At 38.8% G+C, this 72,089-nt stretch overlaps 1 protein-coding gene across 1 annotated transcript; it reads right to left on the reverse strand.

Moving 5' to 3' along the window:
• Window positions 1-2,740: 2,740 nt before the first annotated feature.
• On the reverse strand, window positions 2,741-48,436 carry FAM83B (family with sequence similarity 83 member B). Its single transcript, XM_074153891.1, has 4 exons — window positions 47,993-48,436; window positions 16,141-16,305; window positions 7,235-7,359; window positions 2,741-5,099 (listed from the first exon to the last, which is right to left on the reverse strand). Exons 1-4 carry the CDS (start codon window positions 48,434-48,436, stop codon window positions 2,741-2,743), a joined length of 3,093 nt encoding a protein of 1,030 aa, XP_074009992.1.
• Between the last annotated feature and the right edge of the window lie 23,653 nt (window positions 48,437-72,089).

Here is a 72,089-nt window from a genome sequence, read left to right on the forward strand (position 1 = left end):
CAATTAACTTTGGATCAGGCCTTAATGTAGCAACATTCCTATGTGGAATCTCTGAGGAGAGATCTGAAAATGAAAAAAAACCCCGCTAGTTCTACTGTGATTACTTTTTTGGATTATTAAGTCTATGTGCAGGCTCTTCACTGAAGGCTCTTTATCTTCTCTGTAGGTACAAAATACCAGTATATACCTATAAACATAGATGACTTGGTACATTAAAATATCTGCCTTCTCAGGACTCTCTAATTAGCAATCTACTTTGAAAAATACAGTAAAATATTTCCAAACTGTGTCAAAGTAGATTTCCCAAAGTTTACTACAAAATGGAAAAGCACTGTCACTTCAAAACTTGCCCCAAGACCCTTGTTCTCCATCTCTCATTTCTTTCCCAAATATAGTACTGCCCACAAGTGTATGTCAGAGCCCATAAGAGTACAAGCAAAAACTAAAGATCCTCCTAAAAAATACCCACACTGTTTCTAGCACCACCTGCATCTTGATTAAGTTCCTTTGCTGCACTGTTAGTTGAGGCACCATCCTGAATATCTGTCTGCCCTGCTTAGAAGATATTAAGAGTTATAAAAAGTAGAGTATTGCATTGCTGTTTGCCACATAGCTGTGGAAGGACGTTGTGCCTATACTGAAAATATACCTGGAGCGCTGAGAAGACACTCCTTGGGTCTGAAAACGCTACCTTTGTCAGGACAGAATATTTCAGTATAAATGTTCACTTGGGAAAAATACCAACTATGGCATTTCAGCAAGGAGTAAACAAAGTGACCAGTGTTGATCAAGAAATTCGTACAGTCTCTTCCGTGGTCAGAGGTGAAGGGGAGAATGAAACTTTCAGCAGAGGATTGAGATGCAAGACTTTGACACTCTGATGAGCAAATACACAGTGAAAGAGTTACTGCTATGATGCATCCACCTAATAAGGTTGCCTGAGAAACACCTTGAACAAAAAGCTGTCACTGCTTCACTGAAATCACTGACAATAACTATGGTGAGTTCACAGGAGCTAGAGCAGATTCTTGGTGAGAAGTAGATTTCCGTATAAAATCTTTTCCCAGGGCCCCAGGTAGAAGAGATAAATGAACTCAATCTAGCTGGTGCATGAAATGCCTTTTTTTGGTGTTTCTTTCTAAAGAATAAAGCCAAGACCTTCTTAGTGGGACTCCTCCACAGAATGCTGTAGGACCTTTCAGATCTAAGAGTAATCTGCTAAAACGTGCTCCTGAAACATGAAGGCTGCGTGTAAGGATTGTAAGCTTTCAGCAATGAATTTTCCTAAATTTCTGAATTTGGAAGACAACTGTTGCCAGAGCATCTTGCAGCTAAATGGTTATGACATTCTCCTAAAAGCCAAACTCCACATTCAGGAGCGTGTGAGCCAGCTGGATGTCCTGGCTGCACACTGCAGATGAGAAGTGGGTACCATGCCCAAACATCCTGCCTGCAGTTTTTGTAAGCACCAACCTGGCACAGGCACTTAGTATCAGGACATTTTTTATGTCTGAGAGGCTTGGATAAACAAAAATGTGTCCCTTAGACTGCAGTTAGGTGCCCAAATACCTTCATTAAGGTTAAACACTTGCTACTATCACCCTTCACTGATACTTTCTTTGGCTTAGGAGAGGTGCCTTATTGTTTGATACGGTGACTTTAATGAATCTCATTTTCAGATGCCTAATTGCTCCTGGCCTTGTAATACTTATTTGGACATAAGGCACCATTGCAGGGTTGAGCTTGCAATCTTCCTCACACGCCTAGTCTAAATACTTACAACCTTATTTTAAAAACTAGGTTATTAAAGCCAGAGTTGCAACATTTAAAACAGACTGTTGCATGTGAAACTCAAAAACTTACCTGAGAAATGGAAGTCCACGGACAATTTTTTTTTTAAATACCAAATGGAAAAATGTAACAAAAAAGCTATTTTTAGAATACATTACAGAATACTGGCATGTTATACAAATGCAATTAACCCATTGAAATTTAAACTAGTTGTAAGTTATGTTCAAGGCACCTTTTTATAAATAGTTTTTTTAGGGATCATCCTACATTCACACTAGTTTAACCATGTAAACAAGTCTGTGAAAGCTCGGATTAAGGTCACTTTAAGATCTGTGTGCCAAATACTTTAGAAAAATATCAAATTGCATGGAAAATTCAATAAAGCAAGATAGATCCATCTGCTGCCCAAACAGTTCGATAGATGCTATGGGGTAAATTATTAACAAGATGAAGCCTAAAAGAGGTTTTAAAAAATTAAAGATAAGTAACATGCAATGCATTAACATTTGTGTTTATCATTTGAAAATGTACATAAATGCTGAAAAAATGCAAGCCACTATTCCTAGTGCTATCCTATTTTTAAAGGGAAAATCTTTGGAAACAGTATGATTCGAAGTTTAAAAACATCCTCCATCTTTTTTCACCCACATTTAATCTTACAGTATGCTAGTATATACTTTCTTCACAAGGAAAATGTATAAAATTAATCTTACAATATAAACACTATAAACAACTCCCTTGAGACATCTTCTAGACACAGAATCTCTGTAAATACTTCAGTATAACAATTCTAGGATAATTATGTAAAAGTATGTACATTTGTTCCAATGTCCTAGACCCAAGAAGAAACCCAAGTAAGCTCTACAAAAGTTGCCCGTCAGTCTTGTCCAGTTAAGATTATGTCCAGCTTTACTACTCTTGCTGTATTTCAACATAATCAAAAAAAGTTTTACTTGTTTTTGTGTAGGAAGTTTCCAAACTTTTGCATAAAACCTCTCAGCTTATTTTCATTAGGCTGCAATGGATGGTAAGCAGTTGAGTTGTAGCCGACCATGTGATTACTCCTGCCATAATTATTCCCTAAGGTCTTGCTTTTGATATCTGAGAGATGTGAACTGCTGTTGGGTGCGTTTCCTGCAGGTTGGCCAGCATTTTCCATCTTACAGAATGGCTCAAAGCGACTATAAACACGCCTTTCACTCAAACGAGATCTTAGCTCCTCTTGGCGTTTTGAGCTTGCCAACTGTGGTGTCATTGAACTTGCTCTTTGAAGAGCAGAAACAGGGGCACTTTCGGGAGTAGTATTTGTGGTGATTTCCTTCACGTCTTGATACTGAATTTGTTCTGTATTAAATCTTGGGGTAGATGCATCTCCTGCAGTTTCTATGAACTTACTTTCAAGGGGGCACAAAAGAGGACACTTTTTATTGCTTTCATCAGATGGAGGTTTTTGAGGTTTTGGTGACTTTGGAGACTTTGGAGACTTTTTCGGGCTCCCAGTGACATCTTCTTTACTTCTGTTCAAGCTACCTTGAGAATTTGATGATGTGTTTCTCTTTCTCCTTGGGGAAGAATCTGTCTTATTCTCAGAAATCTTTGGCTTTTGATTCTCCTCTTCAGAAACCAATGTATCAGAACTACTACACATTCTGTAAAAGGCAGTACCTTTGTTTTTTGACAAGTTTTCCTTCTTGTCTGGTGTGAGATTAAGAAGTGACCGCAATTTCTGGGATCCTTTCTTTAGAAAACTTGGGGAACTCTTACTTTCTTTCTTTGATGTGCAATCCTTAAAAGACTCCTCTTTGCTAGCTTCAGTGAGAGCAGCCATAGAGATTGCCTTGCTAGCAGTCGGGCTCTTTAGCTCTCCTTTGAGGTTCTTTTCCTCCTGTGGCAAGTGGTTGGTCACACTGTGCAAACTTTTAGAGCTCTTCAGCGTGTCTTCTGGAAGTTTTGGACTAACTGGCTGCTTAAGTCTATGCCTAGTCAATGTGCTGTAAACGTAACTGGATGAATGTTTATTGGCACCAGGGTCTAGAATGGACTTTGAATTAAACATAGGAAAACTTCTCCTTTTTAGTATATTTTCATTTTGAAGGTTCTTCAAATTTTCTGCGTGTTTGTCTGCACACAGTGTTGTGTACAAGTAGAGAGATGAGTCACCTGTTGCATTTGAATTTACACTAGGTTTTGTGTTGTCTGCAATATGAATTCTGTGGTTTTTTGGTGCATCTGATTTAAGTGGGACATTTGTGCTAATCTCTTCTACAGTATTATCTGTTCCGTTTTCCACACTTGGAGCATGATTAGATGTCCCTTTAGGTGTTGCACTTCCCTCCGACCCGATTATAGTTGAATTTGAAGAACTTGCACAGCTGCTTACTTCCTGCTGTTCAGGTAAAGTTGGCTGAAACACCAATGATGATCGTAAGCGAGAATGAGAATACAGCGCATGAGCTTTAATATTTTCAGCTGTGTCATAGCTATCATATCTGTCACCCAAGGCCGACCCATTAGACTCTACTGGATAATCCGATTGATCATTCAAATATGACTTGATTCGCCAGTTACGGAGGAACGATTTCGTTGTGTGTTCGAGGGTTGGCATCCTTTGCTGCAGATGACGGATATGATTATCTGTCCCATTAAAAGACCTCCGTACAATTGAATTTCTTTCTGCAAGATTTACCTTTGGTCGTGAAAACTGATCAGCAAAACTCTGCTGGGGTGTATTGTAGTTATTTGCATATCCTCCTCGTAATGAAGAAACAATACTAAGGCTATCAGATGGCATTTTCCAAGCATTTGATGGATTGTTGGCTCTATTAATAGCTCTGTTGAGCAATAAGTAAGGTGTCCTTTCTGGCTTCTCCCCAGCATAACTATGTCTCTTCCAGTGCTCATTTTTTTCACTAGGTTGATACTGCTGGATGGGATTTTGCATATTAAAACCCGGATGAAATGGTTGTTTATTATAGGCTTGATTTCTCAACGCGTATTTATCTATTTCATTTACTGCATATCTTCCACGAGTTTTCCAACAAATAGGATCTATCTTGTGAACCTTGTCTTGCCTACCAAAAAGGTTTCTTTGGCTAGAAACTGAAGCCAAGGAAGACACCGAGTGTTGGTATGTATCATTATCCCAGAGTGTCCTGCGACTGTTCACCCGCACTAATTCTGGGGCAAATGAACTGGGAACAGAAGAACGGGCATACAGTGTCCTGAATTCTTCATCAAAGGATTCAACCAGCTGTCCCGTGATAACTTGAACCATACTGAGGTTGGTTTTTTCAAATGACCACATAAAGCTGAAAGAGGAACAAATGACCATTAGAAACAGTTTTTTTACACTGCTCCATCCTGATAAGAAAGCTGTCACACAAATCTGGGTTTTGTACAAATACTTTCTAAATAAATAAATAAATTGTAGGCATGATTCATGTAATTTGGACATGGAAGGTCTAATTAATACCAGTTGAACTCAGCTGGAGACTTTCGACTGCTTTCAGTGAGGGCAGGAATTAGTCTGTAACTACTTAATTGCCCTTATAAAAAGTGGATATTGCAAAAAAGTATTCACAAATGTAGAACAGTGGGCTACAAATACCTAACGGTGCAAAATTACCTCTACAAAGACTAAGGCAGCATTGACTAGGCCACTGAGTCAGAGAATGTTAATGTGTGGTTATGTTGTGAAACAAATGCATTTGAAATAATACGCAGAACTGCTTCAACAGTTCTGAATGTACTTCACCCTAAACACATTTTCATAAAGATGCACCTCAGAACTGTTAAAAAGTTTACAATTTCTACTCTGCACACCAAATTGGATATGGACATTGCTTTTAATTGAAACGATGATATTCTGATGAAGGAAATTTTCCTCTTTTCTAGTGCATGTAGAAAGGCTGAACACATGCTCAAAACTAAGTAGCTATAGCTACTTTACATCTACAAAATGGGATAAAATAAATTAACATGTACATTAAGGATGTTTCAACAAGCCTAATAGCATGGTGTCAAAAGCATGCAATTTTTAGGTTACAACAAAGAAAAAAATCTGTTTTGCAATCCTATTTTCATGAAAAAAGGTGAAAAAATTAAATTAAATCACTGAACTTGGTTTATTTGCATTTGTCTTCTGGATGTTAAAAAATATGTTTGTTGTATTCACATAAATAGCTCACTGATTTCATTTTATTTGTTTTGTTAGATTTTTTTATTTGTCAGGAAATAAGTGTGCTGAGATTAAATCAAATCACAATGCATAATTTTATTCTATTTATTTTCACAATTAAGAATAATATATTTTGTTTTGAAAAAAAACCCTAAACTTTAAATTCAGTTCAGAGAGCAAGAACTCAGAAAGACTCATCTTTCCTGTTATAAATCACTGGATTTTTTTTAAGTTTGCTTTTAAAAAGCAAACTTAATTTTTACAGAAATTGATGATTCCAGCCCCTGTGGTGCTAGGTCTTAAAGCAGTGTTATTTTTCAAAATGAAATGAGAAAAACTATCACATTCTCACAGGCTGCAGCACTGTGTGTAGAAGTCAAAGCAGGCAGACTCTCTCTGGACTCTTACACTGATTCATTTATGAACTTCTCACTTACCTCACTACCATTCATATACATCAGTCTGAATTTGGGGCTGCTTGAGACTCAGAGGAAATAAAAAAAGCCCAGATTTTTGAAAGCTTACAGTGGTGGAAATGTATGAAAGTCTGTGGCTGTGGATATGGCACCCAAGCACTATACTGGCAGAAACTAATTCAGTAGGCCAAAGGAGAGATGTGTAGCATGAAAAGAAGGAAAATATTTAATGTGTGAGATAAAACTGTCCCTGCTTTAACTTAGTATTTTCCAGCTCTGCAAGGCTATAGGTTCTTCCAGCCTATGCTTTGTACGCCTACACTGGAAATGAAATGGAAAGTAGAATAAAGAAACTTAGCCAAATATAACGAGAGCCTATGTCAACTTAACTTGAGCAATTTTGAATTTGACCATGATACACTACAGAGTGCCATAGAATAGGTCTACAATGTTCACTTTAGAAGATTATTGTGAGGAGGAACTATATAAGAGAGCTCATGAAATAATTTTGACAGCCTTTTCTTGAGTGTATGTCAAACGAATAATTCAGACAATGTAACACAAATCAGGATTTTTCTCTCTTTTTAGGAAGCCTTCAGCTGTAGCAGAAGTTATATCCTTTATTTCTTATTTGTGAAAAACTAACAGAGTATCTCAAAATTTGGCTCCGTGTTAGGCTAATTAGCAATAAGTATCTATAATAACTTGTTAAATTACAGAAAATATAATAAAATTTGCCCATGGAGTTCCCTGGAAGAATTTTCAGAAATAGAAAAAAAAAACCAAATTAGCAGTAGGAGAGCTACTGAGATGACAGGTTTTCTATGGACACCTCAGTGACTGATCTTACCTGTAAGAACCATATATGACTTTCTTACAGTCAACAAGAATAAATTTTTGTTCCATTTTTCCATGGAATTTTGCTCCTGTTTTAGAATAGTAATCTTGTCCTTTTACTGTCCGCACCCTCATGTTCTGAAAAAGACAATTGAAATACTTTAATTGGTATACTATATTCCATATTTAGCATCCGGGGATTTAAAAGTCAAGAGGTACAGTAGGAGAAGAGTTATATTATTGCATATTAATAAACTCTGCAGGGAAGCAAACTCTGATCAAACTTGTCCCTAGGGACCCAAAATGGCAAGTTATTGCTTTGTCTTAATGACTGATGAGATTCCCTGAGCCATAGAAAATGGAATTCTGCTTTTCCATGGCCACCACTCCCAGAAATGAGGTTCTGGCACAAGAAGTCTTCAACAAAGTCTTTGACAGTTTTTTTTATAAAAAATAATTCTTTTCATCATCTGAGGTACAATATTTAGAAGATTTCCAAGCATCTCAGCTAATCAGAGACAACACCTGAAGATCCAGGCTCACTTTTCTTTCAATTGAATAAGGCTGCTATATCTACAAACACAAGACACCCCACTCTAAGATGATCCACTGAATCCACCTGGCGCCAGAATGCCTTGCAGTTTTACCACCAGCAAGACGTCTCAATCAGCTTTGCACCATGGGATCAACCACATTTCTAAATTCAGAGATGCTATCACAGCACAAACTCTAATCAACAGTTAAGTTTTAATTCTGTTAAGAAGCTTTATGTTTTACTCATGTGAACTCAGTAAACTGCACTTAGGAAATTTTACATGTTGGATGTCAAAAACATGGTCAATTTTTCTCCCAGACTGTGGATGAAATTGATCCAGCTGAGCCAGTGTCTTTTTTTCTCTCTACTTGTTTTTTTAAGCTCATAGAAATAAAAGAATTCAAAAGAAGTGTTACAATACCTCGTGGTCTGTACTAATGTAATAATTTTTAAAAAGTTCTTACATGGATGTAGGGAAAAAGGTCAAAATGCATTTATCAAAAATTGTTACAGAAAGGTGCTTATTTATAGAAAAAATAAAATTTATATTCAACGCAAACCAACCTACAGCATCTACCACATGTGGCTGTGAGATACAAAATGCTTCACAAGACATAAAAATAGCTTGGAATATAGCTGGGAATGATCACAATATTTACTGTAGCTTCTAGCTAGCCTTGCAATATTTGTTCCAGCAATGCTAATTTGTGGTAATTTACAAGTATCCCAGTGGGAGTGAAATCCGTAGTTTAGCACTGGCGGTAAGAAAACAGAATCTATATGATTATTACATAGACTGTATATATGGAAACAGTGGAATATAAGACTGGTTAACACTGAGCAATGTCTTACTTCACAGGACTGCTACGAGCACAGGTTCAAAATCACAGCAGACCTGTTTTTGTAAAGGCCAGATACAGATGGATGAGGGCTGTTCATGAAGCAAAATGAGTAAGACTCTGCATAGGGTAAATTCAGCAGAATTGGGGGGATAAAATAAATAGAATAGGATAGGATAGGATAAATAGACTATTTCAGTTGCAAGGGACTGACAACGCTCATCTAATCCAACTGTCTGACTACTTCATGGTTGACCAAAAGTTAAAGCAGGCTGTTAAGGGCATTGTCCAAACACTTCTTAAACACTGACAGGCTTGGCGCATTGATCACTTTTCTAGGAAACCTGTTCCAGTGTTTGATCACCCTCTGGGTAAAGAAATGCTTCCTAATGTCCAGTCTAAACCTCCCCTGACGCAACTTTGAAAATTCCACTTCCCCTCCTCAGGAAGCTGTAGAGGTATTTAAACTTACAAAAGTATTTAAGACTCCAGTCTATAAAGTATGACTTGAGTTTTCAATACAGTTACATAAACCTTTATTGTCTATGGGAGCACTTACACATTTACCTAAAACATACAAAGTTAAAACAGATAAAGATTGTAGGATTTTTAATAGTACAGTGTCTACTACAATCCAATGAACTTTATCTTTCCAAACAGAAACTTCAAAAAAATAGGAGAAAATCTCCATGAAATGAAAGCACATCTCCAAATAATACATGCTTTCTTAATCACTATATATTTCATTATTGGTTTCTTAAAACTTTTATCAAAAGAAAAAATCAAGTCAAAGAAGCAGGAATAACACTTAAAAGCTGCTGAGCTGGCAAATTATGGTTTGACTCAAGCTATCCAAATTCTTTAATTTTTATTTATTAGGTGAGTTTTTACTTAGCATTTTGGTCAATCTGTGTTTGAACAACAGTGTAGCTCAGTTAAAATGTACAAAGACAGCATTTAAAAATTACTTTTGTTTGTGACCTAAATGTTTTGCAAATGTGCTAGAAACATAAACCTTAAACTTTATCTCTTAATTTGGCATATCAAATTGATCAAATAAAAGAAGTATTATCTAGAAGTGCTGTAAAATTTTAAAAGGTGAAATTTTTAAAACTGAAAATACAGGTGGATGCTGAGGTCTATTTTCAGAAACAGTTAAAAAAAGAATCAATAACAGTAACAAACCAATTTGCATTACTGAATGGGAAGTTAACATAATTTTGCATCTCTACCTGCTAATCATTTTTGACAATCCAGCATGCTGTCTTTCAAGTTCTCTGCACTCCAATTAGAAGCTTTCCTATCAACGAAACTCAATATTCCCGCTTTCTAGTACATTTTTTGTTGAACATTGAACAAGACAATCCTACTGAATAAAATTATTATTTCTCCAGCAGCTAGTCAAGCTTTAAGTAAAAGTAACTTAATAACAAACTTTTATTTGAAAGTTAAATAGTGAGGAAAAAGTAATTCCTGAAAAAAAAGAAAAAACTGGAATTTACCCATTCTAAAGATTATCAGAATAGCAAACACTTATTTACTATAAAAATAAAATTTCATGAATTAGTAATGAAATTTGCATTTACTTCAATGACTATTTTACCCAATTCTGTACACCATGTAATTATATTTGTATGTCGGATTTATATTTAACTATACTTAATTATATTTATGTCACTGCAATTTGAAAAAGGTAACTTGAGAAGCAGCTTATACATTTTCAAATAACCACAGCAAGTAATGCTGGCCTAAAGGCATGCCAGTTGAACACATCAAATCTTACTGAGATAAGGCCTGATCGGTATTGGACAGCCTATCACTTGGGAATCTGAAATGCTGGAGGCACAAGCAAGGCTAATGGCTTCCAAATTAGCATACTATATACAAAAACCCCTTTGCCTTAGGTACTTCTAAGTTGAAATACAACTTCAAGTAGGCATATCTAAAGAAAAGAAATAAAATTTATATTAAATTGCTGGGTTTTTTTTTAAAAAAATTATAGTCACTTCCTCTGTTCTCCTTTTTCTTTTCCTTCTCTGCAGTATTATTCCTCCTGCAGCTTTTCTGTCCTGCTTCCTTAATCCTGCCAACTCTTTTGCTGTCTTGGTTGGTCATCCACTCAAAGACAGAACATGGCAGCATTACAAAGGCATGTGCCAGAGGTCATGCTCACCTTTCTCACATAACACTTCCTTTTCCTCTACAGTTCATCAGGCATTCTTCATCTACTTCAAGACCTCTAATTAGGTGCCAGGGATGCATACTTTGAATAATCGCCCAAAATACAGACAATATTTGAGGATACATAATAATAATGGATTCCACTTAGGATTAGAAGCAGTGAATATATATGTACTGAATTGCAAGCCCCATTTGGTATGAAATGCTGGGCTCTACCTTCCTACTTGGTTTCATCCTCAGGCTACAGGACTCCTCTGCTAACAGTAGCGTGTCACTGATGACTGCAGTGTTATGCATCATTGTGGGTACAGCAATAATTCCTTTATGAATCCTGAGAGGAATGGGCAAACTAAACCACACATCATGAAGGATCTCAGCTAGCCCGAGGGGACACACGAAAGTGTGTAAGTATGTAAGATTGGCCACAGGGAGTCAAACAGAAAGTCTGGACTCGATGATCTTAATGGTCCCTTCCAACCTAGACGATTCTATGATTCTGCCTGGTCCTGTAATCTGTTTTTGTCAGCGACTTCTAGTGAATTTATATGGAAGAATAATTTAACTAAAGACTTGGTGTTTTAGGTTTTTGAAGCCAGACACAGGATCTTCGCCCTCCTCCAAGACCAGGTTGCAGGACACTCAGGGACATTTAAAATATCCAGCGGCTGCAGTTTAAGGATGGCCATCAGGGCTATCCAGTTAAATGACACCCAACTGATGAACAGGAAACAAGCTCTAACTACTCTTTTTATGTATGATTGCACCACTATCTTCCCAGAGAGAGACACATAAGCATGATTTAAATTTCTGAAGTATAATTCAACATTACACATTCATTTTCATCAGTAAAAACCCTCCAACGTGACAGATAAGTACAGTGAATATAATGGTCTCAAACACTTCAGCACTTTTTATTTGTTGAGTCTGGTTTTATCCATGTTCAATTATTGACCCTGTACTTCCTGTCAAGAACATGCACAAAGAAGAAAATGGATGTCTACCTAGTACCCAGCCTAACAGCTTTAAAGGAAAAAAAAGTCACATTTCTCATACTGTTCATCATTACTGATGTTATTTATTATCCTTAGCCTCTCTTCTTACTATGAGATAATAGCTGCTGTACAAATACCACCTAGTTTTCAAGTTTGCTTCTATTCTGACTTTGAATCTGATCCAAGTACCAACCACTGAAGACAAAATCTCACTGACTTCACTGGAGTCAGGGGTCCCTTAGCAAAGAATTTGCCTCACAGGTATGACACCATGCTGTACATGCTTATTTAATAGCCAAATTTGACTTATACTTGGAAGTACTGGAAAACTTTTGGTGATTTTGATAACACTGGTGAGAAACAACAGACTGCAATCAGGTCTCAAGAGCAGCTCCCACTATGCATTTAAGCATGCACATCTGGGAGTAGACTTCACAAAAGGAAAGTAAAATAAATTCATTAGTGGTTCTATTCTCTCAATCCTGCAATTCACTAAAAATACTGAGAGGAGTACCAGGGGAGAAACAGAACCTGCCAAATTGCATTCAATACCCTCCTGTAGCAAGATGATTCTTCATTATTGCCACAGAAGTAAAAATAGGATTCCGAAGAGCATGGAACCTCTGTCATATGCCTCACCTCATATCAAATAAAACATGAAGATCTGCCATCAGCTGAGGAGCTTGGTTGACTTCTTGGGCATTAAACAACATTGACTATATTGGTTCTCTGTCTCTAATCCAAAATTAAGTTACTGCATTGAGCATTCTGGTGGTACTGGGGATTGCTGTCTTGGTGCTGCATTTGGCACTGCAAATCTATTTCACAGTTTGCACAAAAATTTAGCTATTAGTTTTTGAAAAATCACCTGAAAAAAGTCTGAATCTGTAACAACTCTTCATCTTTCTATGCAAAAGAACTGCTGACCAAACAAAAAGTCAGACCAGTGACAAAGTTAATCAAAAGAAGCTTAGGTAGAGAGGATAAAAAAAGAAACACATTATTTACTGAGGAAAAATGTAGAACAGTCAGGAAACAGATGAATGAAATTGGGGAAAAAGAATGGGAAAGTATACAAAAGGAATTGTTTGTTTGAGTTGAGTTCCACTAGTGATGTTAAGGTGGACATTAAATAAAAATCAGCCCACAAGAAGATAACGCTGTAGCAAAGACTAATAAAGCTCCTAGTAAAGCCCTGATTTCATATTCTCCAATAAGGAATTCACATAATCATCACAGATGTCGTGGCTTCGGCTGAATTTACCAAAACCAGACCGACAGATGGCCCTTCCCTCCCCCTCCCCCCCAAAAAAAAAAGGAGAGAGGAAGAGAAAGAGATAGAGATAAGGAGATTTGGAAGTTTAGAATGAACTAAACTACTTTAATGAAGAATTAATATTAAAATAAAAATAAAGAAGGAAATAATGAAATAGATACAATATATACAAAACCGTATCAAGCTCCCAGGATGACAGTCACGTCACCAGCAGGCACTGGGGAAGTCCCAGACTGGACTAAGTGACGGATGGGAACTGGATTCCAGCTCTGGAGTCAGGAACACACGGATCGGGATCAAAGGCAGATGAACAGACAGAGTCCTCTCCGGACGTCAGCCATCGCAGGAAGAAGGCTGACCCTTTGATCCCTCAGCCTTTATACTGAGCATGGGGCAGATGGGATGGAATACCCCAGTTGGTCAGGTTTGGGTCACCTCTCCTGTCCTCTCCTCCCCACCGATGTGACCCCTCTATGTTTTTCCGTTTCCGACCCTCTAAGGGGGCAAATAACAAAATTGGCTGACCTTGGTTGTTACAGCAATAAGTACAAGCAAGGGCCTCCCTGCATACCATTCCTTGGCATGGAGCACAAACATGGGTCTTATCATTCTGAGAACGAGCAGTTTTCTCCACAATATGCCGTTAATTTCAGAGAGTTAGAGGAGGCCTAGCTAGGATGTAAAGTTACAGAACAGAAAATTGGTTCGGTTTTACTTTGAACCGGGACAACAGAATATATAGCCTATCCATTTTTTCAGTTATATCTTTCAATAGAGGGAAATATCCCCTGATATGCAGTCAGACTACAGATGAGGAAAACTGTCTGCACAGACATTTAATCTAGATTTATGAATAAAATCCTCTTTCTTTCCATACAGAGGACTACTGAATTGTAAATCTGAATTAAAAATACAGTTTCACTCATCACTACATCTCATTTTTCACTGATTCAAAGGAAGAGCAAAAGAGCCAGAGAAGGCATTCAGTCAGAAAAGCTTTACAGAAACTCCTCATCCTGAGTGCATGGCATGAGAAGCATCTGCCACACTCCTGCAAGACTGAACCAAATCGTCCCAGAGAATAACAAGACCAGTGCTGCTGGTGCTACATCCTGAGGAAAAGAAACAGATCCACATATCTCTGTCTTCTTCCTGCTTTCACTGAACAGAAGGGGAGGACCAAAAGCCAAGAGCACAGAAAATTAATGACGGTTTGTTTTCTTGTGAACCTTGAGAAATGGGAAAAAGAGAAAGGGAGAAAACTTCTCCAAAGTTCTTTCATAGTCACCAGCAGTTTCTCTTCATCCTCAAGAAAGACACAGGAGAATTACTGTGGGAGTAGTAAGCTATTGTTCCCAGAGCAACAGTCATTGGGAGTAGCACTTGGATGAGAAGAACATTCATTAGAACATCTTTATGACCAGCTAAACTGGAAACCCAGCACACAACTCTCTTTGGCATATATTTTTCATTTTCTGATGAACCTTGAAGCATTCTAAGTAAACCTTGCAGAGTAAATATGTATTTTATTTCTCCCATCATTACGAAACAGAAACTTATAATACGTGACGTCACTGAAGAGGCCAAGTCCAAACCTCTCCAATCCACACTAATCCATACAAAATCCACTCTAATATATGTACATTAATTCTTTCAACCACAGTATAAACGCCTGTAGGTCTATAAAACCATATTAAAAAGACAACCTTGAACCCACCCAAAAGAAGTTAAGCTTTCGAAAAAGATGTAGATACACATTGCACAGAATTAATTTGAAAATGCATACTATGGCATTTTTTGAGATACCACTTGAAATGCATGCTCCTTATTTCTTTCATTTTGGGAGGATAAAACTCATGCCATAAAAAGACACACACCATTTTTGGCAACCTCTATGGCATAGTTAACCCAAGCAATCAGCAATGGTGGTGTCTCAAGTTCCAGAGTATGGAAATATTGCCAAATACTGACTTCACATGACCACTGTTTAGAGACCCACAACATATTTTTAAGGTTTTCTTTCCAAAAGTTCCCATAGCTCTCTGTATTGGGCCACCAGAGGGCAATCCCACACACTCATACACAAGAAACAAGCATGGAAAGTGGTGTGGGGATGGAAACTGGACATAAGTAAAAACTCCAGAAAAAAAAATGGTATAAAATACAAGTTTGCTCCTTGTAAATAATATAAAAAAATAAATTCTTTATCCTCACAAATACACCACACCTCTATCTGATTTTTGGACTGGGTTCTTAAAATGCATGCTGCTAAGAAGAGCTTTCATATTTTTGCCAGGAGCAAACATAGCCTAACTAGTTACAGAATAAAGGAGTTGCAAATGGAACTGTAAGGAAGTTCAGCCAAGGGAGCGCTCAGAGCTTTGCAAAGAAACTCTGGCAACGTCCTTGGAAGTTCTTCAGTGCTATCTACAGTACAGTAAATCTAGAAGTACTTATGATGCATTTACGTCACGTCAATGCAGCTCATGGTTTTTATTCTAATCCCTGTTAAATATCAGGGCGGCATAGGACATCTTGTGAAAAATGTAAATGTTAGTCTTCTTGTTATCTTTCTTAGAGGATAAAATTACATATTTCACGTATAAAAGTAAGTCTCCCTAAGACGTGATGCAGACAGACATGATACTATAGATTTCAGGAAAACAGTAGAATCTTGGGCCTTTTAAAGTATTTCTGTAGATAGTAACTTTAAAGAAAAAGATCATAAAATGAAATATGAAATTTATTAATTCACATAAGCTTTACAGCTCTTTGCAGGTTACTTTAAGAGAAAGTGAAAAGAAGCTAAGTTTTTCAAACGTAGTATTCCTAAATAGGTAATAATGGAAAATTATTTTATAAATAATTGTGTAATTCTATCAAATACTCTTGCTTTGACACATGCAAAAGATAACAAATTTTCTAAAGAGAAAAACATTTGTAGAGAAGGTTCTGCTGAGAGCTTACCTATTTATACCTCTTAGATAATTTGCAAAAGCAGTATTAGATAATCAATTTTTGAATAATAGTCCCTTTCAGCAGATTGTGGAGGAATGAGTAGTGAGTGTTAATGCACAGGAACACAGGAAGCCTTACCCTGAGCCTCTGAACTTGACAGCCTTGTTTCTCTGTCATTTTCAGAAAGTGACTGAAGTTTGACTCATCAAGCAGGAGATACACTGCAATCCCTCTAGCAGATGCCTCCACAATTTCTCTAAAGATATCCACATCTGTAAACATATCCATAACGATGGCAATGACCTGAACAAAACAGAAAAGACACGAATTATTGTATTGTATAAACATATATATATATATATACAAACTCTTCACTGAAGCTTGCACTGGGCAGGTAACACACCAATATTTTTTACACACCAAAAAGTTCTAATATTTTCCACGTGGTACCACTTAACCTGGAAGGCTTTTCAAGAACACTGGAGCTTCTTTTTGAGAAATCAGGTGATTTCTTGTATGACATTTGTCACAAGTACCAAAGTCTGGCAGAAGTTGTGTTGTGGGTATGTGTAGTGATTGGTTATATGAGGAAAAGGAAATCCAGTGGAAGAGAAGGGAAAGGGAAACAGCAATATGAATACAGTGGAAAAAAATTAAACCATCAAAATATAACTGCAGTGTGAATAAAAAAAAAATACAGATAATGTTTTTGTACAAGTCCCTGCTTGTTCATCTTTCATCATCTTCTCTAAAGCATGAAGAGTCATAAGCAAGACACTGAAGATCTGGATGAGTTGAGAACTTCAGGATCCATACTGATTCAGCATTCTTACTGCGACGAAACTTCTTCAGCTGGTGAGAACTTGGTTCAAGAAGATTAAGAGTGCTGAACACCAGCTATTAATGCCCCTCAACCTATGGGGATAAAGTAAGTATTTCTGATTGGGAAAAGCAATGTCCCTCTAATGGTATTTTGGAGATGATTTACTATTGACATATCATTAGCAATTTGGGAAGAAGTAGTTCTAAAGCGTTAGAAGAAATAATAGAGGGAGAACAAGTTAACTGTGTAACTTTTAAAGATAATATTCTTATCCACTAGAGTCTTCATGGAAAGTTCTGATGAGATGTTTCAGGTGAAAACTCACATCAAATAAAGCCTTTCACGGGTATCAGAACAGGCTTGATAGTGAGTATGCTTTACCATTTTCACTAATCTTTCAACTATCTGTACCTCAACTTTAATGGTGGAATTGTTAAGTTACAACTACTCATCTGATTCTGGAATTGAAACACCTCACTCACAAAATTTGGTTAAGTGCTGTTGCACATGCCCAGGTAAAAGTTATGTCTCCAGTCAGGCATCTGAATTTCCTTTTTGAATCTTACCTGCTTAGAACTAAAAGACTCACTTATGCCAAACATGTACCTAAACCACTGGAAATATTAATGAGAGCTGACCTACAAAAAATAAAAGTAAAATAACAATGTCTTTAGGAAAGGTAAAAAGAGAGCTCCTGAAGTAGTAAAAATGAAAGGACTTGGCCTTTCCATAATGTGTCATCTGGCAATAAAGAGACTTTTTACAAATCTACCTGTCAGAGAGGAACTGAACAGCATGAAATAATTCAATTCTTTAAAAAATCTTAGGTAATATGCCCTTGCATTACCTCATTCATTTTATTGGCTTTTTGAAAATAAAACCTAAATGTGTTTTTTAACAGTACAAATTATATTTCTTTATCTAAATTTGAAAGAGACTGAAAACCACAAGAGTTTATCTTGACACTAAGGATCTCATTGCTTTCAGACTGCACCTTTTGCTTGGTCTTGTTTCTGAGATACGCAACATTAACCAAACATGGCAACCCTATTTATTCATCTGTCTTGTTTCACTTATATCTGAGCAAAAACCCGCCAAGAGAGATCAAGCATGTTAGGTAAAAAGACCAAAGAAGAAAGTCTGTTCTCAAATAGTTCTGTTTCATTGCCTGTGTCCCCTTCCCTCTGAACTCCTTAATTTCTTCTTAACCTTTCATTTTCTTCAGATCTTTTAGAAATAGGTGCTCATTACATTCAAGGATCTATTTAAATGCAAGAGAGAAATCCTGAATGGGTTCATTACCATCCACTGACATGAATACATGAAATATTCAAAATCAACAGTACAGCCTTCAAAAATCGTTCTACCATTTTCCTGTGGCAGATATCTAAGATGTTAATTTGTTTGCAGCATTTGTGGTTGCAAAGACAACGATATCCTGGAAATATACAGAAAAGAAAAAACAAGAATGAGTAATAAAAACTAAAACCCAAAACTGACTAGAATGGCCGTATCTATCTTTATGAAGAGGGCAGAAAAGAAATAAATACATAAGCAAGCAGGCCAGTATGTCGGTGGCGTGACAGGGATGCACGTGCACTACTCTGCAGATATTTTGTAATATGGGAACGAACAGGGAAAGCCTCTTCATCTTCACTAGTAGAATTGTTCTTAAACCATTTAGCTAACTAGTTTTGGAGTTAATTCTGCAAAGCAACAAAGTGGTCTTACAAGAAAAAGTAGGTTTCACTTCCAGAGTTGGAACAGGGATTACATTTTGAAACCTGAAGCTTGTGCTAGCTGAAAAAACCTCACCGGATTTACGGACATGTAGGCAAAGCCAAAGTCATGATCTGACAACGAACCGGACATCCATTTTTGCATTCCCTGGAAGCCAAAGATGACTCTTGTTTTATGCCCTCATTAGCCTACCCATTCACTCTTAGTGACACTCAATTAATCTAGTCAACACAAACATAATTAGGCTCAATTGCTGGAGGAAGAAGAGTGCCAAATTTGAACAATGCATATGATATACACCGGTAAGTAAAAAGTGATTTACAGTGAGTGATAAGGTCATTTCTTTAGGGTGATGTGGGTGTCAAGAGGAAGGGGCCGGCCTTTTTTCAGTGGTGCCCAGGGACAGGACAAGAGGAAATGGGCACAAACTTGAATGTAAGAAGTTCCACCTAAAGATGAGGAGGAACTTCTTTCCCTCAAGGGTGGCAGAGCACTGGAACAGGCTGCCCAGGGAGGTGGTGGAGTCTCCTTCTCTGGAGACATTCAAAACCCACCTGGACACGTTCCTGTGCAACCTGCTCTGGGTGGACCTGCTTTGGCAGGGGGGGTTGGACTAGATGATCTCCAGAGGTCCTTTCCAACCCCACGTGATTCTGTCATTCTGTGAAACACAAAATTACTCCTAATAAAGCTGTTTTATCAACTTAAATGAAGGCATCAATGGAACCATATTCTGTTATTCTTACTAGTATCTTGACACCAAGAATACAGCTTGCAATTGTAAAGTGAAGCTTCACACATTATTTTAACACATTAGAAACATTTAAGTATAGGCAGAAAAGTATAATTTTGTTGCATAGCACTATTTTTATGCAAATATTTTAAAACACACTTTTTTCGGTAAGCTGATGTATTTTATTTAATTTGCACAATATCAAGCAAAGTAGCGTTTAAAGACTCATTATCTCTAAAGTAACAGATCATTTTAATACAAAGATCTTTTCATTCTTTAAAAGTTTTTAATAATCTCCAAGTTCAGGATATGACTCACTCCTACTCAAAATACTAGTGACAAGATTAATGAAAGACAGACACACACATTATTTTGAAGGTTAAAATAAACTGCTATAGCTGAAATTTCCTGCAAAACTGTGCAGATTCTTGCAAAGCAGGAGTTTAAGTACAGAGTGGGTGACATGACACCACACTGGATATTATTAGACTGTAAATAGAGGTTGATGCTCAGTTGTGTTGATCTATCATGTTATAGGGCCAGATGTTGCTCCTAGGAGCCGCTAGTTTGGGCCCATTCACATGCATTATATTTGGTCAAATAGTTCTTACCTTCAGAAATTAATTGCATTGAAAGGTTTCTATAGAAAGAAGTTGCACAGACCAATCCCAACAGTGCAAATACATCTATCACTAAACATCTCCGGAGCGTGTCCAGGGGAGGGGCACCAAGATGGTCAGGGCTGACACACTTGCCCTGCAAAGAGTGCGTGAAGGAGCTTGGCTTGTTCAGTCCAGAGCAAAAATAGCTTCAGGGAATCTTAGAGCAGTCCACAGTGCTTTACAGGGAAGGTCTCAAGGAGATAAAACCAGGTTCTTCACAGTGGTGGCAGGACAAGAGACAAGGGTCAAACTGAAACAAGAACAGTTCTGACTGGATATAGGGAAGAGCCCTTATTCCCACAAGGACAGCCCAGCAGTAGAGCAGGCTGCCCAGAGAGGTTGTCCAGTCTCCATCCTTGGAGGTTTTCAAGACCCAATCGGATAAAGCCCTGAGCAACTTGGTCAGATCTTATCACTAGCCCTGTTTTAAGCAAGAAGTTGGACCGGAGACCTCCTGAGGTCCCATCCAACTGACCAAGTCTGCAACTGAATGGTTCGGAGATCTCCATTCCCATCATTGTCAAAACCCAAACAAATTTTGCCATGTTTGGTAGTAATGATAAACTCTGCTGTGAGGCTTAAACATAACAAACAGAGACTATAAATAAAGAATACTGAGAAGTAAAAGAGGTTTTCTGCTTTACTTCTCCCATCTTTGGTAAGAATTTTGGTAAGAAAAAAATCAACGGATTTTAATCTTCATAGCTCAGGTTTAGGACATCAAAATCAACCCTTTTAATGGGTATGTACTGAAATTAAGGCACAGATGTAATGAAAGGCCTTTACACCTGGTGCCTTGTAAGTCTACTTTGTGAACTAGTGACAATTTCATTATCCCTGTATCTCCACTCCTTTCACAAGTGCTAATTATAATTCTTTAAGGGATGTCTTGCAGTGTGTGTCATTTAACATCTCCTTTGCTATAAACAGTAAAAAAGAGGAATCTTCTAACACAACTGCTTCCTTAGGTCAGGCTTCACTAAAGAGACACCTATCATTGTATCAATAACCCAGTAGGGAATAACGCTAAAGATCTACCCTACACTGTAACAGTATTGATTTCTTGTGACCTATATGAGGCTTACTTTGGGCATGCTATGACAGAAATCCATATTGCTGTGCAGTGCTTTTGAACACCACCACCCTTCCTCACCTCAAGACCGAAGAACCACATTTCAGATAGAGGTGTTAACTCTTTTTGTTGACTTTTTCCCCGGTACTCCAGTCAAATTCCTTTTCACAGGTCCCTGTTTTGGAGAGAATCTCCTTGTGACACAGGCTCAGTGCTACCCGAATCTGGCCTTTCTTGGAGAGCAGGTAGGTCCTGCTGCTTGCAACAGTGCAGAAAGAAGACACGGTACTGCATACCTTGCTGTTAGCAATAGGAGACAGGCAGCAAATTGACTGGGTGGGTTTCAGGCACCATAAAAAGAGAGACAAATTTTGTAATCAATGCAGATAGCCTTCCCACTAGTAATCTATATAATGCATTGCAAAAATTAGCATGGGCGTTTTTAATTATGTTATGCTGTTGTTTATGGCTGAGGGTCTAGAGCCAGTTCATGCTTGCTACAATTCATATTAGCAGCATCCTAATAAATCACCTGATATCCATACTTTATGGCACTGTTGCTAACACCACGGTGCTTCTAAGATGATTCTTCATTAATTTTGTATTAATTTTCAAAATTAAACACAGCTTTGCACAACACATCCTTCCATTGCAAAACATACTTTGAAACCACCTAAATATCTCAGGTCACCTTCAGGCTAGGCGAATTGCTGAGTTCATAGCTGCTCATAGCAACATAGTGACTGCTGCACAGGAAAAGTCTTGAGATTAAGTGTCAAAAAGCAGTATAACAGGGGGAGATCTCCTCTATAAATAGTGTCTAGATACAATAACACAAACAGTAATCAAACATCTGAGAAGGATTCATTCTCCTCCAATTACTGTAGCAATGTAATGGAACAAATACTCAGATGATTTACACTTACACAATTTCCATGAAGTTAATGTCACTACTTGTAGTATATTATCAGCAAAATTAGCTCCCTGAGATTGTACTTAATTTATTTAACTTGGCTCTGCATTGAAAGAGCAATAGACCATAACCATACACTGTACTTTGAAATGGTCTTCCATTATTGCATTCTTTAAAAGCAATTTAATTAACTACAGGGTGAAGTCTGGCACTCCAGTAACAGGGAGCTACACTGCCCAAGAGGAAGCTCTCCTAACCCTCACTGTCCTCTTTTTCCTGCTCCAAAACAACATTTGCACCATCAGTTCTGAGGATAGGCAAAGCGTACAGCTCAGAACTGAATACGTCTTATGTTCTGATCACCAAGCCTCAGTTTATCATGTCACATACCACCACCACAACATAAGCATTTTAAGGTGAAAACTAAGTTTAAATGGAATAAAAATTAACTTCAACAAGGATATTAGCAGCCTTCAATAACCTCAACAGCTTCTCTCTGTAACAGGATATTAGATATGCTCAACATCAATGAAAATTTGTAAGAAAAGAGCCACTGTCCAGGAAACAAAATGTAAACTAAAATTCTAGAAATCTCCTGCAAAACAACATGGAAAACCAATGCAAACTATTCTCAGAAAATCATGAATGCAAGCAAGCACAGAAAGCACTATATAAATAGTTCAACTGTGTTTAACTGGGAAACTCACATGGCAAAGCCTCATCTGTTCTGTCCAAAACATGTAAGAAAGATGTGTGGTAGGGGAACTTTCTAGCTACCTGTAATGGGGAAAAATGTTCTGATTCTGGCAGCAAAGAATGATATGGCAGTGAAAACAGCAGCTCTGAAGAAGGAGGTGATTTAACTTTGAAATAGACTGGGGAAATCCATTTTTTACAAGGTACCATCTTCTAATAACTACCTGACAATTCTGCCTTTTGCTCAATTTGGCAACTTTTGTGCAGTTTACCATGTCCCTAAAAAAAGCAGATCAGAAGGATCAGGATTAGCGCTTCTACAAAGGAAACTAAAACCAACACAAAGAAAAAGTTCTCTGAAGTGCAGATAAGATTGTGTTCTCTGAAAAGTGAATGTACAGTAGCCTTCTGCATTACCTTTCAGAAAGCTATTGCAGGCTGAGCTAGCAAGTCACACATTTTATGGTCTTAAAATGGCACCTTCAATGCTACCTCTACAAATTCACGCAACTGGGAATTTTACAGGCGAGTATCTTGCAAGACGTATGGGAGTGAGCTACATTAACTCTATAAATGTGATCCGTATCTATGGGTTTGGTAGTTGTTATTCTGGCTGAAGGATTAGTAAGAACTCAGCTTGAGCTGACCGAATTACAGGAGACACCACCTCGCTGCGGCCGGCAGCAGAGGCGATAATTCCTCTGAAGCTTTACTTCTGCACAGGCAGAATCAAGTTTCAGCAAGTCACAGGGAAGAGAGGAGGGAAATGGATATTCTGGGGATTCTTTGTAGGGACTTTCCAAGAAGCTTTTATAAACCTAGCCCTTGGAGGAAAGGAACTGCAACGAAACAGCTGCTGCCCAGTGACTGGCATACCACAGACAAGAAAAGATTTACCTAAATCTGCAAAGAACCACCATGCATGATCAAAGCAACAAGCATTCACAACGTTCAGTTTTAACACCTTCCTTTCCGTTTGCAGTGCTCCCATCAATAACTCAAACACTTTTGTATTAAACAAGCAAGCTCTGTCTGTTCTGTCTCTGCAACCAGAAGCGGGCGGAGGTCCTACAGAGAAGCACATAAGGCAGCACAGAAAATCCTTGGCAAGATGGAGGGAACGTGTTTGGGAGCTTGCTCTGCTCTTTCTTCTCTTGCCCTTCATGTCGTTGCTCTATTCTCAGTGCCATGTGTGCTGCAGCTGGTTGGGTAGCAGGATTTTAGTGTTTGTATTTAGCTCTTCAGAATGTTCTTATTCAGTCATTATTTTGTTCCCAAAAGCTGCCAAGCTTTTCCTGAGGAAAGCAAACAGAAAGGAAATGCCAGGATCTTCTGACAGCCTACAACTAAGCTATACCAGAATGGAAATCCATGACAAAAATAAAAGGTACTTCTCTAGCCTCCAGCTTTCTCTGTGATGAATTTCAAAGACTGCTGCTTCAGAAACAATTTTTTATTTAAAAGAGTATTAACAGCTTTAATATGTGGGTTCCCACCAGATCCCTTAATATTTAGGGAATGTTCAGGCTACTTGAATTAATATTATAATGTTATACTTTTTATTTTAAATTTGTTTGTAAATAGAAGTACTCATTTATTCATGTGTGCATTACTTAGTGAATGCCCAAAACCAAACAATGCGCAACCATGTGATAAGCCTTAATTATATTCTTTTTAAGTGCCAATATTAATTAGAACTAAACTCCTAATAAATGTTACTTTTTGATCTGCCGTGCAGGATTGAAAACCTCATATGACAGCCTCAGAGACCAGCCCCAGTTTTGAGACTTCTGCCAAATAATTGGAGTACTAGTAAGAGCAGTAGATGCTCCTGACTAGCTTCTACCTGGCCAAGGGAAGTCTGAGTTTACTACCATACGGCTAAGAACTTTTTCAATACTTGAAACTAGGAATGACTGCCATGCCTTGCCATACACAACTAGGAACATGGGAAAAAGCCATCTTAAACTCAGGGGTGCAAAAATGCAAAGGGACCAAAACATTTTAAGAAATGTACTAAAATCGTCCATTCAAATTGTTCCTGCTTACAAATATTCTCCAAGCCAATGTAAACTAGGCTGGATGTCAACACTTAAAATAATTTGCTGCTTATCAAAGGGTCAAAGTAAATGCTTGACATTTCAGCTAATCTGGATAACAATTCTTGAAAAGATTTTGGTTTTTTCCACCTCTAAGAGCACATTTTGGTGGGGTTTCTCAGACCAGGAATGGAATGAAGTTCTGAGTCAGTCTGCCTTTCCACTGCTCCACTCAGTTTCCTCAAGAATCCTGTATGAACACATTGTCAACACTGAACCCCACTTCCTGAGAGTATACATATTTAAAAACATGAGACAATGTATAGAAAACCACAATATTAATGAACACTTAGAGGCTGTAGACTTTAAACTATAAAAACAAGGAACATTTCTTTAAAGTAGACAACTTTGCTGGCATTTGTTAATTAGACACTTGGAAACAATGAAAGATTCTCTTAGTCAAAGGCAGATTTATAGGAAGAAGAGATGATTCAGACCCACTTTTCTAGACTGGGAAGAATAATTTTGCTTTTAAGTTTGCTTATGCAAGAACTGTGCACTGTTTGTCATCTTTGAGACCTTAATAGTAAACATATGTTTCTGAAATTAAATGGGAAGAGCTGAATATCTAATATTCATATTTTATAAAGAAACAACATACTTAAAATATCCTAAACAGGGTTCAATAGTGCTGCTAGTACTTGTGTAATTCAGATTAAAAATTTCCAATAAAATGTAACTATATTTTTCAATTGTATAATACTGTCTGAAATCCCTTGTCGTTACTTATAGGAAAGAATATGTACCTCAGTACATTGAGGTTGTAAGAAAAGAATCAAAAAAGATAGCTAGGGAGTTAATACAGAGGTGGAAACAGTGCTTCCATAGCAGACCCAAGAAAATAATGGAGGTAGGTGAAAATGAATGTTTCAAAAGCAGGAAACACTTATCGTCTAAGTGCAGGGAGATTTTGGTGGATCCAAGTCAGCTCACAAACCTGAGGTATTTCAGAGTTGCTTATAATTCAGAAAGACAGACTTTCAAATGCCTATATGCAGTATGTTAACCACAGTCCACAAAGATGTCCTGGTGATGGCCTATCAAACATCTATAGTATGTGAAAAAATAAAAACACACAGTTGTGGAGGACTTGTAAGCCACATACCAGTAAGTCCATGAGCCTTATACCACGGGGACCTTGCAGCAAGTAACAGAATTTCATTAGAAGATTATTTTCTAACATAAAAGACACTGCATCCAAGAGAAACCAAATCTATTTTGGATGTCAGTGCCCAATTTAGGAAAAAAAAAAAAAAAAGATTTAATTGCTGAATTTCAAATTAGTGGAAGCCTACAGACCAATGAGCATGACCTGATTATACTTAATACTGCAAAACATGCCCTAATTATATCATTAGCTGTTGGAGGTTAGTCCTTTATAGACACTCAAACCTTTTTCTTCCAAAAGGTAAATTTTATAATCCTAAGGAACACTGCTAGTGAAAGTGTCTCAGAAATTGAGAATAAAAAGAGAAATAAAGAATCAGAAGTCCTTGCAGAAGAAACTGTTAGATGTTGTTGTGGTTTAACCCAGCAGGCAGCTAAACACCACACAGCCATTTGCTCACTCCCCCCTTACTGGGATGAGGGAGAAAATTGAAAAAAAGTGGTAAAACTCATGGGTTGAGATAAAAACAGTTTAATATGAGAGAAAAGGAAGGGAAAATAATAATAATGATAAAAGAATATACAAAACAAGTGATGCACAACGCAATTGCTCTGCACCCACTGATCAATACCCAGCCAGTTCTCGAGCAGCAGCCGCCACCCGCCAGCCAACCCCCCCCAGTTTTAGTGGTCAGCATGATGTCATGTGGCATGGAATAGCACTTCGGCCAGTTTGAGTCAGCTGTCCCAGCCGTGTCCCCTCCCACCTTCTTGTGCACCCCCAGCCTCCTTGATGGCAGGGCAGTATGAGAAGCTGAAAAGTCCTCAACTTAGGGCAAGCACTGCTCAGCAACAACTAAAACGTTAGTGTGTTATCATTATTCTCATCGTAAACCCAAAACACAGCACTATACCAGCTACCAGGAAGAAAACCAGAACAGATGTCCACAGAACTCCAACTGAGATTAGAACCAATTCTGGTTAAAAACCTCCCCTAGTTCATAGTGTAGTGACAGTAATGCCGAAGTGGAAAAAGCAATCCTCAATTGAGGCTCTTGTTAGTATTTGTAAAGAAGCAGGATGTTCTCCATGTCTTATAAGGTTAAGAAAGAACATTACAGTCCACTGCAATAGAGTAATATTTTTTACAGTAACTGTCATTAGCGGACCTGGCTAGTTTACACATCAGATAGTGAAAGAATTCCTTTGCTCTGCTGTTGGTCATTTTTAATTACACTTTCAGTATTAGGGGAAAAAGTGCTTACGCTCAATATTCAAAACCATCTTGATGACCAAGTTGGTTGCTCAGCTTGACTTGTGAAAGGAAAACCAACACAAGAGTCAATGAATACAGAAATAAGGGCTAACCATGTATTTAGGGGAAGGGTAAGTGGGAAAAAACATCTTTTCAAATATTGCTTGTTTCATCCTTTTTCAAGATTAGAGCTTTTATATTCAGCTTCATACATGTGATTAGGAGCCAGTAATAGAGACGTGAGGTATACACATTTAAGGACTGGTTAATGGCCAGATGTTTAAAGCAGTTTTCCTGTGAACACATTTGGATTGTGAACATTTCTAGCAGCTTGTAAAACTCAAGGATATTAAAGATTTTCACATTGCTGTCATAAAAGTGCAAGCAAACCCACTATAATTTACAGATTATTATGGCCTGTTACCCTCCTCCCTCCCTTCTCTCTCCTCCCCCCTTCCCTACCTCTTTTTCTTCACTCCCTTAATTCTCTCTTTCTCCCTTCCTGTCGCTCCCTCTCTCGTTCAAGAACTTTAAACTTAGTTAAATTTGGGATTGGAAAAAAATTAGCTGATTTTGGATACTGAATGTGGGCTTAAAATGGGTTCCCACACATTTTATGCAAACTTTAAAATACGTCAGTTTTTATTGCACATTCTATGACCATATCTTTGTGATAGTCACAATAAAGCTTTTGCTTCCTGCTACAGATGCTATTTACTTCACTGCCACTAATTTCAAACCCTATAGATGTACCTAAGTCTGTTTAAGGAGCTCAATTCAAGCAGTAATACGGTTAGGGTAAACCAGAAAAATACAGAATTCAGGCTGTTTAAAATTACTGGTCACAGGTCAGTGTTGGGTCAGTATGCCAACGATCCTCCTGTCTAAATAGAAGAGGGATGAATAACGAGAAGCTTCCTCAGGGACTATATTCGACAAGATTATCTTTAAAATTTTTCCAGTTCAGCTACATGACATAGTAAAATGTGCTTATAAGTAAAAATACTATGCCTGGACAAATACCTGTAGTTACGTCTACGCTGCTAACAGAAGCAACAGCAACGATGTCAGATGACCATTCTGCAATATACGTTACAGACATAATGTACGCCCGTATATGACCATATGGCACATAATCACATCTGAACACCAGGTAAACAACCCAACCAAATGATTTTAACTATTTATCTTTTTAAACATGGTGCCACTTGAGCAAGAACCTTCACTGATACTCAAGAGAAGTGGATTGCACCACCTGCTTATAGAGCAGTTCTAGCTAACGATGCAACATGTTGCTAATGACTGTGTGCTGCCAGGCTGCATTTCAATTTCACCTATTTTAAAGACAGATTGTGAAACTAATTAATTAATTATTTACTGCAAATCACACTGAGATCCTCAGGTGAAATCCATTACCCTGGCACGCTAGATTATTTATTACAGATTAGATGAAAAAGGAAAAAAATAATTGCAGACTAGTCTGAAAGCATCAGCAGAATGTCCTAGAGATAAGAGAAGATTAATCTAGTTAATAAGCAATTATGTCCAGCTTTTCAGGAAGAAAACAGATTCAAATTTTTATGCATATCACCATATAGAGTAAGATGTCTGAAATAGTAGGGAAGCAATTAAAAAAGCCCTGCTCAAACCTCCTGTGAAGCAAACTGAAACGAAGCAGATAAGTAATTCTACAATTCTCGTCAACCCCAGCGGAGTGGATAGTGAACTGGAACTAAACATGGGAGTAAACAAAAATTTAATTCCTGAATCAAGTGCAGCACTTTAAAAAAATAAAAAAAAGAGAGGAATTACAGTTACTACTAGTTGAAAGATTTATAATTTCAGCACCAATATTATACTTTGAAATATTGTATTTTAAAAAAAATTATTTCCATTTTGAAACACTAAAAGCTTTTTAAGAGAAACTGCCAGCTCTTGTTCAAAGGTAAATCTTCCACAGACAGTGTGGCATTTGAGGGAGTAGCAAGTCAATGGATAAGAAAGGAAATTAATAGAAACAAGTTTAAAAAACTAAAAGAAACATTTATTTCTTATTTCTTTCTGCCAGGTTTTTGCTAAACTGTTCTCTTAGTTTCTGGGTGAGCTGAATTTCGAATAACCATCTCTGTCAGACAACAATGAGCCATACAGCTTTAGAATGATCCCGGTGATTATTTTTTTGTAGATGCAGTTAGCATTAGCTTTCACTGATCTCCATACAGCTCCTCAACAAGGCCACAGTGGAAGTATTAATTCAGTATTAATTGCAATTTGATACTGCAATTACGTAAAAACACAGGAAAGATTATTTGGTCTTTGTGATAAAGTCAGATGAGATAATCATAATGTTCCATCTTTGATATCTACTAGTCTTTCCACTTAATTGTAAAACTTTATTTTTAATGTTTAAAAGTTGATTTAGTGTATTCATAGTACCTTAAATCAGAGTCCACTACCAGGATGAGCAGACACACAGCTGGCCTGCATGATGAGAGTTCTGCAATCCAGCCTCCATCGTCTCAGCCAGACAGGCACCATCATCCTACGCTCGTGGTCTGCTCCTTTCATTTTTCTCATCCTCACAAGGATAATGCAAAGCACTCATTCATGAACGAATAAAATCACAGCATCATAGAATGGTTATAGTTGGAAGAGACCTTAAAGATCATCGAGTTCCAACCCCCTGCCATGGGCAGGGACACCTCCCACTAGAGCAGGTTGCTCAAAGCCCCATCCAGCCTGGTCTTGAACCCCTCCAGGGATGGGGCATCCACAACTTCTCTGGGCAACCGTTTCCAGTGTCTCACCACCCTCACAGTAAAAAATTTATTCCTAATATCTAATCTAAATCTACCCTCTTTCAGTTTAAAACCATTACCTCTCATCCTATTGCTACACTCCCTGACATAGAGTCCCTCCCCATCTCTCCTGTAGCCCCCTTTAGGGACTGGAAGGCTGCTGCAACGTCTCCCCGGAGCCAACTCTCTCAGCCTGTCTTCACAGGAGTGGTGCTCCATCCCTCTGATCATCTTTGTGGCCCTCCACTGGACCCTTTCCAACAGGTCCACATCCTTCTTGTGCTGAGGAATCCAAAGCTGGACACAGTCTGAACAGTTAGTCAAAGAAATGAGTTATCAGTGTGTGAGTAACTGAACACTTTATACTCAATTAAGCTAGTGACCAACATGGCAAGTTAATAGGGTTTTATTAATGGGTAGAAGAGAAACATGTTATCACAAGTCTTCCATTGTACAACTTCACATATGTGAGATCATTCCCCTTCGTACAAAATATTCCTTCTGATGTGCATTGCATGCCAGTTCACACACACTCCACACCCCCCTCATTTGGGTAATGATAATCAGAGATCTAATCATGAAGCATGCTGAACACCTGCAAGAAATGCAAAGCTCCAGCTAGGGCAAGAGGGTCTCTTCCAAAACATCACAGCAGACACCTGGATTTAAGAATGGAGGAAGAAGAAAATCAGTCTCCATGGCACCTACTGTAGGTCTTCAGTAGCTTGCTTTGAGAGATTCATTACATATTTGTGCCAATAAGGCCCTTGCAGCCACAAAACATTCCTGTGCTGAATAGATGTATGCCTCAAAGGTAGATTTCCTAGGAAACATGAGTGGTAGAGGAAAACTCACTTGTTTTGCAATCGAAAGCAGGACCTGTCTAATCGTTAAGGAACAAAGGCAGAAACACCACTGATTAAACCACCCATGGACTTACATTAAGCCATATTCTGTTGGAAAACTTGCTCTTGAAAAATGTGCCAAGCATGCTAATAGCTTAATATACTAGATGACTTGAGTTGCTTGAAATAAGGATGGAGATGAGAACCTGCCATACCTCTGTGGTGGAGAGGTGAACATTTTATTGCAGGAACACTTTGGAAAATAACTGCTTCTTGATGCAAACTAGTGCCTTTCAAATAAACAATTGTTCTGTGAAGTCCCTCTCTGATCTCAGGAAAGATCTTCCCTTGAGTAATCTGCCCACCCCAAATTCATGCCAATAAGGCTCTCCATACCAGACTGCCCTGCATCCTATGAGCATACCTAGACTCCATGCTTTCTGTAAGACAGTGTCTACGCATGCAGGTAGAGGACTGCATGCACATGCATGTACATTTACTGAAAAAGAAATATTCTAATATATGCCTCTTTTCTTTAGATAAAAAAATTTCAAACCAGCATTGTATTGACCAGTGTGGAAAAAACAGCACTTGTTTCAGATGTGGGATGGCTTTTATCTTTTTTTTTTCTTGCTCACTTAACAATGTGCATATCTTTTGCTGTTTTTCAGAGTCTTTCCTCGCAATTCTGAACCTGCTTTCAGATGACAGTGCAGTCTGCGCTCATGAGAGAGATGAGGTGCAGCTGTCAGGAAGGAATTTTTCAGGGAGTTTATAATTTTTGGTCAATTCTGAGCTGTAGCTGGTAATTAAAATATACTCCAGTCTCTCATCAATCATAAAAATTACAACATACATCATCTTAATTGACAGGGGAACAATTTTTGTAAAGAAACAAGAGTCAGGTATGCAACAGGTAAGACTCTCATGACATTCACATGGGTAACTGAGCATTCACTGAAATGCCACCTAAATCAGAAACACTACTTACAAGCGATCAACAAAAAAGATATTTTCCTGTTTCTCACAGCTGCATAGAGGAATACTGTGAGAAAAACTAACAGCACAACACAGGCAGATAATGGGGAAGCAAACAACTCTCTGCTTCATATTTGGATACGACCAAAATATTTCTGCTTTAACCCTCTAAAGCAAACAAACAATCTCATGGACATGAACAAATACACAAAAGGTTAATGCAAAATATAAAGTTTTAAGACATTAGAAGCACCTGAGAAGGTTGATTCCAGCTTAAGCTCTTTAAACTGTGTTCACTACCCCTAGTATTTGAGTACCCCAAACTACGTATATGTTTTCACAAATAACTCTTGAGCTAATATTCACATTTATGGATGAGGAGTCTGTGTTTTACAAGGCATCTGTATACAAGTCTTCCAAGTTGCAGACCAATGCTTTGCATCACAAGACTTTTATATTCAGCAAAAATAAAAGGATACAAAGATTAACATCTTTTTTTTTAAAGGATGCAAAAGGTCTTGGAATCATGGATCACCATACATACAAATGCATGGAACTAGAAAAGCATGTGAATCACTCCAAAAGAGCATTTTAGCTAGTTCTAGGAGATATTAGCATAAAAATATATTTTTAATAGATTAATGTTATTTATGGCCTTCCAAATCATCTATGGCATAACTAAAAAAATTAAAACTTACTGAAGTCTGCTACTTCTCCATCATGAAAGACTCAGAAAAATAACCAAAAAAAAGAGCAGCTTTTTGAATTCCTATTAAATTACTTACAATAACACTTAATTACATATGCAAAGCTTTTCATATGTAAAGCACAAACCATTTCATAAATGTGGGAATAACATTATTACATCTATTTTTACCTGGGAAACTGAAAATACACAGGGTGTGTGCATGTGCGTGTCACACCGCTGTCCTGTGCAGGGACATCTGAGTCAGCCCATGGCTAATTAGTTTTGTGACTGGAAACAGTCTAGTCACGCTAACGTGGCGCTCTGGGAAGGTGAAAACGCCCTGCTCCTTGCAAATCTCCTCGCTGCACTTTACCATGCCATGCGAACAAATCCTCAGAGGCTAATGGGCTGTATTTACAGAGAGGCTGAGCATCCCAAAGTCCCTCTGAAAGCAATCCCTGCAGCCACGCAGCAGCCTGAGCCTCACCTCGCCCTCCAGTCCTGCATTTAAAATTCTCTTTTGGCTGACTGTCATGTTGAGTGATGAGATACACAAGGAGAAAGCTCAGGCAGGCTTGGTCTGGGCTTGCAAAATGGTTTTCTTCAAGCAAATTCCATTATTTAGAGAAAAGCCATTGTACAAAAAAAATATCTGATGTCCTGAGCGATTATGAATTAGTTACCCAGAAGTGCTGACTGTAAGGCTAGCACCCAAGTGTTTTAAGGACAGATTTATTCTTAGTATCAGGTCTTTGAAGATGCAACAGTGTCAGGCTTGTGTTGTGCAGGGAGTCAGATTTCATTATCATAATGGTCCCTTCTGGCACCAAAATCTGTGAACCTCTTAGTTTTATCAACCTCAGCTGATTTTGCAGTCTGGAAATAGCTGCAATGATGAATAGGGAGGGTCCCCAGAGCTGATAACAAACTATGAGTTTTCAAAGGATACAAATATTGATTATTGTTTACCCAGCTAGTTTCCAAATAAATTAGAAAACTATTATCTCGAAAGGAAAACAATGACAGGGCTCCTGGAGAGGACACGTGGATACAGCACAAGCAGCAGCATACACTCATGAAGTAAAGACTGATTTATACAAAAAATCATATTCATTAAGATATCAGAATCACAGCTAGTCTTGGTGGGGAGAGATCGTGGCTACATGAACGAGCTCAAAACTGAAGCCTTGCTGCTGGGATTTTGAGGGGGATGAACCTGCAGCCCAGCGAGTCTCACTGGATGCGGTGCTGAAGTCTCCTTCCCTTCAAAATCTGAGGCGCAAAGCACCCAAAAGCACGCCTGAAAACAACCAAGCAAGCGAAAACTGCAAATGAAAGACTGAGGAACATTTGGCAACTTGAAAACAAACAAGATTTTCTTGGTTTTGTGGTTTTGGGCAAATTTGAGAAAGGAAGAAAAAAGAGGGTATAGCTTATTAACATTAAAATCCTTTCCGGAAAACTTACTGACTTTCAAGAGCCAACTATGACTTTGAAATCAATTAAAAATGTCCTAAGTGAAATGCCATTCTCAATTTTCATAATGTGTTAATTTAAAGACGTTAATAATTACCATGAGATAATTTTTGCATGCATCATATTCATCATAGGTGTTCTGCCTTTCAGCCTGTGTGGTGCAATAATTACTGTGGCAGCTGCTGACAGCAACCTTTTCAATGAAATTCCAAAGTATATGTGCATGCACGTGTGTACTTATTTATATAAATATTATGTAACCTCTTTACATAGATAACTTGAAAATAATTTGATGTCACATTTTTCCTTTTTTTTAGGTAAAGAGATTTCCCCCATTGGGTTTATATAGTCATAAGATTGACCAAGGAAGATATTATACATTTTACTGTCTCAGACTAAAATCCCATCCAGAGCTACAGAGGAGCAATTTAAAAACAAAACCAGAAAGATCACTGCTTGTTACTTACATTGAAATTGCTATGAACTTTATTCACAGCTGTTGAAAAATAGGTATGCTATGATGCCAAAATATAAGTCAGTGTATTTTTACTGTAACTCAGCGCTATAGGATTTTGAGTTATTGGAAGATACTACTTCAGGAAAAAAAAAAAAGTACTGGATTATTTTTAATTTGTATGTTACAGTGCTTCCCATATTGCTGAAATTTTCCTCACTAGAGAAATCTCTTAAAGCCCGGTCAAAGCAATTTCTTGCACAATTTCCAAATTTTCAAACAGGAGAATATTTAGCGTAATTATCAGTTACATCATCACTGTTAGGACAGCAGTGCCTCCAATAGGCATTGACAATAAGTTCTTTGTACTTCTGTGCCATACCAGGCATTTTTTTCCTAAATTTTGTGACACACATTCAGCCAAAACTGAACAAAAAGTTTGCCCCAATTTGAATCTACTGAGCAAGGAAAAACTATGCTCAAACCTATGTCCATTTCTTTTTGCATGCATTATAGCATGGATCCCCATACAAACTGTATGAAAACAAGCAGCTTTGAGTAAGTTCCATTTGGGTTTTTAAAACTAGAAACTCCACGTGAACATCAGGGTGAACTGAAACGCAGCCAACAATGTTATCGTTAATTCTTTAAAACAATCCAAGGAGATTTCTGTATTTGAAATTGCCACAACTTTTTGTTTCCCATTCAGTATAGTATTTCTGCAACAGATACTGCTATACAACTGTGCTGCTAGAATGTTTCAGACAATTTACTTTCATGGAAGTACCCCAAAATCTTTAAATATCTAGCTTTTTGTGTTCTTTCAAAACTTAATTACTTTCCATGGAAAAAGTCTGTCAAAGATCATCTTCTAATGCTGATTTCAGATACAGTACTCAGCTTGGTAACTTCCTATGCTTGCATTTAAATATTAGCATTACATATTTCAGAAATTAGATCTTTTCCCTTCTCTAAATACCTGTATTTTTGTTACGTGTAGTCTATCACCTTAAAAATAGACAGCTGGGTTATAAACTAGAGAGCAACATATTAAACTGAAATGCTTTCTTCTTTTACTTTATATCTCAAGAGGGACTACTTTGTATATTTAACTGTAGCGAGTCACCTCCTCAGATAGGTTAAGCAATATCTGTCCACAGAATTTAGCAGATTATGAAATTCTGATCCCTAGGATTTTTTGAAACGCCACAAACAAAATTCAAAATAAGTATGTCTATCTGTGCACACACACAATTTTGTATCAGCTATGACACTGTATAGTGTCATAATTGTAAATGAAACTATTTTTCAAGGTGGTTTTCGTTTTCATTTAATTTATGCAACATTTCAAAACCAAAATCCACAAACTATCTTGGACAGTTCTACCATAACAACTAAATCCCAGATGTTCACTTATTACTGTTTTTTTCTTTTATTTTGCTTGCTTGCATGCCAGCATGCATGAAAAAGTGCATGCGTGCTCTTAATAGATATTTTGCAATCATTTCAAAAGCCTTAAGAGTACAAATTGAGAAACTTCTCCACGGAATTTTCCTTGCCCTGTGTATGAGCTCAGTAAGCATGTGCAATGTGGCAGAAGATAATGAAGCCTCTATCCCCAGTACAAACTCTTAAGGTTTGCTAGCAGAGGACTACATCATTTTGGTTGAGGCCATTTATACAAAGTTAGAGAAAAAAAAATATGTTGTTTTGATAGACATTCTATACCGGCAAAACCTACTCTTGATCTTTATTCATCAATATGATAAATCAGTCTCGCTCTTGAATTTCTTTTTAAGGGACCAGCCTATCCTCTACAACATTGGTGTGTGCGTTCATTCCTTTGGGTTAGACCTCTGTGGGACCTGGGCCTGCACGTGCACGCTGGGATCATTACAGGAGAACTGAGTGGTGCAATAGCATCTGGGGAAGGAAAAACCTTCCACCTGTTTCAATGCCTCGCTTGGTTTCAGATACTCAGTTATTCAACACAGTTTTAATTCAGAATAAAAAAAAATTACAGCTGTCCGCTGGGACACACGTGATTCTTTTTTAGTTGCTCACAGTAAATGCAATCAACAAGTGTACTGTGGCACAATTTAAGAGAAAGATATTATTTAAATATTTAAAATCAGATTCTTAATGATACATGGTCAGATCCCTAGGCATCAATCTTGCAAACACATATGCATGTTAAGTTAATGGAACCTCTCGTGTACATATATTAAAGTATTTTGATCCTCTCAGGATTAGGGATCTAATTTTGTTTCAAGAAGAAAAAAAAGTATCTTCTTTGAACAATTCTTTTTTCCTCCCTCTGCGCTTTACTAAATACCAATAAAATTTCTTTTAAAGTTTTATTAGACATATTGTTTGACAAAAGGAGATGAAAATCTATTGTGTATGCAAGTAATTTTTGTAATTAAATAGGCTATTGTAATTTCTGATACACAAATGCTCTATCTCTAAATTTCATCCTTGTTGCCAAAAAATTCAATTTATTGCAAAATAAAACAGAGACAGTCCTAGACAGTCCTAATCAGAAAATGTATCTCCTCTAATATTTGATCTATTAGATCTACAACTGATAATAAACATCAGAAATCTGCCAATAAAATAGAATGATTTCACTAGCAATTTGAAAGCACTGCTGTATTTCTAACATCATGACTGTTTTATCACCTCTTACTGGTAGAGACAGAGGATGGGGAAAAGACTCAAAGTCCCCGCTGCAAGCTCTTGCTCCAGGCGTGCTGACTGGCATCCTCCAAGGCACCCATGCTTCTTTATTGACCTAAGAGGGAGCTCACATACTCATGTCACACCAGGAACTGCATTCAAGAAAGATGCTGGAAGTACCCAGAGCAGGCAGTAAACACTCACCTCTGGCTGGGGTGCACGATGAAAGGAGAAAAGGCAGAGGAGAGAGGAGAGAAGAGGAAGACCTAAAGTGGCGGGGTGAAGAGGGAGGAGAAGGGAAGAGGAAAAACAACCGAAATGTATACGTTTCCTGTAAGTACAGTCACTTCAGGGGTGATAGCAGAAATGCCTGCATACTACAGACACTATGCACAATTTTTCTGCCTTACTCCCATCCACTTGATGCCAATGGAGGTACTTTTGCTCTACACGTGACAGCACGGAGCAGAGCCCAGTTGAATCGAACACTGGCCCATCTGCAGTTCTCTTAAGCTGTCCCCTTCCACATGACAGGGACATGTGAACACATTGGAACAGGTTGCCCAGAGAAGCTGTGGATGCCACATCCCTGGAGGTGTTCAAGGCCAGGCAGGATGGGGCTTTGAGCAACCTGCTCTGGTGGAGGTGTCGTTGCCCATGGCGGAGGGGTTGGAACTCTATGATCTTTAAGGTCCCTTCCAACTCTAACCATTCTATGATTCTATGACACTGTAAGATTTAAGTAATCCAAAGCTGCCAGACTTTTCACTCTGGGTGCTGGCTCCAGAGTGTTACGGTTCCTCAGAAGGAGCTAACAGTGTTTAGTTGCTGCAGTGGTTTCTTATTAGAAACCTTATTGTTTCCTACTGGAAGCCTTCCAGCAACCAAAAGGACTAGCAGAGATCCCTGCTCCTCTGACATACCTCTTTCCCAAGCCCCAAGAACAGCATGTCTTTTCCTTCCTTTTTTTTTTCCTCCTAAAAGCACATGGAGCCCTGGCTTTGCCAGGCTCTCACGTTTACACACAAGAGTTTCCTGGGCTCTCAAGAACTCATTGAAAAAACACTATTTAACTCCTCTGAACTTCAAGTCAAAGTACCAAGCCCTTCCTCAGGACAGAAATCCTGTAACAGGAGATTGCAATCCTGTATCACAGTGCTTCAGATCTGGACTGTGCTTCCATCATTAAATTTGACTTATGCATAAGAAATTGAATCATCTGACTAATTAGATTTCTGGCACAAGTGGCTTACTGTCATTCAATAAGCCATTCAATAAATTAATGAACAAAATAGATGATGATATTACTGCAATCATACAGTGCATCATAAAATCTATTATAAAATATAATATTACTGGTGATCATATAGTGCTAAGACATGAAATAAAGTGATAGCAAATAAATTAAAAAATAGAAGAATCAGTCACAATTCCCAGTTTCATCTCTATGCTTAGTTTTCTCATTTCAAAAACATTTCCTTTGAGCAAAACAATACAGTTTTTATTACATTGTAAAGCAGCTTTCTATAGACTCGCAACAGTACCTACTAGTGTAAGAGTTGGATCTGTTGACGGTTGATATTTTTAGGCCCATCCTCAGCAAAGACAGGTTACAGATCTCTATCAAACAGACACTACGCAGCCACATACACCTGCCTATTATTCAAAAGAAACCCACATCCCTGACAGTGACTTCTCAGGCAATTATTGCGTGCCTGAGCTAATCCACCATTAGGTAGTGCCAAGACATTATGAGAACAGCAGACAGCTTCAGATCTTACTGTGCTCTGTCACGCTGGATAGAGACCTGGTTGCTTTGACAGGCAGCATCCCCCCGGCATTCGAGGGCAGTCAGATTTGCTGGCTGACACTGTCACTTCTGTTCACTGCCTCTGATGTCTCTGATCAGGAGGTACAGCTCACTAGCAGTGAATTCCGCACAGCTTAAAAAGGGCTGTCCCTTGGTGGGCATTTCTTGAGAAAGGTCCCACAGAGAATTAGTGGGCACTTGCTCTTCTTGGGCTCATTTTTATTTCTTCCTTGTCGAGCATCAAAAGCCTAGCAGGAAAACACTAACTACAGTACCTTCTGTGGGCCGATGCCACTCAGATTCACCTGAATTAGAAGGTGATGTCTAGTGCTTTACCTAGTGCTTAAGCCATAAAGGGATTTTATTGAGCTGAAGTGCAGCCTGCTCGGCAAAGAGCGCCTGCAGCTCCAGGAAACAGCATGAAAATAAGGCTGAGAGGTTATATCTGCCGTTTGAACTGAAGGCACACCCACCTGGCTACCTGAACGCACAATCTTGTGCTACTGTTCAAGCCCGATTGCTAGTGGATGAAGCAGATATCAAAGTTTTCTTTTCATCTCTAAGAGATATGGTGCATAAGTTCTCATATTATCCTATCGCCCAGCTTCATCTCTTGCTGTAGGATTGCTGGCAGAAGTGAAAAGGCCTGAGGAGATCTGGTGCTACAGCCAGCAAAAAAACCTGGATAAAAGATGCACCACAGAAGTTTTCTGAAGGCAGATTCGTGCCCACACGCCTTGCTGGGGAGAGCAGGGGTCACCATAGTTCCTGTTCTTGAGGAATGTGTTCTGGTTCTCTCACGTCTTACATTTTCTGGGCAGTCAGTGCAATCACGCCACACGAAGAGACAGAGCTGGCTAAGATAACCCGCTCTTAGCTAAGGTATGAGAACACCCTGTGTGTGTCTTGAAGATACACCCTCTTTATCTGAAGATAAGAAAGGACTTTTACAAGTATTTTTGAAAAGTAAGCACTACAAAGCTACAGTTATATACTAATGCAAACTTTTTTTGAGAAGTACTGATGTTCCTCAGAAATTAGTTTTCATAACTATAACACTAAATGCACAACTATGATTTTTTTATCAGTTAAAACCACAGAGACAAGAAAGTAAAAACTTGTTAGCTGGCCACTCTCAGGCTTTTGGTTTATAATTGTATGTCTTTTTGAATGGTGATATATATTAATTTGAGGTTTTTCTGGCTCAGTATTCTCATGTATAAAACTGCACACACTTTGGTCATGTTCTTTGATGGCTAAGGGTAAAGGAGAGCATATACATTCTGAATCTACTGTGTGTACTTCTGTAGTGGTATATCTGTACCGGCTGGCACCAATCAGGAAGACTAAGACGCCAGTAAAATGTACAATACACAGACATGCAGCAAAACATAATGATGTTTACAGCTTCAGCAAACAAACACACAGGATATGGGAGAAGGTGTCGAAGAAAGTCAAGGAAAGGAGAGATGACTAGTTTGGTTGCTTCCACTTCTATATTTATAATGCAAATAACTACTGTAAATTCAACTGGCTGACTGATCAGTGGACTGTACGCTGAAAAATTAACTCTGTTGATCAAGGAAGTCATAGCCAGATCATGCAGTTATTTATTTTGAACAGGTCTATTAAGGTGAGTCATTTTATGGATGTCTGCAGCTCCTACTATAAAGTAGCAAGCTCAGCACCAGGTACACCCCATTACTGTTGTGATGGCCATTGCTTCTTTCCCCCTGGAGGTAAATTACAGTAGGATTTTAAAAGCCCTCTGAGGTCTCAGCCATGCTGATAGCAATTTTTAAAATGTGGCCTTTAAATTTTATTGTACAGAGTAGCACCTCTTTATTAGAAAATAGTTATACTTTATCAACAAGCTAGAAGGAAAAGCGTAATCGCGCCGGTATCAATGGCAAGGTCTGCGCTTCTTTTAGAGGGGTAAATACTAAAGTGTACTTTGACTCCTCTATCACCTGCGCTGCAATACTTGCAGTACTCCTCAGGGAAAATAACCCAGTGCTAAGCAAATTGTTCTGTCATAAGGACAAGTGAAGTAGATACTTGTACTCAGATCCGATATACGAGGAAACTTAACCCATGTAACTGGGTGACATTCAATCCTGCTCATTCCAAACAGGACAATGGGAAATTCTGAACTGGCAGCAGTCCTTTGATTTTTGTCCTTTTTGTTTTGTTCCATGTCAGCAGTTCTCCACTTTCTAACATACCATATTACACAAATACTGCTGCAGTACTGTAGGTATCTGTATACCAAGCTACGCTCATTTAAAATTCTATCACAGATAGTATAACATTTTAGTTTCCATATTCTGATACATAACAAATTTAAAATTTAAAATCACCCAAAAATGTGTCCCCCATCCCTCAGAGCATCACTGGATATGCTGGAACTGTGCTAACACTGCAAGGGATCAAAACTGGCCTACGGCAATATGAATGTGAAGTGATTAAGCCGATAGTTTTTCAGGCCAGACTGTTCCCTGGCTGAAAAAAATTATAAAAACTCAGATCTCTTGAAGACAGGAATTCAGAAGAACAAAAATAGCACTTCAACATTGTCAGGTATTTTTAAAAAACAGGAAAAGGAGAGGTACAAACCCCAAATACACTGGACTGGGCCCTGAAAGAAGCATTCTGCCTGGGCAAAATTATTTTAAATCAATGGTTTGGTATTTACAGCATATTTTGACCTATAATTGCTTCAGCATATTGTAGTAAACAGTTATTGTTTGATATGACAAAGAACATTTTAATCCACTGAATGTGCAAAAAGCATAAATGACTTTTTAATAGCACTTTTCTTTTGACTGGCAAAGATTCATTTCAATGAGAGAAAAGGTTTTAATGAAAAAATATTGCTACAAAGCATATGTGTATGCTTGCTTCTTATATATAAGTGAATGAGACAGACATTAACAAAGAAATACAGCTGCCTGTAAGATCTGGCCTTTAATTTTCCCTATTCCATTTTTAAATGCAGCAGGGAGGTGCGGTATTTTGATAACACATTAGCACAGCTGTGACAAAAATGGCAATACCTATAAATTAGTTAATTACATCTTTTAATATAAAATACGAGTATCAAAGATGTTGAAATAGTCTTGTAAACCTTTGACCTGATAGAAACCCGTGAGTAAAAAAACACTGCAACTGATTAAAAATTTTTTTACCAGATTCCCACCCCCCAGGCTAGCACCAGCCTCTCCTCGCTTTTCAGTTTGGGATCCTTCCCACCTAATGGGACGGCTACCAGGAAAAATTGTGGGTTTCATGTTTAGGGCAACTGGATATAAGAAAGGCATTTCATAGAAGTCCCAGGCTTTCCTGACTATAAAAGTGCTTGCAGACGTGTCCCACCAACGGCACCCCCCTCTGCACTATAAATTCACTGCTGTGACTGCTCTGGGACTAGCCTTACACGGAGGGAGCGGGAGGGCAGGGGGGAGAAGGGGGACAGGAAAATAAAATAGTGTGAAGACTCCAAAGGCAAATCCAAGCACATAAAATACCTGAAATAATTACTTGTTGTGAGCAGATGACACAAAATTGGTATCGGGTCACACAATAACAGCACCAAGAGCAAAGTCCATGTCCTCTTCCAACACATGGCATGTGCCCCCATGTGAGTAGAAAAGCTGGGACGTGACCTCACTCTCTCTAATAAATCTACGGAAAGCTAAAAGTGGTGTTTCACCTGGAAGCCATACGCATGACTGCCATGCTGGTTTTCAACTAACAGGGGAGTCATTTAACAGAAGGTGAGTAGAAGTGAATGATGGATGCACCCTTCAGCGTAGCAGCTGAACCAAAAGCACCTGCTGAAATCTTTGTGAGGTAGAATATTTTGGCAGGGAAAATGCTGCCTATACATCTTCAGCTAGGAATTGAGTATTTCTACATGTTACTCTCAGCTTAAAAAAGATATTAACTGTTTATCAGACGCTCTATAGATAATATAGAAAACTTTTGAGTGGGATGACTACTGCATTGATCTATTCTGTCTCCCTGAATTTAGCAGTTTGCTGTAGCTTTTATGAACAAAAAAATGCAGTCCTTCTCTCTCATCTGCTTGGACTGCTGCAATTAATGAGCTAAGTAGTTAAAGGAGGCCTACAAAAAAGATGGGGAGAGACTCTTTATCCAGGAGTCCAGTGATAAAGGCGAGTGATGAAGATGAGGGGTAATGGTTTTAAACTGAAAAAGGGTGGATTTAGATTAGATACTAGGAAGACATTCTTTCCTGTGAGGGTGGTGAGACACTGGAACAGGTTGCCCAGAGAAGCTGTGGATGCCTCATCCCTGGAAGTGTTTAAGGCCAGGCTGGATGGGGCTTTGAGCAACCTGGTCTGGTGGGAGGTGTCCCTGCCCATGGCAGGGAGGTTGGAACTCGATGATCTTTGAGGTCCTTTCCAACCCAAAACATTCTGTGATTCTATGAAGACAAGCATTGCCACAAGCATTATCGTTGTTCCAGTCTGTGTTCAAATTATATTCAAAATAGTTGGCAAAGAGTATTGTTGAGAGAATAAAAAAAAGATTGCTCAACACACCCAAGTTTCTTTCTGTATAGAAACATCACTCTTCATCTAGGCATGTAAAGAATTTCATTTTCTTTCATATTAGAATGCAGCCAGTACTAGATCATTATTACTGTATTATACACACAGTCAAATGAGATCCATAGTGAATAATCATTTTTTCTACAATACCAAACCTCTCACTCTTGCCTGAAACAAACCAAAACAAGCAGCAAACAAACAAACAAAAAGCAAATCAGGAGAAAATATTTCTTTTTTATATGATTGCAAAATGAGTCAACTGTTTTTGTTTATTTAACTAGGTCCACTACTCTAGAAGACAACACAGGCATCAGATTTTGTATATAACTCTCTCACGAGAATTCAAAGAAAATCCTTTCTGACTTACTAAAGGTCTACCTACAGTGGGTCTAGCAAGACTTAATAACATGTTACACTCACATTACAGCTTAATTCTGTCCCAAGGGGCCAAGTTTCACAACCCTTTCTCACATTAAAAAGTCCAATCATGAGTAATTCATCAAAAACAACTGCCCTTTTTGAGTTTCCAAAATGATAAAACACTAACCACCTAAATTTCTACTTAAGCTTCTAAAACCAAATAAGATTTTTAAAAGTCTCACAACTGTCACTGATTTTATGAACCCAGGTTTAAGACTGATAGTCTATCTGAATAAAATAAAAATCAGTGAAAAGTACTGCATATTTATCAAATAGCATGCAACTTCTTACATTCCATCAGAAATTCCCTAAAGTATGTCAGGAAATCTTTCAGTGTTTTCTGGTTTGTGCTGCAAACCAGGAACCCTTGGGTTGTCTAAACAACATGGTTCTTTAAAAAACAGGTTTGAATTCTCTCCAGGAAGAGCTGATCCTTATTTGGATATCAATCTAAAAGACTCAGAGCTATGCATTCTCTCTAAAACTATGTAGGAATGTCTGGGTGGTGGAGAGAGGAATTCAGTTAATGAAGTAACAGAAAAACACACTGCCAGAAGGACCCTTTGGTGCTCTGTCCTGTCCTTTCCCTGTTGCCTCAGTCTGTCAATCATGCCTGTGAAGATAGTACAAGCTGCTTCTTGCACACACATACAAGCCTCATAACTGATGGTTTTGAGACAACCCTTACGAAAAGTCATATAGCGAGAGGACGCTTCATTATTGAAGTCTCTGTGTTACTTTACAGTAAGAGAAGGAAATTTCACATTAACCTGACACAGATGAGTAAACATCTTGATACCATTTCCCAGGTGAATAATCATCTCAGGAAAAACTGCTAATCATTATCAGTTGCGGTTCAGACAGCCCAGTCGAGCTGAGTCAGGCTGTAGGAGCACCTCAAGCTTCAGAGAAGCCAGAAACCTGCCAACGATTAAAGGTAGAAGCCTCCAAAACACACAAGAAATAAGGCTACTGGCTTAGTTGCAACAGTCCATCCATCAATAATGTCAGACAAATTTCGCAGTGCTTTTTCCCCACCTGGTTATATCAGCATCTGAAAAAGACCCATGTCTCCCCAGCTGACACAGTCACGCCAAACAGCCTCCTTGTATGAACACAGGTTATATTGACAGAGGAGGGTGGTTGGCAAGCTGTATCATCTGGAGATGAGGTCTTGTTACACCAACAGTAAACCAATTCTGTTGACATATTAGGTTTGACCTAAGGCACTCTGCTAACATCACTACTAACAGCACACCTATTCTGCAGAAGTGCTGTAATACAGACTGTAATGTAATGCCATCCTATGTATGACACAGTTCTCTTACTCTAACATAGGTTAAAAAACATTTATCACAAGTATGGATTCATCTCCTTAAAGTGGTTAAAATGGTTAACTCATTTTTCTAGGATTCAATAATATTGATCATCTTCTGCAAGAAAAACTCCACTATTATATTGCCTGTACTTACCATGAAGGTGATGTGCATAATTTTTATACAGATTATGCATTTAAGAAACATGTAAGTCACAAGATTTTCTTACGACACTTTTTCATAGTCACTGTTTTCAGTCTGGTGTAGCATAGGCTTACAAATGATTTTCCTCTTTAGTCAGGAAAAATCACTGTCAGCAAGCAAGTTGCTTAATGTTGTTTACAACATGTCTTCTTAAGGTCAAAATTAACATATGTAATGATCATTTTAAGTAGTGACACTGTGATGCATCAAGCATGAAAGAGGTCATGAGTGAGTCCACTAATAATGTCATCTTATCCTTACATATCTCAAAATATTCAAAATAATCTAGGTTTCAACTGGCTCAGTGCCCTTCATGAATTTTTGGGCTAGTATATACGTTTAAATATATATCGAATGGGTTCCTTCATGGGGTGAATCAGTGCAGAAACATTCTCTGCCTTGCCCTTGCAGGAGCTGGTTTCCTACTGCACCGAGTGTTCAGGTGGCCCAGGGAAATCAGTGTCTGAACTCAGGCACTCAGGTTTGATGCTTAAAGTTTCGTGGTATGAATATGCCGGCCTTCAACAGTCTGTTTATTTTCCCACAGAAGTTTGCCAAAATTCCCATAGATTTTGCTTGGAGCTGTATTGGTTTAATGTGATTTGCTGAAGAACTTGTTTATTCTTTACAGGTGTCTGTTTTTCATGTGTAACCTTTTCCTATTTCCTTTGAATATTCGCATATGACTACACATCTCCACTACTTCATAACAAAGAACCCTGTTTAATATAACTACATTTTCGTAAGTGGCTTAGGAGAAGTAGGTTAGCCTGTTTACAAAGTGATTGCCTGCTGTAAGCATGTTTTAACTACCTTACTTTACCTTACTTAGAAATCCTTTAAACTTCCTTATGCGTCTGCAGACAGAAGAGGCTGAACAACACTGTCTTTTAGATTTAATTGCTGCTTCCTGAAGCTACCAACCCATATCACCGTATCAAAAATGTTATGGTTGTTGCTGTTGAGGTTGTGCTGATCAACTAAACAAACCTTTCAGCTGTCAGGTTTGACAGTGACACATGCATAACATCCTCTCTGTAAACCGGAAGAGCCACCAAGCACATTAGAGAGTCAATATACTATGCACTCAACCTTTTTCCAAAGAGGCGTAAGAATCACACCTAATTTTTCTCCGTAGCTGCATTCGGAGGAGGCATACTCCTTAAAATGGAGTTTTACAAGGCAGTACCACCAGCTGAGAGAGCTGCTGGAAAGGGAGTGGACTGCATGCAGCCAGCCAAAAAGCATGGCAACTAACGGGAAACGGCCTTTCTTCATGGTATTTCAAGACCTTGTAGCAAAACTGAACTAGTCTTGGCAACAGAGTTAATTGTTATTTTTGTGGTTTCCCTTACAGTGGATACATTGGTAGCTGAGGAGCTGCAGCTGAGAAAGACCATAGAGTATCTTGGGCAAGTCACAGTCAAGCTCCACCACATACAAAAGCAGAAAACACCAAATCTCATTCTGAAAGGGACAAAGAGGGAGAGAAAGAATTAATTCTCCTCTTCCTTGAGCATACAGTCATTCTAGACTCAAAACTGCAGGATAAATAACTGCAGTGATAACTCTATTATGGCAACAAATTATATGCTTTATCTAAATAGAGGAGAGACATTTTAAAATGACATCATCCTTCCCTTCCCCACCCTTTTCAGGCCGTTTCTGTTGCACACACTTACATGCACGTTTCAGCCACTGAAGTGTTTACAGATGCACTTGAGCTATAGCCCGTCCTATTGATTTAAAGCCCGCAGAGTCAAGCAGAACCCAGTTTATTTCACGGGGTAGAAAGGAGAGCGTGACATACTTGCTAGGAATACTTCTGAAACCTTGTCACGTATGTTTAAAGAGGTAACGTGGCCCAGGGTCAAACAGAACTGCATACTAAGACTTCTTTCGGTTTTCTGGTGGTGTGGGTTTGTTTTTTTTTTTTAACTTGACACTGGGAAGCAACAGACGGTTTGTACATACAGCACCCTGTCACCGAGGTGTGAGCTGGGCGTACCTTAGGAAACTCAAGATGCAAGTGCCCCTAAGTGGAAACAAGTACATTTGGAGACGTGTTCATATTTCTTATAAATTACTCATTACTCAGAAATCAAGGTAAGGTACCCAACTCAACTCTATTTCCTTGTTGCCTAAACCTCATTCTTTTTCTTCTGAGCTCTCTGTTATACTTCCTGACTAATTTCTGCAAGGATAGGTGGAATGCAAAATCACAAAACCTGAGACTCAAGGTACACAAGTCGCATGTACAACAAGGTGTTATTTTCTTCTAACAACTGGGTACCATGCCAAACTTTTGCATCACTTGAGGGATATTCAACTGAGGTCAAAGAAAAGGTGTGCTTATTATCTATTAATTTCTCATGGACTGGTAGCATTACAGTAAAATGGTAATTATGCTTCAATGATCCCTCCAATTAATTCCTGATCCCTTGCAAATAAGGTTAGTAACATCAGTGCATGCGATACCAAGGGACTGATCTCAGTCTGGGAAAACCTTTCTGTTTGAATTGTTAAGCAGCCAGACCATCTTTTCCTGACAGAATAATAATATAAAAAAAAAAAGAACCTGTAGTAAAACACCAACTAGATTATTATTGCCACATTTTTTTCCCAATAATATTTTTCAAGTTTACCTTTCTTGCATCTCGTATCACCTTCCGAATAGTTTCCTTTATGGTGTAAGGTTGTGCTCGTGGTGGATGAAAAAGCAGATCAATATTTGTGCCACCAGAAATTCCAGGCATCAGGTAGGGCCAACCTAAGTCAAGATTTGGAGCTTCCACATCTGATTCAATGGGCCAGTAGGTTCCCGAGGAAGAGGTGTCATCAATGGCATGGTTAGAGGAATAAATTGTGTTTTGGGGAAGTTTGTGGACATTGTTCAAAATATAATCAATTTCCTCATCTGCTAGGAACTCTGAGCATCTCTCTTTGGAAAGAAATTCTTTGTAGGCTTCTAAACCTCCTTCAATTAGAGCATCAATAGCTACTCGGTACCATTCCTTGTAATGAGGTTCAATATAGTTGTCTGATCTGCATTCATCATGTAAGGATGACAGCAAAGATGAAGTTTCCATTTTCATGTATATTTTGTGTAACAACTCTTAAACTTCCATTCGTGAGCTGATGAAATGTATCTGTAAAGAAAGGAAAATAAGAAATCAATCAGAATATTTGTAGTGATCTATGACAAGCACACAGATATTCAAAATAATTTTCTGGTAATGTTGCTCTAAGTTTTTCTTTTATTAAAGAGCTAGATAAAGAGCCTCTTCTGCAAAAGGCAAAACTAAATGCATATGAAATTAAGTGATATGTTGAAGTTTTTCTAATAAAAGCTACAGCAGAGCTATGTACAGTAACAGCAATACATACCCAATACAAGTTCCAATACGCTACTGTAGGTTGTGTTTCCAAGCTGTCTTTATAACAACTGGCAGAGTAGTGTTCAGAAACACTTCAGAAATCAATTACATTTCCTACTTTTTGATGCATTAATCTTTCTCCGGAACACATACCTTTTCTCTGGCTTCTTTGAAACCAGAGTCATTTAGGTCCTTCTCCTTATCTATCTGTTCTCCCATGCTGATCTAATCCATTTGTTGCTCCCAAGCAGGACCAGCCTACCTCATTTCAGTGAGTTATGAGGAACTCCAAAAAGATTTCTCCTCCCACATCTGGGATCAAACTCTGAATCAGCAATCTGATGTCGAGTTTCCACCCTGCACATTCCTTCTGCCAAAAGGAGCGGCTGCTTTAATCTTTTTTTTTTTTTTTTTTTTCCAAAACATTAATAATAAGTTGTTTACTGCTGATGATTTATAAACTCATTCTTACCCTCTTTTTATTTCATTTACCAAGGGCTGAGAGGGTTGGTTCCTGCTCCGACAATTTGGGATGTAAGGTAGAGACAGGACAAATGGCCAACGTTTCTTCTTTCATGTCTGTGCAACCCTATGGGCCTCCAGCAACTCCACCGTTCGCCTAAAACCTAAACTGCAATGAATTTCTGCACTGGGCCGGTAAGCCACAAAAAAACCCCAAACAAACAAACAAACAACAACAACAACAAAAAAAGGCAGGAGGGGAATTTTCATGAGAATGGCATGAGCATGGCCATGTGAAATAGAAAGATGATACATTGTAGCACTGTTTCATCTTCCATGGCTAGGGCATGAAGCTGAAGAGAAAGACAGAAAGTAGGAAGGACATCCAACAAAGGCTGAATAGTTACAAAAGGCACATACAAAGTATAGCTTGAAAGTTAACATTGGGTTTCCCTATAAGCCTAATTAATAGCGTAGCAGCATAATATCAAGGAATAGCCGTACAGAGCTCTGATTGCATTTGCTGGCATATAAACATAATTCTCTCTTCACATCAAGACCTTTCAGATATTTTTGCAAACAGTGCATTCACGTTCCACCATCTGCTGGGAACAGTTTAAACCTTCTTGAAAGGAAATTTAAATTACCTATACCAACCTAAAGGAATGAAAATCAAAATCTCTGTACAGTACTGATACTCCAAAGTCCAATTAAATGTTCAATCAAACTAAGATTTCTGAGGAACTTGGGAAGTCTGAGTTTAAAAAAGACCAAGAAAGAAAAATCCAGATCTGAGGCTGGCATCAGCATGTCATATGAAATAATTCCATTTGAATCCTGTCTCTCAGCCAAGTAGCAGGGTAGATCTTCCCAGATAGGATTGCTTTCGAGCCTGGGGGAAAGGAGTGTTTCTGGCAGCTTCCAGAGTAGCTCTTTGTGGTGAACTGGAAAGCAGCAAGCGAAAGGGATCCGATTGTTCTCCCCCGATCGAGAATTACATGTATTCCTGTGACAGGTATTCACGGCTTCATTCTACACTGCTCTCACAGGTAGAAATAAAATGTTGTAAAACAGGAGTGATACCATTTCACTTTGCCTAGATGCAGACGCAGCCCGTGGTGTAAGGTGATGGAGAATCGACCAGGTGGTTTAGGCAAAGGTCAAACTCCTACAATACTGTAAAATTAACACCTTTGCATCAGCGTCCCAAGGAAGCCAATCATCTGGAGCAGGTTTTCAAGACATTTTAGATGAAGAATGAAAAACCACCGAGAGTACAGAATGCATAGTTACTCAGCTGAGTTGTTCTGAAGAGTCTGAACACTCACACAGGTGACTTCCCTGAGAATCTAATACACCTCTCTTGTAGGGCCCTCCAGGACAAGAAACTCTCTAAATAGTGTAGTAAAACAGTCAGTCTTATTATTACTCTTATTTAAGACTAAATGTGATTTTACAAAGGCAAATGAAAGACAGTTCTAAAATTCTTACTACTTTGGAATGGATATACTTCCAAAAGCAGGAATTTTGCCACTGACTGCATATATACAGTTGAGAAAGACTTAAGTGTTTATTTCAAAAGCTTGTCTTAATCCCTTTTTTCTTTTTCTCACTCTTTCCTTGGAAAATAATATAAGGGAACAGGGCTATACTTAATATGTAAAGTTATGCAACATAAAATATTGAATGTTGTGAACAAATAAAAGGCAAAAAACTATTGCATGTGTGTGCTGGCTCATGTGCGTTTTTTGTTTGGTTCTTTTGATTTGTTTTTTTGTAACATTGTTTGAATTTTCATTGAAAACAATGACTGAATTAATTGTGGCATAGGTCAAATGCAGTAACTTATGCTCAGACCTGAAATTTATACCCTGAAAGCAGGGTATAAATATACCGTAATCTTGGAAAGGTGAGACTTCTAGTGCAGTGTCTTCCAAACAAAAGTAGTTATTTTACAGTGAACATCTTTGATGTTGATCTTTGATTTACAAGTGCTGTTTATAAAAGAAGCTTAAAGCAGTGCACATTTATTTAAGAAAGTAAATGTAAAATCTATCAGCGTGGAAGTAATTCACAGAACAGATGAGAGAAATGAAAAAATTCTCATTCTGGCTTTTGGAATTAAGGACATCAGCATTTGACACATTCATGAGAAGAAACAGAAGAAAACTCCCAAGTAAAAATGATGGCTTCAGGTATATTTGACAAAAGCTCTAGATGTCTTGACACAGATATTTTCCTCCTTAGAAAGTAAGTGCTGTTTTGCAGGAAATGTACCTATGAAACTGATATAATTTTGGATAGAGAGGCAGGTTTAGCCAAAATTCTAAAATAAACTTTTCAGTGTCTTCTTCAAGCATGTATAATGATTTCTGCACAATCAACTTGATTCTTCAAAGATTCTCCTCAGGTCAACAATTCTATTAGCAAGGTTGTGCAGAATGAGGCCCATCTCTGGAGGTGTCCAGAGGTTTATCAGACTTCATGTACATGATCACAAATTTTACTAGCACAAGGAAAGCTATTGTTCATCCTCTGAGAAATAATCTTGGCTGTTAATCCCACCCCTGCGTATCAGTCATCTTCTCTCCTTGGGACGCAAGGATCAATTACTTAAAACTTTTTTTATTAATGGGCTTACATTGAATATAAACTCCAACGCAGCTGCTAAGACTGAATCTTTTGCTGAAGAACACAAATTCTGAATTCTGCACTGATGTGATCATCTTGTCCTTCTATTAACATGCTCAGACTTCCAGTACCATTATCAGGAACCCAGCAAGAAGAGAGCTTTATCCTTGAAAGAAAAGTAAATGTGCCTTTTTGCAGAAAGAGACAGAGAATCCCAGCTTCCACAAAAGCAGCAGATGACAAATACCCACTGAAGAAAATGATGCAATGTTCTGCAGTGGTTCCAGGAGCACAGTCCTCCAGGCTAGAGCTAAAGACAAGTAAGTAACTTCCCTGCCTTACTAATATTCTCAGGATTTGAAAAATTTCCTATTCAGCAACTTTGGGGAGCAGCTCTAACCTCAGGCTCGTACAGCCGGTCCTTGGCAAGGCCCTGGCCATGGTGCTCTCCTCGGGATGTCCTTATTTCTTTTCCAAAGGAAATGTGATTACTTGGTCAGGTTCTGCATAAAGCTTCAACCTTGCCACCTCGGTTAAGGGAAATCTAAACCAGGGGAACATCTTGTCGTAGGCCCCTCTCTCAGGTATGGTTTTTGGGGCATCCACCTGAGCACCTCTGACCCGTGGCTCCGCTGAGGAGCCTCCCCACTGCTTCAGGGCCTGGCGTGACCAGCCTTTAACAGAATAAACAGGCGTTTTACAACAGCTGCCTTCCACCAACCTTTCTATTAAGGAACGGTATCAAGAGCAAATAATAATTACCTACAATAACCAGTGACAGGCAATTATTCCACTATAAATCAAATTACAACATTTTCCGTGGATGCAAAGACCATCAAATTCAAGTGAAAAAAACACCACCGCAAGCGTTCCTGCTCCTTTTCTTTTGTCTTTTTTTTTTTTTTTTTTTTTTTTTGCAAACCAGAAAGTTAACTTTTCAGGCAAAACGGAGGCCGCCAGCCCTCCGATGGCACCGCCACGTGCTCGGGGCACGCCTCAGCCCTGGGGACACCTCACGACTGTCACCCCCCACCTCCACCCACCCCGGGCCACGGCCAGGCAGCACGGCGTGGGAGCCCGGCGCCGCGGGGGCGGCCCGCCCCTTCTACGGCCGCCCCCCTCCTCCGCCATCGCATTTCGCGATGCCCCCCCCGCTTCAAACGCCCCGCGGCTCCGCACCCGCCGGCGGAGCCGTCGAGGGGGCAGCCCCTGCCCGTCCCGGGGGAGACCCACTTACTGCGCCGGTGCCCCCGCGGTGGGGTCTCGCCTGCGGAGCTCGACCCGGCTGCTTGCGATCGCGGTGGCGGCGGCGAGTCAAGGCGGCGCAGGGCTCATCGCAGGTACTTCCCGTCGCTTTCAGGCGCGGTGGGTGTGGAAACCAGTTACAACATGTCAGGACGGTGTCGCACCAAGCCCGCCGCCGCCGCGGGAGCGGGGCAAGGGCTTGTCTGAACTGGGGAAGCCCGGCCCTTGCGCGGAGCCAAGGGCAGCGCCTTCTCAGGGGCGCGGCGGGGACCCGGCCCGCCCCGGCCCGCCCTGGCCGCCGGGAGGGCCGGCCGGCAGCTGTGGGGCAGGCGCCGGTCCCAGCCTCAGCCCCGGTCCCGATCCCGTCCCCAGCCCCGGTCCCGTCCCCAGCCCCGGTCCCGTCCCCAGCCCCGGTCCCGGCTCCAGGCCCGGCCGCACACATCGGCGTTCCCGCTGGAGAAAGCGGGGGGACCCTGGAAGCTGGGTGTGCGTGGGAGATAAAACTCAAAGCAAACCTTGGCTTGAAGAAAAAAATAAGCCCATCAGCCTCCAGTCACAGTTTCCAGGTTAACTACGGGCGAGCAAGTCACGGCAAGGGCGCAGTACCTGTTTGAGACCTTTAAATTCAGTCATGTAGATGCGCACGCTTTCCACGGCTCAGTGACTTTAAAATACCCTTCTTTTGCTGTCTCACGTCAGAGAACCGGACCCGAAGGCAGAGCCCCCCCATCCTGGCTGCGATGGCGGCCAGGCCTTCCCCCAGCCATACTCCTCCTCACCTGCCCGCAGGCTGGGCACGCCAACGCAGCAGTCCCGCGTTTGGGAGCCCTCTCTGAAAGGCTCTCCCAAACCACGACCGTCTTCTTGGGAGGATCACGCGAGTGCCAATAGATCAGCACGTCACACGTGTGCGTGGCTTAAGCGCGCCAAGGCTTAAGCACACCAAGTTTTGTCAGTTTAAGTTAATGGCAATAGAGGGAAAACTTTTTGTGGGCTTTCTTCCTATCATACATACCCTGTGGTGCATAACTGCAGGCAGCTGTTTCATGAGCCATTTAAGACAATGCAGTGTAACCCTGATAATTACGCTGCATCAGCAATAATTCATCCAGTCTGACTTTAAGCACAAACTGTTTCTAACCGTTGCTGGCCAATAGTAAGTGCAGGGTGTATCCTATATCTGAAGCTAAGCATGGTTCTACTATGACTTTTTTTAGATGGTTCTCTGAAAAAAAAAAAAAAAAAAAAAGTAAAAATACACATCTATATACAATACAATATCTATACAACAATATAAAGTGTAAGTCTGCAGTGACTTTTTCTGCGCAGTTAATTCAGGTAATGGAACGCTCACGAGGAAATCGTTGGTGTCAGTATACTCATGGACTACCCTTTACAGACAGAGGATCACCTGGATTAAATGATTAGACTCTTCTCACACCTGAAAAAGAATTTCCCTGGTTTTCATGAAAAATAAAGGGGGGGAAAACTGCTGTAAAACGAACAAACTTTCAAAATGTACTTAGTACTTTCTAGTTAGTCAGTACACCGCACTTTTTATCCCATGAAAATGTGTGGTCAGGAAGGAGAATGCGTTTCTGTGGAAACTTGTCCATAAAAAGGTGGGGTCATGTAAATTTTTAAAAGAGCAAATCTATTTTCTAAAATTATTTTTGAAAAGGTAGGAAGGTAGATGGATGGTCACAAAAGCGCTTTTGACCTTGACTGAATTGGTTGGACTTTTATTACATAAAGTTTACAAGTGTTACTGGGTCTTTCTTTTAGAGAAGTCAGTGGTTGAGTACCAGCTTAGCATAAACAAAAAGCTGTAATGAGATCAGTAATAGCTTTCTAAATGAGGAAATCTGCATGAAAAAAGGACCTGGGGGTTTTTTTGCTACATTAGTATCTGTACAAGAAAAGGGTTTTTTCTGTGCCTTGACAGTGCCCAGCTCAGTGGGAAACCGATCTTATACTGAGATCTTAAGCAGCACGCACACACACATGCAATACAAGTGAACAATACAGTATATAACAGCAACAATATCAGTAATAATAAGACATCATTATTGCTGTTGTTACTAAGGAGAATGATGCGCTCTCCTAATAGCCAGTACACCATGCCAACTTTAAAATTAATGGGTAAACAAAGCCATGAGAAGAGATGAACAAAACTTAAACAGATCCTTTTAAATACTGAAAAAGCTCTTGTATAGAAGATAGAAAAAGGGGATGGCAAACGATGTTGGATATTCTTCCACACAGTTGAGGGCTCCCTGAGTTTATCAACTGAAGCCCCCCAGTAGCTATACCAGACCAGATATTTCATAAAACCGAGCTTGGATAGCATGTTTGGGGAATCAGCTATCCATAGTCAACTGTCAAAATAAAGAACATTTTTACTCTGCAGGAAGTAAACTTCTGGTGTTGTAGCCACAGGAGGCAGTGGAGGCAGACGGTATGAGCAAGCTCAATAAGCGGTAAGACAAATTCTTCAACAATAGGTATAAAATCGAATTCTAAAAGGATGAGGCAGGGATATGCCTTACTCCTTGAGTTGTGGAGCTGCAGCAGTTTGAGGGGAATGGACTGCAGAAACTGGTCAGGCTCTCATTTGCCTAAATAGCCTTTCCTTTTACCATTGGAGACATAATGTTGGGCAAGACCAGTTGAAGCATCTTATTGATTGGAATGTTTTTATTGGAATCCCACTGATTCATGAAGACTCAAAACTACCAAAAACGTTCTTATTGTAGACATGGTTTGTTCATGGGCAAAAAGAATCAACTCCATAAGTCTGATACCGCCATCTTGAGAACGTAATGAGAAAGAAGACTGATTGTCCTAAGTGACCTGGGTGCTCAGGCGATGGTGCTGATGGATGATCGTCTCTGTGACTTCCATCAGTTTCCAGTTGTCAGTTCTGGCACTTTGTTTTTGTATTGACAGATCATCTTGCCATGTATGGGTCTAACTGAATGCAAGCAGAAGATAAAAGATTGTTATCACATATACAATGACACCAGTCCATAAGTTTATGATATGAATAATTATTAAGGATAAATATTTATATGAATGATACTTATATTCCTACTGCATGCTTACTAAGATTTAATTTAGATTTACTAAAGGGGACATTGATTTTGAAGCAAAGGGTGTTTATACGATTCATGACATCTGTGAGTTGAGTTGAGCTTTATTGGATTTTAAACGGATGAAGGAAGAGTACAGTCCCGAAGATTCATACTATTTACAAATCAAAGGCCATCTCATCTAAGCATAAGCCCAGAGACTTCACACACTAATCTTAGAATTAGAGGAAATGTGCTATTACAGATATGGATATAACAGGAGCTACACTGCATTTATACAAAGCTTGATGAGTAGCGATATGAAATCCTCAACTTTCATAAAGTAGCAGAGAGAAAAATGACACAGAAAAGTACAAATTAATGTGGAAAAGCAGGTGTCCTACTCTCGGTACATGCTTTTTCAAATTAAATAACCATAACCTACTGTATGTGGTACAATATTCTTAAATTAGAGATACATTTATTTAGTAATAGTGACATAATGGAAATACTGGGGAATGTCCAAACACTGATTAGTTTACCAATTACTCCCACAGCTTCTATCAAGATATGGCCAGTAGTTGAAATACAAAGAACTAAACTCAAGATCTTTCATTAAGAGAGCTCCTGACACACATATGGTGGCCTGGGTATATATGCTATATACTGTATGTTTTTTTGTCCTTGGTCAGGTCCTGTGTCAAAGCCTTGTGCAAACCTACTGAAGTGACTTCAGAAAGTTCAACTGTGAAGAGAATCTGAGGGTTTGCTTTAAGGAATATATGGTAAGAGATTAATTATATTGTGCAAAACAGATTTTTGAGACACAAGAAAATAATAAAAATCCACCAGTCTTTATTTTCACCCGCCAAAATATATAACTTAGAGATAGGGTAAAAGAGCAAGGTGAAAGGGATGACTGAAGGTGAAGAACAGCTTGCACCTGACGAAGAAGCATGCAGACTGAGACTCTTGAATGGAATGGAGTTGGTGCTTGAGGCTGCCTGGTGTGGTTCGTCGCATACATGTAGCTCTGCTGTAAAACAGGGCTGAATACAGAGAAGGAAACTCCTCTGCTCTAATATGAAGACAGCACCTCTGGCTCAGGAGGCTCTGAGACAAGAAGTTCCAAACCGATGGAGGATGACAAAGTATTCTCCACCCGTATGCTTTGTTCCTCTCCTCTTTACCATGTCTTCATGCACTGCTAGTTATCAAAGGGCAGATACAGGGCTACACGGACCTTTGCTCTGACTTCACAGGGCTGTTCTTGTATTCCGTCAGAGCATGCTAAGGCCCATACATAAAAAAGGGGGAGGCGTACAGTTTCCTTACTTCAGATCAACTTTCCTCTGTGGGTCAGGGAGGCAACTCCTTTTGATCTTACCACAGCCTCCTAGACCTCTGTGTGTGCCCATGGACATGGTTCTGTTCCTGCCCCTCGGGAAGGATGTCTGCGTAGCTAGCAGGTAGCCCAGTTTCTCTATTTTCTTCATGGCTTGTCAAGTTTTTTAGTGACACAGTTGGGTACCTTCTTCAAGCTTATATAAACTTCCATGAGGTCTTCTGTGATTTTATGTGTCCTTGTGATTCAGACTCAATCTTGAAAAGCTTTTTGCCCAGGTGTTATCCATGTGGTTGTTGTAATTTCCAAAATACATATTTCAGGCTGACTCTTGTCATTATTTTTTTCTTTTCTCACTTGCCCTTACTTTAACATCCACCTTTGCCTTACTCTGGAAATAGTAATCATTGTAGTATTGCTACTGCAAGTAGGCAGCAATACAAAATAGACCAGAAAATAAAGCCAAAAAATAAATACATCCATTTTTCCAGTTGGTGGAAAACCTCTCATATCTTGCTCTCCACCTCCGAGGAAACTAAACTTTCTGGACTATCTTTCTTACTGGGCTTAACCTGTTCTTCTCATCACATCTTCCCAAGGGCTGGTGCACTGCTGGAGTTTGAATGGCAACATCTTAGCCATGTATTTTGTGATCCTGATTCAGAGCTTAAGGCTTTAAGAGATAAGGGATGAATATGCTTGTCTCTTGAAGCAAGACATACTTTGGGGTAATGCAGAGATCAATAATGAAAATTTTATATTAATATAGTAAAAGGGAAACTTACAGAGAATTTTGTAGAATAAACATTTTAAAGATTATAGAAACTATTATATACAACTGCATTGTGTATAAGTAAGAGTCAAATTATTAAAAGCTAGCCTTCAACCTAGGATACACCAGTTTGGCCAAGATTTTGAGTTCATCAAAGTCCAGTTTCTTGTTGATATTGGAAAATATCTCTTACTGTTTAAGCTGTGTTTCCTCAGTATAGACTGAACGAGTATTCAGTTCTCCATAGGAAGGGAGAATATTTCCCTTATGGAATAGCAAACTGTCCACTGTTGTTTGATCTTAATTTTTTAATGAACTGCAGACCCAAGTCCTGCATTAAGCCATGGCCAGGGACCCGAAACAAGTATGCTGGGTTCATGTAGATGCATATCTATACGGATCTTCTAGTCAAAAGGAGAATTCACATTTCCTAGGTTGCTTCTGACTGAGAAGAAAGGTGAACCCTGTAAATAAATGCATAGAAAGAGAAAAATGAAATAGGGCTAGAGGGAACAAATTGTTGCTTGATTTGCACATGGTTTCTTTTCAAAGCTATAACCACTTTGATGGGCCTGTGTTGGCACTTACAAGGACCCGCTTTTGGCCTAGTGTTCACCTCTCTGCTTGGAGGTGAGGTTGGCAAAAGGATGAAAGGTCTTCGTCTCCTTCCAATCCCAGAAGTGCCTGAAGCTAGTTTTCCTCCTAGTGCTGGTTACAGTGGGTGCTTGGAGCCTTCAATGATGCCTTTGTGTTTACTTGGGTGCTTGTGGTCCTAATGAGCTTTGTAAACCCAAGCCCATCTTTCTTGTAACTTTTTTCTAATGCTAAAATTTGGGAAGGATTAAAGGTTTCACAATGACTTTGGGAGGTCTCTGGCAATCAATAGTAATACTGGCAGAAGGAGAGCGAAAAATAAATCAGGGAATAGAACAACCTCTATCAAATAAAATCACATAAAAGTCTCAGCAGCATAGAAAGTTATATTAATGTTCCAAAGTATTAATGACATTATAAGTCTGAATGCAGCTGCTAGAGATGGCAGGCTTATTCTTTTCTGGGTAGATTAATGAACTGTTGATGAAGTTACAGCCAAGGAAGTTATCAATGGTGTAAGCTGTAAATAAATTCCAAAAATATTCCATCTTTAAAGACAAGGTTTTCTTGACTGTACACATACCTGTCCAGAAAACATGACTGACCTGTGATTGGGGGTTGTTTATTGGCTGAATGATACAAAGCTGCAGGACTCCACAGGAGCTCAACAAATGCTTTCCCATGAATTTGGCTACAATCTGTGAAGTTTTTAATTAATATGTGCAGTTAATGAAACAAACATAATTTACTCTGCATTTATCAAGCTGTCTTCAGAATTAATGTAGAAGTAGTGTTACTGTAACCATGATAAAGTAAGGATATAGATGATAGAGTTTTAAGTAGAGGTAATTAATCAAATCAGCTAATACTGCTTTGAAAAGTAGTCAAGCTTATGGATGCTCAAGATTCTCTAGGTCTGAAACAAATGAGGCAAACTTCAAATCAAAGTACAAATTCTGAGTGATTGCTCTGAGTTGAATGAGAGATGTTTCAAGTACAGATGAGAAAGAACATACAAATGCAAGAGTAGCTATCCTAGGTCCATCTAATTCAACATGTCTCTAACAGTAAGTGGCTAGAACAAAAGATTTGGGCAAGTTCTTCAACTGACAGCTCTTTCAGAGGCATGCACAAGTTGGGGGTGACAAATAAGGTATGCTGAAAGCCCAAACATAACTGAAATCCCAAGTAGAGAAAAGACAGAGTCACCTGTTTCAATGTAAGTTTTTAAAAACTCTTGCTGTGAGGTTGTGGGAGGAAGGAGATATGTTGTGATGGCACTTAAGGCAGTGCTTTCTGTGACAATGAGACAACAAGATGCAACAATCACAAGCTGCAGCAAGGGAAATTCTAATTGGGCTCTGTAAAAATTCCTCTCTGGGAGGATGATTAAGCTCTGGGATGTGCTTCCTGGACAGCCTGGGGGATCCGCCTCCATGGAGATTTTCAAAACATGACTGGACAAGACCTTGGCCATCCTCTTCTCGTTTTTCAGTTAGACTAGCTTGAAGCAGGAGATTGGTCTAGATGACTTCCAGAAACCCTTTCCAACCTAATTCTTCTGTGATATTGCAATTCTGTACTTATTCTCCTTCCTCTAACACCCGTAATTCTGACAGTTTACTCCATCCCTGGAATGGTAAAGTCCTCACTGGAGTTTCTCTTAAAGGCAATTTTCCTTTATACTACTCTGTCCATTGTGTGTTTGACTATAGTCCCCAGTCTTTAACTGGAACTATCTGATGATAATCAAAATTTTGGTTTTACAAGCTTAAGAGTTTTACATTATCAGCACATAAGAGCACTGTTGGAGTTACCTCTAGGAAACTGAGGGGTTTACCAGTTCATAAGAGAAGTAACTGAGAAATAGTTGAGAAGTAATATCTTGAGATTATGAAATAATGTTATTAGCTGAGTGTGCCTACTAATATTATCAGCTATGGAATAACTAATTTCTCCGATACTTAAGCTGGCTTTGGAGTTAAAACAGCAAGAGTAATGGAGGCCATTCACTCGCAGCACTGGAGTCTTTAGTTAGCTCTGTTAATGTTTTTAAGGTCTGTCTTGAAATCTGGAAGCCCAGAAATATGAATTATTTTTAAAAACAAGCTTAGATCTGAAACTATAATTCCATGATGCAGTGTGTGGATTCTTTATATATGGAGTATACACAGTTATCACTTATGAAACTGCAAGTCAAGCAAAACAAATACTATGAGATTTTACTGGTTATTAGTGGACCATCTCATGTCAGAGAGAAATTTCATGTCAACTGTTCATGAACAAACAAGCTGAAAAGTTTATGTACTTTATCAATAATATTGATATGGCTGCAAAAGATTGCATTGTGCATCAAACCTTGAACTAATTCAACACTTTGAGTCCACTGTGATATTTGTTGGTTAATCTGAAATAGTCAAGTTCCTGAACAGTATCTTAGGCAAAACACACTCATAAATTCAAACGTTTGTGGATTCTCTCCATTCCCTTCAGCTATCTGAAATGGAAAATTGTTAACCTGTGTGATAAAGGCCCAGAGGTGGATTTGAGCTATCATCATATGTTTACCAGCTATGAGACATCATGTGCCTGCAATTAATTTTGATCAAACAAATACATTAACTTTAAGTGGCAATCCTAATCTGACATACTTAATTAGTAAACAAGTAAGGGTAATTCAAGTCAGGAAAAAAAATGCATAGACTAAGGAGTAATTCAGTAAAAGTGGCTTGAGTTATGAACATGGAAATTGGCAGTTGCTCTTGCCAAGAGCTAAACATGTTTTAAAATTAAATCAATTTTACAGAAAAAAAAAATAAAAGATGTTTTGTGAAGATAGAAAGTATCTATAGTTCATTCATGCAGAACTATGAATGTATGGCAAGCTAGAATGAGGCAGGCTATCATAAAAATGTAAGGCAGCCTAAAACCCTTCTCAAAATAAAGTAAATGTTTTCCTTTCATTTTTTATCAAAGCCTAAGCAACTTCTGAATGAAGTAGCCAAAATTATTTCAACTCTAACAAGGAACTTTGATGACTAACACAGGACCTCAGGCACCTGTGTTGAAAATTGCTCATCAAATAAGCCCTTCTCAACTGTTATTTAAACTGACTCCACAGGGTCTTACTTTTCCATTTTAAAGTTCCAGGGTGCCTGTTGTTCTGTGCCTGTGTATACACAGATCTTGGCCCCTCTGGGCACCTTCCCACCTAACTCAAGCCTAATCAACATCCAGAAGCTTTGAATTCCTCCTCTTGGATCCCATGTGATACTCAGATCAGAAGGGTTTTAGGTACTTAAGTCCTCTGTTGGATCTAGTTCTCTCAGCTATATTTCAGTTTTCATTTACTGTGATTTGCAGTGAAATGAAAGCAAATGCTCCTGGTTTAATTTCCTTCAATCAGCTTTAGTTAAGGCCCTTAATAAACAGCACCAATCTCAGCAGAGGCACAAGCAAAGCACATCAGAGAAGACTGGTGCATAAACTGCAGTGAGTAAGGAAGGCTTCCGGTGACCTCAGAAACATGCAGGGCTGGTGAGCTACATCATGAGCTAGCAACATCTCCACACCCACAGGAAGAACAACAAATACAAGGTCATGTCCAGTTGTTATTACGCACATCCTAGTAGTAGGAAGCAAGAAAAGAATAGTGGAGTTAGAAGACAAGTAAAAAACCCTTATATTTTGATCAATAACCTGAAAATTGGCACTAACATTAGGCTTTTAATTGCTGTGTTATTCATAGCAGAAACAGTTTTTTGTGAAGGAGGCTTGTAATGGATCATGGTCTGAATTGGGGGAGCTACATCAAAAGTAACACAGAGTGAGAGACAAAAGGATGAGTGAGAAATATCAATACAAGTAATTGCAGATGTGATAAGAACAAAAGTGTTCCTTGAGGGCTATTTTATAGGCGAATGACTTAATAGCCTCCCATGTAATCTCCCTTATCCCCTTACCTGAAATGTGCACATACATACTGTTGTAACATCTTTTTAGCAATGTAGTTTTCACTGTCAGAATTTTGTGCTTATCCTTGTTGTCACTCAGTTTCCCAATGAAGCCTCCTATTCCTGAAAAAACTAAATGTTCATTCTCCTTTCCCCTGTGGGTTTGTCCGTTATTGTTGCAAGACATTTCTCCATAGCCTAATAAAGCGCAAAAATTCACATAGCACTGAGGCTTTGTACCTTGCTTGTAAGTGTTTATTTGACTTAACTTCAGATCAGGCATTGCAGAAAGCCAGGTACAACAAACATCAATGATATTTATGGTAAGAAGTCCTTGAGTGACTATGTGTTTGACCGAATTCTTCTTACTCTGTTGCTAGATAGAAAATAGCCCCGTGGAGAGCATCATGTTGTCAACTTATCCATAGGAGTCACGCTATCCCTAGAAGAAGCTTTGAGAGATTCCTGAAAATGCCTGGCTGTAAGGGTGATCTTGGCCTTTGAGACTGGAAATATGAAGATAGGGAGAAAGGAGACTCATACAAGTTTTAAATCTGTGTGGTGTAAAATTAAAGTTCTAATTCAGTGTTATAATTCATAGCAGCTACTGGAATCTCTTTCATTAGCAAGTACATTCTGGACATGCATTAACCAGAATGCTGAGAAATGCCTAGGAGCGACTGGCAACTTTGAGGAGAGCTGTCACAGTGGAACTGAGTGATTACTCCAGTGAATTACTGGCAACGTAGTAAATGGAAATGCATACAATGGAAAAGAGCTGAAAATGCAAATAATCCATACAGAGCTTAAAATATTCAGGGTGGCATTTAAAATATAACGCAGAACTGAGGCGCATGGCATGTATTGAAAAGGAAGGGGTGGGAATAAATTATGTGATAGTGATGGTTTATTTCAGAAGAAAAACTAATTAATGAACTAAATGAACACATTTGTCCAGAATATGCTCGTGCTCATACTTGGAATATAGTTCTTCTTAAAATTAACATTAGTTATTAAGAGGAGAAACAAAGACTGTAATACAGGAAAGATTGTAGTGAATTAAGGCTGATATTTTTGTGATTTGTTTACATTGGGCAGCTTTATATTTCAGATATTGCACCCTGATTGTAATGGAATTTCTGTGATGTTAAATGACATTTAGTGCTAGTAAACTGAATGCATATGTACTACAGTCTGCATTGGATACTCTTAAATACACTGAAAACCATATTCCAATCAATACAGATCTTATTTCTTATCCTTCATCATTTTATCCATCACCCCACCAAGTTTTGGCTAAGCCTTGCCAATGGTATATGAAAAAGCAGGTACAGTTCACTCTGTTCCTTTTCCCTCAGAAGGAGAATTATTTACATTTTATACTGCTTGGTTTTGTAGGATTTTTCCCAGGAAGAGTTGGGGGTGGGGTGTTGAAAACCAAGCAAACAAATAAAGCAAACAAACAAAAAACTGGTATGTTTTTACTAGAAAATTTAAGACTGAAGAGACGTGCTTTGCATCTGAAATGCAAATTGCTAAACGTGCAATGGTTACTATTCTCTATCCAAAATAATTTTACAGTTCTTGGAATGACCTACAAAAATTCCTTCTCTTGGAGACTCACTTTACCCTTTGGCAGAAAGTTGGACTGTTGTGCACATACATTCAAAAGAGCATTGTATTGAACAACAAATAACAAATCTCATTTAAAACTTTTTGATACCAGTTGGATCTTTTTTGAATGAAAGGTGTTATTTTAATAAAATGTCAGAAGTCTCTTTTTCCATTCTTTAATTGATTCCACCTACTTCATGCATTATGTAATTTAATCAACTGCTAAGCTTCCTGATAAGATTTCAGTAATAATAATGAAAACAATAAATTACTTTATCATAATATAAAAATACTTACAAAGGAATCAGAGACACATGGTAAAGACAAAAAGGACAATAAAAATATTTTTAATTACATTGTGTATGAAAACCAGAACTTTCACACTTTTAAACTGTTTAACTAATTTAAGCAATAAAGTCTTTATGTAATTAAAATAGAGTTGCCTACAGGGAGAAACCATATCAAAACAGTGATGAGAATTACAAAATCAGGTAATCAGCTTAAAATGTGAGAAATGTAAAAATAAAGGCTTCCTGTGCAAATTTCATTCCACCCCTTTTATGTATACACATTATCAAACAGCTTTTAATTATACAATTGTAAAGGTATTGTTTTTTCTCCTCTTTGGGAAATCCTACCTTTTTCAATAAAGGGGTAGTTACTCCATATTTATTTTTCCTTCAATATTTGATGTCAGATCTTACTCAACTTCCAACAGAAAAATCCCGCATCAAATGTAAAATTATCTAATATCTTGATGGATGATTGTGCTGTGCTATCACCATAGCATGTGAATGCTTCATAAAATTAGCTAATCTATGGTTCCCTACAAAATTAAGTGCCACTCTTATCCTCATTTTGTAAGTGGGAAATTGAGACACATAGAGATTAAGGTCAGGATTGTCAAAAGCATCCCCTAATTTTGGATGCTCAACTTGAGATGTCTCATGCTTCATTTTCAAAGCATGGAATATTTTATCACACTGTTTATCTTCAAAGCACAGCTTTAATCAACCTCAAGTGCATCGACTTTAAGAATAGTATTGTGCCTGTGTCTCAGCCTGGAGAGACTGACATGGATGTTTAGCAAATGGATTTACAGCTCTGCATCTGAGAGATGAGGTACACACAGTATCACAAATATGCCTTGCCAGAAGAGGAAAATGATGCTTCATTTCTGCTCTAGGCTTTGGAAGGGAGTGTGCTCTGATAGCTTTGGGCAGATGTTTGTTTGTATGGAGTGCCTTATAGAGGTGCTAAGCTAGTGCCACTTGAGCTGAATGTCCACATGATGCTATACATATTAGGAAATACAAGGACAGATCCTGTGCTATCAGATAAATGGTATCTTTATATCAGCATGGTGACACACCTGTAGTCACAAGTCCCAATTTTCAGATGGATGAATTGGCTCACATGCTATGGCAATAGTTACCTTGTTTTGGAGGCAGCTCACTTGTCTCACTCAACTAACTCTGTAGGCTGCCTATAGAAAGATCAGTGCCTGCTCTCCCTAATCATGACTGATGCCACCCTGTTGCTCCTGTTTTGTCCCAGCAGCATGCCTCCCAGTTTTCCATCAGTCCCAGAACTCGTGCCCATCTCTACCATTACAGGTGATCAGAGTCCTGTCAAGTTTATCTTCTCTCAATGTGCCTTATTTTGTTCTGGTCTCAGTTTTCCACTAATGCTCAGTGGCTTCTTGTCCCAGTCATGTGGAGCAATCAAGTCTGGTCACGATGCCCCCTCTACCTTTTCTCCCATTCATCCCTTTGTGCCCATTCCTTCTGCCTCTTAACACCAATTCTTTCCCATTGCTGTTCCAAAAAAGCCCGTGTGCTTCTACTCACAACTCTTTCTGGTTGACCTTCCAGCTGGCCATGTGACTTTGGGTTCATCCTTTAGCTGCAGCCTCCTCAGAGCTACTGCATGGTGAAGCACAGGGAGGCGTCTTTCTCTGCTGGACAGTACAAGAACAGAGACGGGAAGGTGAAAAATGATCAACAAGAGAGATATCTTAAGAGAAGAGATTCCAGCCAACCAGTTAACATTTGACAAAGTTGGAAGCAACTTTCCAGGCGAGATGCCGGTCAGCAATGTCTGTACCCAGAGATGTCTTCTCTAAGGAAGACTTCAGAATCACACACGTGTTTGAACGACTGACTCAACCATGGTGTCCCATAATTAAGTCCTTTATTTTTGGTGTTGAAAGTATCAGCTGTGAGAGCAGACCCTGTGCATAGGGTAGATAATGGGGGTCCCTAGGCAGTCTGCAATCTAACCCTGAGATAATGTTTGAAAATTCTCTATTTTCCATGAATCAAAACCAAGTTCTCTTATTTTCTTAAGAATGACTCTTTAGGGTAATTTTCTTACAACTCTTATTTTTTAATGGATACATGTCCTATGTAAGGCTCCTTACATATGTCCCATGCAAGGCTCCTTCTTACACAAAAACCTCAGCTCCTTTCTCAAGGCCCCACGTTCCAAATTTTTCTACCATACTGTGCACCCTGTCAGGGCAAGATCAGCGTGTGCTTTTGACTGACTGGCCTGGCCACTCAGACAGGGAAGCGGAGCACACAGGAGTCTTTTTCTCAGGAAGAGTATTAATTTGGGTTCCTTTTCCCTCCCCAGAAACCAATTTTAATGAAATCCACAGCCATTTAATAAGGCGTTACCTTCAGGTTTGTGTGCAGTTGGCCAATGAATTAAATGTAGGGGTGGAGAGGGGATGAGGATATCAGATGGACTAACAGACAGAAAAATCACAGGTAGACCAGTCCTTAAGTAAAATAGGCTCAATAGGTACTCCAGACTAAAACTGCATCACTAAAGAAAATAGACAAAAGCTTTTAATGAAATTATTTTTTTCAACTATTATGACTAAGTTACCAACCTTTGAGGAAATAATGCCCAAAGTCTAGGATTTGTGGAAGATACTTGCTGGCACCTGTGTTTACAGTAGTAAAGTGTAGTCACACTAAGGAATGGGGAATTTGCTAATGAAAGGGGAAAAAAGCCAAGATGTCTCAATCTTTTTTTTTCTTTAACTTGAAGCAGTGTATCAGGAAATTCCTGCTAAGGAGCATCCTTTCTGAATAAATTAGTATGGAGCTTAAGAACAATGCCTGTGTTTTAATGTTTTTGTGGCCTTTAATGGAAACCAAAGTAACTGATCTGAAAGATGATCTGTTGATAACTACTGTCCCAACCTGCATCTAGTCTAAACTTAAATTGAGACAGACATCCTTAATTAGGTTAGCACCTGAACAGCCTCAATTATTTTGAGATGTGAACACCTCACTGCTATGAAAGACACTCATACCTTTGCAGCTTTTATGATTTGCCTGGAAGCAATCTTCTGTTTGCCAAATTAATTCACAGAAAAGGTGTTGCTACAAGGAAAAGTAATAAAAACATATTCTTGTAACTGAAAACACCACCAAGGAAAAACTTTTTTTCTCCTGAATGAAGGAAGAATGCAGGCTTGAGTTAAAGTATATTCATTTGGTTGTGACCTTATTTATTTCCTCTTAAGAGAAAAAAGGTTCTGTATAAAGCCCAATGTCTTCTTACTATGGCGGTTTAAAAAAAAAAAAATGAATTGCTTTATTATCTTCAGGTGTTAACAGTTTTGCTTTCCTTTATTTTCCTTACATTTCTTTTTCTTAGAGTTCCATACTTTCCCGCACTAGTAGCCGTTCTTGTGTCTCACCATTCCATATATTTTATGTACATATATAAGCTCTTTTAGATGGATGAACCTGCATTTTGTATCTTTCTCATTTTTATTTCACTTACATGCATTTTCCTTCAAATTTATATTTAGCATGTCTGTCTTTGACATAAACTTTCCCTACAATTTCTCATTCTTTCTGTCCTTGCAACACAGCATTATGTTGCTCCATAAAATAATCCTCCTTTTCTTTGTTCCTTCTCCGAAATACCATTGACTACATGGTGCTGTTGGTGCTGCCCAGGACAGGGGCTACACTGAAGCACACCAACTCAGGAAAAGCAATAGGAAGGACTTTGTTGCCTGCTTTCAAGGATTGCTTTTCTCCGAATCCATTGCTACATCCTTTTTTGGAGTACAGCTAAGTTTTCTTGTGCGAAAAGATGTCACTATTACATGATGTTTAGGAAAGACTAAACGAAGCTCTTCTTTACATCTTTCCACATCTCAATTTAGGATTCATACTAAATTGGATTAATAATAGAGTAGCTCCAATATGCCTGAAAGTTAACTCCTGTGTTTGTTTGACCTAATGTAGGCCAAGCAAGGTTGGTTCCTGTACCCAGCTCCCTGCGTCTGCAGATGTGCAGGAGGGATGGGAGGATGATCCATAACAAAGCTGGGAGTGGTACTTTTTCCACATGTATCCTGTGGTATCTATCCTTTTGTATGTTTTTAAATAATGAGTGGCTAAGCCTGTGTGATGATATGCAATCAGCCTTTAGTGCACTGCTCTGTAGTGTCTTATGGGATTGCTTTTATCATTGCTATTATGCAGGGTGAAGGTAAACCCACTCTTAGAACTGATAAGAAACAGTGATATTATTAGCATACTAATGCTCATATCTGAGTGGTTGCACAATAGGCGGGTGGGTTTTTTCTCTGCCAGTACTAAGGATTTGGTCAAGTTTTGGTCCCAGCTCTATTTCAGTGTCCAGTGCAGGAAGGATTAATAAAAGGAAGTGTTATACTACATAGTACAGAGTTATTTCTTGGATTGTGTTTAAAATACCCGAGGAATTTTGTGTGTTTAGTGACTGCTCCCCATCAAATCTCTTACAGCCATCAGAGGTACCTCGATGCTTTGCCGGGGTCAGAAGCACTAATTGTGTCCACGCTGTTGACAGGTATGACATGCTGGAAGTTGGAGTTTGTTTCTGGAATAACAAGTTGTTAGAACTTAGCGTTGGTTTGTTCTTAATAATTTTGCCCAAGAATGGTAATTTGTAAACGAGGCAGAACTTGGAAAAAATATTTAGAGCCACTAGAGCCACCCCTGTGCCATGGATTGCTCTCAGTCCTGGAGATCTAGGTCGATTGTTGCAATCCAGGCTTTTTGACAGGGCTTTAGTAAAATGATGGGGATTCAGTTTCCACATGAATGATTCCCTCCCTACGTCAGCTACTTTAAATTCCTGCACTTGGGTCTGGTCTCTGAGATACACTGTGTCACAGGTTTGTGTAATTAAAATAGGCCTATGCAGCTCTATAGATGTACAATGCCATTGCATTCTTAATGTGATGGCAGAAAGCTTATTTTCCCTCCAACTGCCAACCACGGGCTTGTAAAAGCATTTTGTGTTGCCAACAGGTTGTGTTGTTTAGCTTTGTGTATTCCAGCTTTCTGCCTGGCTGCTTGAAGTAACGTAATTCATTAGTAGCAACCGATGATCTCCATCAATGAGTAAACAACTCTAAAGCTGTGTGTAAGTGTCAGCAGATAACAGGTGGTACTATATTCAGTCGCTAAGGCTTTGACCATTATCTGTGTAGCCTTTTTCCTATTGTCAAATGAACTCTTCAGGAATTCAGGCGTTTTGGAAAATGGTTGAAATTCTCAGTGCACATAAAAAGGAGAGAAACTTTTTATCCCACTTCAGGCAGATACTTTGATTCACACCAGAACCAGTAAAAGCTGAAATGAGGATGCTATTAAAAGGGACTTAGAATATCATAGAAGTGTTTTACATTTATTCAAAGATCTGTTTGTGATGATTTTGCAGTGTTGAAATTCTGATTAGTTGTTATTTTTAAAATGTAAAATTTTGAGATCAATTGATTTCTGGGACCTTTTTGTTTTCTCAGTTCTTACACGGTCACAAGGAAATACAGTCGATATTATCTGCCCAATCAAGATAAACATTGTTATTAACTTCAAATGAAGTCAACAGGAATAAGGGTTATTCTTAAGAGTAGAGATTTGTGAAACTTTGTTCTAATCAACTATGATGGTGTAATAATGAAGAGACACTAGTAGTTGATAAATAGATCAAATGCTGTATGGAATTTAATTTAGCCATTCACTGTATGTTAGTGTCTGTCTTCCTGTAGCTGGCATCAAGCTGAAATTAAAAACACTAATCTGACCAAATCAGTGCACCATGTCTTGTGGCTGCCTGCCCATTTATCCTCTGCAGTGTGATTGTGTACCCCTGTGTGACCCGGGACAAGTTTGTCTTGTTCAGGGATGTGGTAATGTATGTCTGGTATTAAGAATGGTGAAATCACAGCCTCACTTGTTCCCCAGGTTGTGGTCTCTTGTGTAAATACTGAGTAGGCTTAAATTCTCCTTTTGTCCAATGTTGCAAACTAAGAAACAAAGCTCAATTTAAACTGGGAGAAACATCTCCAAAGTAGCAGCATGTCTAAGCTCAAGGATATTAACCAAAGCTTAAAGTATTTGAAGGGCAAAGTGTACAAAGGCTGTTAGATGTTTTTAGGAGTTTAGAACCATTTTTATAAGTGGTGATAAAAGTGATAAAAATTGCAGTTTGTTGGCACTTTGATACAATCTGAGAAGTCATGCTGTTTCAAATATAACAGATGAGTGAGATTTTGTACATCTACAAAGGCCAATAGGTGACCTATCCAATGACAGCGTGAGGCTAAAAGACGTTGTGTTTCGATTTTAGATTGGCATGCATGGCTTTTATTACTTGTATTAGGCTGAAATAGTGCTTAGGTGTTGCTAATCTGTTAAGAAATACGTTTATTCTGCAATCTAATTTTTTATGAAGTAAAGCGCAGGGAAAGAATACTTCTGGCAGACAGAGTGTTTCCCAGTTTATGCTGCTGTTTGAGAGAATTATGTAAAATCAGCACAGACAACTGTTGGCATAGCTTTTCTCTGAAATCAGAAAACAGCTAGCTACTATCTTCCTTGGGCTCTGAAATGATCATTCATGCTTTCTAAGTTTTGTGCTTTCAGTAGCATGAAATAAGCTAGAAGAGAAATCTCTATTAAATATTTTTTAGACAAATAATTTAATTCAGCACACACCCATAATTTTTAATAATAAAGGTCAAGGATGAGGGTCTGTGCTTGTCAAACTCATAGGGATACATGGTTGCGTGTAATAAGCTTCCTATAAACCGTGATGGCAAAAGTCTGACTATGTAAATGGAGTATGATTATTCAAAATTGTGTAATTTAATCCACCGATCAAACTAATGAAATAATTGACTTGCAATACTAGCTGAGGTCTATTGAGAGCTACGAGTCTGGGCAGCAATGTCAGATCAGTCCCATTGCAGTTAGGGAATCATATAATATAAATTATTGTTTTGTTTTGTTTTCCAGTAAGTAGACATTTGCAATTTCAGTCTGGCACCTATGAACTGCCCTAATGCCTCCTCTGCATCTTATTTTTCCGTGAAGCTTAACTGCTGTTTATGAGGCTGCAGTCTCAGGAGTTCCCATCGCTGTTGCACTGGGAACAGCACTGGTTACTTCACCAAGCTCATGGGCATGTTAGTTCCTGAATCATTTTTACTTCCTCTAAAGGTAGACCTGAACTGCACTGAAGGCTGGCTGGAGGCTCAGAAGACGTATCTAAGCTAGTTTTAAATGGATTAGATGGGTATTGGCGCTCAGGTGGCAGCAGTGTAGTGTAGCAGCATGAAGCGGAGTGTGTTGGTTGACTTCTAAACTATTTATTT

The sequence above is a fragment of the Numenius arquata genome, chromosome 9 (assembly GCF_964106895.1).
Source record: "Numenius arquata chromosome 9, bNumArq3.hap1.1, whole genome shotgun sequence".
Taxonomy (NCBI): domain Eukaryota; kingdom Metazoa; phylum Chordata; class Aves; order Charadriiformes; family Scolopacidae; genus Numenius; species Numenius arquata.

Excerpts from the sequence above, each read along its gene's own strand:
- FAM83B (XM_074153891.1), bottom strand. The coding sequence starts at position 48,436 with ATGGAAACTTCATCTTTGCTGTCATCCTTACATGATGAATGCAGATCA. Across the intron at positions 16,306-47,992 it reads TGATACGAGATGCAAGAAAG|GTCATTGCCATCGTTATGGA; the intron begins GTAAACTTGAAA and ends TGTTTTGTTCAG. Across the intron at positions 5,100-7,234 it reads GTCATATATGGTTCTTACAG|CTTTATGTGGTCATTTGAAA; the intron begins GTAAGATCAGTC and ends TTCCTCTTTCAG.